Here is a 72,089-nt window from a genome sequence, read left to right on the forward strand (position 1 = left end):
GATTGTGGCAATGGAATGTTTAAAAAAAAATCTTCTACATATCCATATCAGCTTTATATACAAGAAAACAACTTTTGAAACATCATCTAACACTTTCTCCACTAACTGAAGAGTCAAAAGTAAACTGGGACCAACATGAGTCTTGTTTTCTAAGAGTGACACCTAGAGTTTCATCTGAAAATGTAAAAAGGTTTTCTTTACTTGTCCAGGTTTAGAAGGCAATAGGCATTTGTACAAGCATATTACTTTGAATTTATAGTTATATATACTTAATAGTAATTTGTTAGTAAGTTTTTGTGCAGATTTCATACAAAATTGTTGTTAAGCAGCCCACATATTTAATCTGTCATTTACTGGAACAATTCTCTATAAAACAAGGGCCTTTGTTTTGCAGGCCTCATATTTAAGTATTCATTGATGAGCATCAAATTGTTTTGAAAGTGTGATTTGTATTCCTGCACGAAGGCATGCACCCTCCCCAGAAGCAGTGGTGCTCTCATTTTATAGACAAGGCAAGTAAGTGCACACTGCAAAGTGTCCTAAGCCATGCAGAAAATGAGGGTGAGAACACCATGTCGTGAGGCTTGTTGCCGTAAGATGATAACCTGATTTTTCCATCACATGGAGGGAGGAATCAGGACTGACTTTTACGTAACTAGACAAACTGCTTAAGCTCAACTGAAACTTGTAAAAACCAGCTGTCTGACCCATTTAGACCAGATGTGTCCAATCTACGGCCTATGGGCCACGTGCAGCCTGGCTCAGCACATGCTGTGGCCACCCTCTGTGCACAGGGAGGTCACATTGCAATGCTAACTCAAAACGTGGTAAATAATGTTATGCATTTTGATGCACTGGATAAACACAGTCCTGTGATCAGCAGAAAATATGCAGCCCTGCTTTCCATTCTGCTATAGGAATTTGAGAACTGGTGTCAAGATTGACCAAAAAATCATCAGTTATTTGGTATATTTACAACTCCATTTTCAGTTGACATAAGTACATTATTGTGAATTTTCAAATGGAATGAACTGAGTTGTAATCAGAAAGTCAACTCAAAAATCCAGTTATGTCTCTTCACCAGATTTTAAAAGCCCTAGAAAATGAAAGTCTAAAAAATAAAAGAAGTTTTGTTACTTATAGACATAAGCTATATCATATATTTTGTACGTGGCCCAAGACAATTCCTCTTCATTCAATGCGGTCCAGGCAAGCTGAAAGGTCGGACACCCACAGTTTAGATTCCAAATGTTTCTATCTGTTCCCTTCTGTGTCACCTCTGTATGCCTTCAAAAAACAAAGCTCAACTTCAGAAATCATCATAAACCACTTCAAAACTTAAAAAAAGCTGTTGTTATCTTGTTCTGGAAACTCCTTTATAACACCAGTGCTGAGCACAGAGCTTATGTCCATCTTCCTTTCCTATTACAGAGGAAAATACAGATAATGTACTTGCAAATCTCAAATGCAAAGTTAAGGCTGCATTTTAGCCTGTGAATATCCTAGGTGTTACCATCCCTGAATGACAAAGAAATAATAATTTTAAAAATCTGTAAAATTCAAGTAACTTGGAGGTGTTTCCTCGGAGCCAGAAATGATTTTGTTCACTGTTTGTCTTAGAATGAAATATGCTCAGATAAAATGCAGTGGTCTGGTAAGTTACTGCAACAAAACCTGGTGTGTTGTATCCTGCAACTCCTTCTAGTAATAAAAAAACAAATTGTGGAATAATATAATATATTGTGACATATCATCCCACTAATTATAAAGCAGAAGATTAAATCCTATCCTGCTTGCTATCCTGCTTGCACAGGCATTCAGGTGGAGCTGGTATTCCTCTGGAGCACTTGAGAAAGTTCTCTGCAGGCCTAGATGGGGAACAGGAGGGGCAGAAGGCAGTATTCCTGGCCTCACCTGCATGTTCCATATAATCTCACTTATGTTCTGGATCAACAAGTACCTGTCATGTCATGGTAAAATAAGAAAATAATCAGTGAGCAGAAACAAGCTATATGAGCATATATTTACATAAAAATCATCATAAAGCATCTCCAGAGTTTATCCTAAAATGCTAACAGGTCAGCTACTCTGGTTGACATGCAATGCCTGAAGTTCAGCACAAGGCCACCTAGAGGCCCATGTGCCATGTAACACAGCACTGACAGTTGAGTTCTAAGCACCAAAGCTCTCATTTTCATTGCTGTCCCAGCACTGACTGTCCCAATCAGTCAATGGTATTTCCCAAGAGCATCCGCTTTAACAAAAAAATGTTCTGTATTTCAACATGTAATGAATACAGTTGCTTGAAGATAATTGCTAGAACACAAAGCTAGGAAGCCAGTGTTATGACAGTTCATTGCTTGCGCTGAAGGGCTCATGTCTTCATTGCATGGCTCTTAATGTCAAACATAAGTACAAAGTAATTGCTTCGTGTTCTCACTGAAGATCAGCACTTGAACCTGTCTGAGATCATTTGTTATGATAAAAAACTGCTTTTAAAACTACTGTATTGCCATCAGAAGCCATTCCTGCTGAGATTCACTGGCAGTTTCCCAAAACAAAGGTGTACTGTTTCTTTCTTAAATGATCTACAACGTGTTAATGAGTAACTTCCCACACTGCAATTTAAAATTGCCACAAGCAATCAGCAAATACACAGCGTGTTGCATAGCTGTGGAAGGACCTGGAAGAGAAAGCTGACATCCTGCAAAACCCCAGGGCATAAGAAAGGCAAGGTCAGATAGGGTTTGTGAGCAGGGAGGGGTGAGGTGGGGTTGTAAGGAGCTGCTGGAGCATGGGGTAGCATAGAGCTCTGGCTCCTAAAGAAACAGTTCACTCATGGATTCGCTCATGCTTTCTGCCAGGATGCTGGGCAGTGACTCACAAGCAATTCTGCAGAATCTCATCCTTATGGAAGTTCAATCATACAGATGAGGAATTCTTTCTTACCTGGATAATTTCTTCTAAGTCTTTAAAAATGTGGGAAAACTAGAACACCATTTTTATCTTGTATTATGCGAAAGATCTTTTGGAAACAGCTACCAATCAATTGAGTAATAATGTCCCACAAATCTCACTCAAACCGTTTTCAAACCCAGTAAATGGCAATCAACTAATCATGTTTTCTGCACTACGGGATCTCAAGTAGAGTGTGTGACATAAGAAGGTCGTGCATGAGTCATAGACCAAGGTTTTGTCATTAATTGGAGTATGTTTATTAGGTATCAATTATTACTTTAAGTTAATAATAATGATAAGCAGCATATACTTATTTTTTCTTCTTTAGATGTAGAATAGTTGTGCATAGTTACATATCTATAAAATACGTTTACATATATATTGTAGGGGGAGGTTCTGAAGTGTTCCATGTTATTCTAAATTGTAATCACACAGTGGTGACACAAGGCATGGCTAGATCCTGATCCTTGTGGTAGTAGACTACAAGATGGGCTCACGCAGTGTGTCCAGGGGTGCCTATGAGGCAACAAACTGGTGGGCAGGACACAAAGCGCGTCATGCTGTAACTGTTCAAGGGGCTGCTCTTGTACTGAGGGTAGGAATAGCTGCCAAGACAACTCTGAAAGATCTTGAAAGTTCCTCTTTCCGCTCTTTTTTAACAAGAGCTCTTCTCCAGTGTTGCAGTGCTGCTGCCAGGCAAGTCGTACATCCAGCACATGGTTGTTTGTCAGGCCTTTTGGGTAAGGATCTGTTCTTAATATAGAGATGACGTGTTTTCAGTCACTTCCTTGTTCCTCATACTATGGTTTGGATGTAGGCCTGAATCCAGGGAAGGAGAATATCGAGCTCGTTGATGGCCTTGTATACTCCCTTTTCCCCAAGCTGTCAAGAAGATAAAGACATCAGAAGTGAAACCACCCACACAACCAAAGCAAGAGCCAATACCTCCTGCTCTTACCTTAAGAAATGTTTTCTTCATATTTTTGACAGCAGAAGTTAACCTTGTGGACGGAGCACATGGAAGCTGAAGGGATGAAAAGAAACCAAAAAAGCTTGTTGCAACAAGGATGATGATGGAAATAAAAAAGCAGTGAGGAAGAGACAAACCCACTGTGTGGCACCATTGGACTATGTGTAAAATGTGTGAAATCAGCACCTCCTGCTATTACAGAAGTGTTGTTTTACTTGTGTGCTGTCTGGAAAACTGAGATCACACTACAAAAACCGTAGTATAGGTATCACCAAGCCTTCATATTGCAAATTTCCTATTTATCTTAAGGGTCTTTATATCAGTGGCAGTGACAACTTTAGTATGGTGTAACCTAGCTGTAAGGCTCATGTCCTTTAACTAGAATTATCAGCCTGGCAGCCTGACAGCTGCCACGGGATCACCAGACTGGCACCCATGGCCCCAGGGTGCCCTGACATCTGTGCCACCATCAGCTGTTCACTGTGCCTGATCTGCATGCTCACAGGGGTGCATCATAACTCTTTTAATTGTGTTTTTCTGGTTGCTTTTTCTGGAGCACTCTGGATAAACTTTCTAAGCAACACCTTCAGCACTGCTACCTGATTCCCCAACTCTCTATGCTTTTCAAGGGAAAAATCCTACTGTTGAAAAAGTGGACATATCTGGTATTTTCCAGCTTGCAAGCAAAACCAGCATTTTGGAAAAGAAAAGAGGCAAAAGTCCTGAATTCATTTAAAAATATGTGACGTCCATCTTTCCACTTCAAACAGAATTTTTAAAAAGGAGTGCAAATTTTCTTTTCAAGTTGCTTTCCATGTATGTTAAAATCACCTTGCAAACTGAAAATGTGAGTAGAAATAACTCACATTTTTAAGCCTTTAACAATCTTCTAACTAGGGCAGTTCTTTATGATGTGGGTTTTTTTGGTTTGTTTTTTGGTTTTTTGCATGCTTTTTTTTTTAAAGGTCAGTTTGCATGATGCAAATTTCCACACAAGTATTTCAGAGCAAGTGAACAAATGAGCAAGAAAGCAAGCTTGCTCATTTCAAGCCACGCTGCAATCTCTACTAAAGACCAACCAGCTCTATTTGCAATGATAGAGCAATATTAAAAATCCTACAGCAAATGTATTGCCTTTCTGCACTCAAATACAAGAAAAAAACTTCTTCAACCTCCTATTGATGTAGAAATATCCCCAGAAGCAGTGGCTGTTCTCACATTGTTGCCATCTCAATAGGAAAAATGAGCAAGTAAATGGGCTTTTGCTGAGAACAGTGGTGCTGCAGATGGGTGATCCCAGTATCCAAGAAAAAATGTAGAATTCTTTAACAGTGCAGTCATACTCTAAGTGAAAGGGCTTGATTTCCCTGCAGAAAAGGGACTTAGAGATTTTGGTACCTGTGCATTTTTCAAAAACTGAGCTTGAGCTCTTACATTATTGGAAAATATTAATACATGGGGGGGGGGGGAAGGGACAGTAAGAAAAATAAAAAAGGTTAAAATCAAGACAATAATGTAGTACAAAGTCTTTGGAAGTTGTTTGGAACCAAATATTGTTAGGACTTTTACATAGGGCTTGCCAGTATACTTGGCTGAATTAGAGACAGAGTTCACAAAAGAATATAGGGTGGGTATGTACGTAAAGGTGTCACTGTTCCCCTCACTTGCATGAAGAACTTGACCCAGGAAAGATGATGCATTTCTTATGCAAGTATGTTGCCATGGTGGAAATCCCTTCTGACAAACATCTTGCAATTCAACTATACAATGAACATTGAAGAATTCATCCTTAAGTTTATGAGGGAATAATACGGTGGAGAAATCACAAACTAAGTATTAGAAGAAGATTCATTACTTTCATTCTGATCACAATTTCTGTTATTCTTTCAAATGTTTTTTTTTTTCTATTGTTGACTTTGAACTAATAAAAAAATTATTTTTAAAGTGCTACTATTTCCAAAAATGAGGTGTCTCCTAGAAAATCATGACAAGTCATCATTTTCTGAACACTTACTGTTTTTCTTCTATGAGAAGAAGTCTTTTCTTTCCTATATATATAGGAAAATACATATTTCCTATATATATATATATTCCTATATATTTCCTATATATATGTATTTAAGATTGGAAAATTTAAATTGTTTTGTTTATATTTGTGTTGGATAGAATACTGGCACTAATTGTGAAAAGAGTTCAGTATCTTTGGGAAATGCACTGCATTTTGTCTCCATAGAGCACAGAAACAGAAGGGTTACTAAGTTATATAGTTAGCTACAGTCACTGACGGCACGTCATAATAACTGATGTGCTGAACTGAGTCATAGCTCATAGTCTGAACTCCTCTATGTGTACTGACTCTTGTATGAGGCATAATTTTCAGACAATTTTCTAGATAAGAATGGAATTTCATTCAATTATGTTGTATTGTTGTATTGTTCTAATACCTGGAATTTTGACAGACACATATAATTGTAACAGAATTCTGTGAATAGTGATTGCAATTATGTAACATGGCTTAAACACTGAACCTGAGAAATGGGGGAGTTTTCTCCCATTGAGCTCTGAACATTTTTACATTACACAAATATTTTTGTTGTGTTCTGAGATACAGCATTGCAAGTTGTCTGAAGTTGTTTATTTTTGAACTGCAAATATCTGTGTGCATAAAGAACCACTGTCCCTTTCTAACATGCTACCACATATTTCAAATTAGACAAAGCTATACTGTAATTCAATAACATTTTGTTGACTTTTCATTCTGCCTTCACTTTTTAAAATTAGCATAAATATTTACCTGACTGTTCGTGGTTGTATTAAAGCCTAACTCACATTTCACTTTTTGTGACACTGTTACTTGTAAGGACCAAAGGATTTGGAGGGGAAAAAGTGGCTGTGGATGATAAAGCTTACCCTGTTCCTATTCACCTACCCTTTAAAGAGGAGCCAGGAGGTAAGGCCTAACAGGACATTCTGCAGCCTAGCATGTATGCGACAAGAAGGGGAAGAGAATCAGCCTACGAGTGATGGGGTCATTTTAGTATCACCCTTTAATCTATGTGCATATTTGCACATGCAAAAATGTGTACTAACTACTGTCCTGGTGTCATGTGCAAGGCGGGATGATGACATGGTATTGGTAGGACACCTCAATTTACTCTTGGGACGTGTTGCCAGTGGGCAGCAGCTTCAACTGCATAACCAATACATGAAAACTGCTCCTTTGTGGTTTGTCCCATGTCATAGAACCATAGAATCATAGAATCATTTATGTTAGAAAAAGCCTTTGGAATCAAATCCAATGATCCATCTAACACTACAAGTCCACCACTAAACCGTGTAGCTAAGAACCATGCCCACACATCTCTTAAACATGTCCAAAGATGGCAACTCCACCATATCCCTCAGTGATCCCCTTGCAATTCACCTTTCAGTGAAGAAATTCTTCCTGGTAACCAGTCTTAATCTCTCCTATTGCAACATGAGGATGCTGCCTAACATTCTATAACTTGTTACCTGAGAAAAAAGACTGGTACCCTCCTTCCTACTTTCTCTTTCAAGATAGCTACAGAGAATGATGCCATCTCTCCTCAGCCTCCTTGTCTCCAGACTAAGCAGTTCCAATTCCATCCACCACTTCTCGTATGTTTTCTTTTCTAATCCCTTCACCAGCTTTACTGCTCTTCTCTAGATATACTCAAGCAATTCAATATCCTTCTTGTAGGGACCCAAATTTGAGGTGCAGTCTCACCAGTGCCTCATACAAGGAAGTAATCACTCCCCTAGCCCTGCTGGCCACACTATTTCTGAATTTCTGATGCAGGCCAGGCTGCCTTTGGCCTTCTTGGTCACCTGGGCACATGGATGGCTCATGTTCGGCTGACTGTTGTATTCCCATGTCCCTTCTGCTTGGTAACTTTACAGATGCTCTTTCCCAAGTCTATATCACTTCATGCCACTGCTTGCTTATAAATCACTTGCTCATGAATCAGCTCTTCCCAGATTCAGTGTGGTGGAGTAGAGATAATATGTAAGTAAGAGTACCCATGGCATCTCCACAACCCTGCAGACACACTCTGGAAGGAAACGAGTGGTGTGAAACTTCCCCAGGATCAGGGGGAAGCCCTTGGGAAACTGAGTCCTCTGTAGCATAGGGCACACCATGATCCTGAATCACACTCTTAAGCTGTCAAAATAGTATGATCTAGCCCTTTCCTAGCCTTTCAGCTGGATAGAGGTAGTTTGGCTCTCGGTAATATACTCACACAGGCATTCATGTTCTCTTGCAGGACCCGGAAGGCACTAATAACGTACAGCTTTTCACTTTCTATTCCAAGATGACTGAAAACATTTTTCATGTAGAATGAGAGGAGCTGATCTCGAACATTACAATTTGTCTGAAAACAAAGCAGGCAAGGAGTTGACAAATGAAGATCTCACAAGTCAAATTTTGTCTGAAATGTTACGTTTGTAAAAATACATGTGGTTAGAAAGCATGTAATCAATAGAAATATTTTCAAGGACTTCAGTATCCCATCACATTGCATCCTTTTTTTCAAAACCCTGAGGTTTCTGAAGATAAGTCAGGAGGATGTTGCACTGACACAGCAAGGAGCACCAGTAAGATAAGCCATGAACAGAAGAGACAGTAACAAATCTATCTATGCACAATGAATAAATAGAAGAAAAATAGGGGAGTTAAGCCAGATAATCTTAGCCAGATTGTAGGTATGATTGTGGGTGTTACTGTCTGATTCCTCCACACCAGTGTCCCATGCCATACAAGATGCTGTAAAGGAATCCCTCCCAGCCCCAGCTGCTTCTCCAGAAGAGAACACATTATTTAATACCCTACTTATCTGGGGGATATCTTGGACACCCAAAGGTATTTCAAAAAGGTATATGCCTATTTTTAAGAAACTGAACCAAGTATTGGGTGCAAAATTAAGCCATCGAAATGCAGGTGCCTGCATGTACATCCCATGGGCAAGTAAGGATCCTTCAATCCTGGATCCACTCAATGAGATCCCCAGAAGTTCAAAGGCTAGTAGGTCTCTACTGACTGACTCCACTGAGCCAGTCTGCCCCACTGACTAAATCTCTGCATAAAAGGTGCTAAAACCACTCACACATCTGTAGTCACCTATGAATAGACACCATAAATTCAGTGTCTCACTTCCGCACCAAATCATATCTGGGGAATCAAATCTCTCTCTTCTAGGGCACCTGCAGAGGTCTAAGCCCAAAGCATCTATTGGCTGCTTGGATGTCCTGGCCAGTCTTCAAAATCCCTGGACTATCTGCAGTACGCATAGCCTCACAGAAGGTAGCTCAACTGTGAGGATGGTGGATTTGGCCTCGGGCCTCATATGAATGAGATGGTACCTGAAAAGCATTACTGAAGAGGATCACACAAGTGTAAAGTATTCAAGGGAGGAGCAAGGGCTACCATAAACATGTTCTTTCACAATGCAGTAGACACTGTCACCCCAATGCTCCAAGGAGAGCTCGACTGCAACCAGCTAGTGACAAATGCCTCTAGCCAGGCTTTCCACACCCACCTGTTTCTCCTCATACCACAGTCACTTTTCCCCTCAAGTCCCATAGGAAATTTTTTGTGGTACAGATGTAACACTTCCTCAAAGCAGAGAATTCCGTTAGAGTTATGGCTCTAGTAAACATTGCGTACTTGACAATTAAACACAACTAACTTTTGTGTCAGCTGTCATTCCTTCCTATCTCTACAGATCAAAGGAAAATCAAAGCAAAAAGTGAGGAAAAACAATAATATAACTCTTACCATAAACAGCATTTTTGTCGTCTTTTTTAGAAGTCTTGTATTCTTGATGAGATCCTTCTGTAAAATACAATGTTCTAATATTAATTAATCTAAGAAGAGGAAGGGAGAAAGAGCTTTTAGAGTTTTTACAGAGCCTGATCTGTACAAAACTCTGTACAGTAGTGTTTCCTACCAAGGTGTATTCTAGTCACAGTAATAATAATGATCTTATTCAGATGTAGGATGATGTCCCCGTAAATCTGTGTTCCAGTCCCAGCCTGTCAGCCTATGAACTTCTTCCATGACCTTGGCAAACTCATCCCACCTCTCCATACATCCTCTTTTTTTCCCATCTTTACGAAAGGAGTAGAAGCATTATCTTTTCTCTCAAGAACACAGAGATACATTCAGCTTACTGAAGTGTCCGGGTGATGAATAGCAAAGCTGTCAAAGAAGCATCTGTAAATAGAATAAAGTTCAGCTAGTGGGATCAACTTACAGGAACAGATGATTTTAAACTAGTTGCCTTGGTATATAGGTTCTCTGTCACTTGGGAGAGTAGTCCTTTCCGGCAGGTACGCTTTCCTGTAGGTGACTTTTTGCCTTCTACAGAGAAAAGACAAAGTAGAACTAACAAATACCCAGATCTGAAAATAGAATACGCTTTCATCTTCACTCCCAAATCTTCGTGCTCTACAGTCACAGCAGCGTATGTGATACAGCAAGACTGGTTAGATTACAGAGGTTAACCTAATTTTGTTAACCCTCAACACAGCTCCTGCACTGAGATGCTCATGTAGATAACCTAATGCTCGTGTGCTGGCTCATTAGTATTGTTGCTGGGCTTTTTTATAGATGTTGCTCCACTTTCAACAAGTTTTACCACAGTCATCTGTGACGTTTTCTAAACGATATCTCCATATTTACTGGCAGCAGGGTCAAGGTTTCCAAGAAAGTAGAACTTCCCTCTCATGTGAGAAGTCTTTCTCTTAAGCGGTGGTCATTTGAAGGAAAAGTGTTTGAGCTGGTTAGTTTGGTTTCATAACAAATTATACCAAACGTGAATTTTCTAAAATTATTTTTCCACAAAACTTTATGGCAGCAATTTTCTAACACGTAGTGGCCCAGAGACAAAAAAATCTTTGCTAATTTAAACTAAAATAGTTTTGAAAGTCCATTATGTGTAAGGAAGCTAGACTATGTTGCTTTTAATTCTTCATTGTCTAGTCCATTGTGAAGTGTATTTCAGGTATACAGCAGATAGTAGCAAAGGATTTTGCTGCTTATTTTAATGCTTTAATGAATCTTTTGCTGGGGCAAGATTTGAACCTGTAGTAGCAGCAGGTTGTGCATCCTGAAAGGCAGGGCTCCAGTCGGAGCTCTCCTCATGCACCAGGGCATGCCTGGCTACCAAGCTTCCTTAAGAGCACACCAAGTAAAGGTCAGGAAATGACATGAGAGGTCCCAATCTACCCACCAGGAAGGTTATAAAATTAAAACTGTAGAGTCTGATGCTTGCTTTTCTACACTCATACCCAAACAGAAAGTGGGCAGTCTGTATCTCTGGCCTGCTTTTGAGCCTGCCACATGCTGGGAATAACAGAGCTGTCCATCCCAGTTGGGTGACTGGGATAAATTCATCTCAGGTACCACTCCATTCATACAAGGAACGTCACACCAAGGATGGAGTTAGAAATCCTGAAGTGATACCATCAGTGTGAGGCCATAAAATAATGAACTGGTGAAGTCAGCCATCAAAACCCCAATGACCTGTATGACCCCCACTTCTATGTATGATAGAAATAGGAGAAAACAGCTTCTGGTCTAGCATACCAACTCTTCCACCTACATTGATAGCAGGTTTGGGAGAAAGGATGAGACAAGCTAGACAGTAAATTTACCCTCAGCATTGATCCCACTGTTTATTTATGCAAATAAATATGCCTGCATTCTCAGTCAAGATGAATTCACATTCAGCTCCAGGGATCTCGCTTGTAACATCTCCTGGAAAGGAGTTTTATTACTTTATTACTATTTATTACATTTCCTGGAGTTTTATTACTTGACCAATCTACATATTCCAGTAGCTTCACTCTATGCTCCTGTAGCTCAGGACCAAAGAATTGACAAGAGAAGGAGAGTTAAGACTTTTGGTTAAGTGGAGATGATGGAGACCTGAGGCCCTGTATGCACTTCAGTGCTCATTTGATCTCTGGTCTGTGTTTAAGCTCTCTAAATGCTATCAGATTTGTTTGATGAGATACACTAAAGACCAGCATTCAAGCCATGTGGACAGCAGATTAAACACTTTCTTTTAGTTTGTTCCCGGAGAAGGATCTCAGGCAATACCAGAAGCAGAGACAGAATGCATAACTGCCTTACTTTCCCCAAGGTGTGGTACTCTCTGGTCAATAGCTTTACTCTAGATGGAATAAATGTGTCATGTAGCCAGACTGTAATGGCTTTTCACAAGAAAATCAATAATTTTAAATATCTCTGAAAACTCCTGTTGTTGCTGGAAAACCCTTGAACCCACAAGTTTCATTTTGTCTGTTCTGCAAGCTCCTACCATTGTGCTATAGTAGTTACACTGATGCACTAGGCTTTAGAGAGCTTCCTTGGTGACTCAGCACACATCTTGCTGAATCCATCTAGTTTTTCATAGAGTTCTGTAAATGGATGCAGGTGGATGTAAACCACTAAGAATAAGAAAAAACTAACAGAATGACCAACATATTAAAGAAGAAAATCTTGCTGAATTTGCCCTGGCTGGGGACTAAGTTTCAGAAAGGACTGTGTGTAATTTACAAGTGCAACAATCCACGTCAATGCAGGCTCAGTGCACAGGAACATCACCATGGAGGGAATCTTTTCTTCACCATCTTGTTTTGAGTCATGGAACTGACTCGATCTATATGAGTTAACCAGACATTATCATTATTAAATTCTCTTGGTCTGTGTAAAGCAAATGGATACATCTACCACTGCTACAAAGTTCTCAGTCAATTTCAGGTAACAAACATACTATTATTTTGCAGCTTAGTTGGCTTTTTTATCTGTATCCATAAAATACCCCATCTAATCTCTTACTTCTGAATCTTTTCATCTTTCACATTTTCTGTTGATTTTATTTCCTGTTAGCATAACTAGAACTAGAACTAAATTAGCCCTATGCTTCCTATAGACCATTTTTTTCAGTTAACTTCAGTCTTCTGAAAAATAGTATTCTACATGAAGAGCTGCAGCATTTATGCACCAAAATATGTTTTGATGAGTAATGATGATGTTTATTGAGATTTTCCCCAAAAAAGTCCTAATACCTCCATTGTAGACAGAAGTTTGGAGTGGAGCATCTCTTATCATCCAAAGAAGATTCTGCAGTTTTTGGAACATGGTTGTAATGAATATAATCATATAGGTAGGCACAAAATACCCATCAGCACTTGAGAACTTCTTTTAACCTTCTTCGCTATCTGAAGTAATATGAGACTTTGGAGCTGGTACAGATTTTTGACAATTACTAAACATTTATGAGCCGACTTTTCAGACATGAGGGTCTAGACTAACCATGCAAACTCAGCACATGAGCACCCAGTCATTCACTAACACATCTTCAACAGTCAGCAGAGCAGCTCTTGCTTAAATATTGTATGCACAATGCAATGGTTTGGGAGAAAAGAGAAGGGAAGGGAAGGGAAGGGAAGGGAAGGGAAGGGAAGGGAAGGGAAAGGAAGGGAAGGGAAGGGAAGGGAAGGGAAGGGAAGGGAAGGGAAGGGAAGGGAAGGGAAGGGAAGGGAAGGGGTGCACCTTGAAACTGGGATAGTCTAAGAAAGGTTGCAAACATTTGATGCCTAATATGGGATGTCAGTCTGGTGTCTTTCCCACCCCTAACTTTGACTACAATTGTTCCCATGGTGCACTCACAGTCTATGGTGCCTGCCTGGATGCTCCTCAACTACCTTTGTTGAATATATCCAAGAAGCATAGAATGACTTTGGTTGGCCAGGCCCTCTGGGTCCATCTGCTCCAACCTGTGTCCAGCAGAGCCACCAGCACAGGGTGCCCAGGGCTGTGTTCAGTCAGCTTTGAAAGATCTTCAGGGAGGAGTCTCCAAAACCACTCTAGGCAGCTTATGCAAGTGCTCTGTCACCCACATAGCGCAGAAGTGCTGCTTGGTGTTCAGAAGCAATCTCCTGTGTTGCATAATGTACACATTCCCTCCCTCCATTCTCTTTCAGTCTCCTTTCAGATATTTCTGTACACTGATAAGTTCCCCCTTGAGCCTTCTCTTCTCCAAACTGAACAGTCTCAGCTCTCTCAGTCTGCTCTTGATGCTCCAGGTTCTTAATCATCTTTGTGTCCATGCACCAGCAAGACCATGTGTCCAGACTGAATTTATTCACTTTATGCCTTAGATGAATCTAATAAAAATTTTAAGATATTAAGTAAAGCAGAAATCATAATCAAACTAAGGTGAAAAAGAAAAACCAAGCAAAAAAAAAAAAAAAAAATAGAAACCTCAAACCCAATTACATTTCCTCCAGGCATTTGCATCGCTTTGCTCAGTATGAGTAACATCTCATGAAGAAGTCTCAAATGTGAATTGTTATAAAACATACTGATAATGTCCTCTCATCTTCGGGAAAAGACACAGACAGGCTCATACGGTGGGTCTCTCTAGGCTACTGGTCTGGTTCTGTATTTCAGTTTGGTGGCAGCCAGCAGTTGTCTGCGAAGCAATTCTTACTTCATCCATGTTTAGCATGCTCAGTCTCCCCAGAGGCAGTGCACAGAGGGTCCAGTTTGAAATCACCAAGGTACTAAAACTGATCTTTTCCCTCTACACACAGAAAATAAACAGGAGTTTAAGATTTTATAGCAGTAGTGAACCATTGCACCCGTTGGTTAGGCACCCTGGAAGAATGCTCAGCACTACCTGACTATCTCAGGATGCTGTTCAGTATCTTCAGCTATGCAACTAAAAATCACTTCATGGCTAGGTAAAAATCTGTATTACACATAAAACTTTTACGTAGGTGGCCTTTACTAGTCATGCTTTTGTTGTCTGATGGAGATAATGCCATTTGAGAGAATATTGAATGTGAGGAAATGTTCAGGCACATTCACATTGTTCCCATCAACCAGTGAAGTGATCTCAGTTAATGACAGATATTCAGTCTCTAACCTCATTATAAAATGTTAGTCTGATGCCATCCAACTTTTATTAGGAAATTTCTATACAGAGGGATTATTCCTTGGTTTACAGGCATGCTGGGCAGTAACAAATATCTCAGCTTCCCCACATTGGTAGATGTCTATTCCAAACTCTTTGCTTGCTCTTGCACATAGAGGAATATTCAGACATCTGTGACTTGCTTTCTGTTGCAATGTCATTGCAGCCTTATTAAAAAGTAGTCCTAAACCTGCAAAAGGAAAAACCAAATCACACGGAAACCTGAGCGTGGTTTTGGGAGAGGAGAATGCCTACATCTGCTAGGCTGGTGGAAGTGGGTTAGTTTGTATAGTACCACATTCACATTGAGAATCTCTCTCATTCTACCTTTGTGCCTCTTTCTTCAGCTTTCTCTCCTTGTTGTTGCTTGTTTGTTCTTTACCCTTCTTGTTTTGTGTAATTTTTTTTTAACTTATAAAATTTAGCTTTCAAAGTGGTTCCCCTCTGTTCTCTTCTCCCAGTCCATCCCTGATCATCTTGGCAACGCCTATAGATTGCGTTCAGAGGGCTCTCTGAGCCATGTCAGCTGGGAGCTGGGTTGTGGACACTGGAAAAAAAGTTTGTTGAAGGTGTGAACCCCAGCTACTGTTGGTCCTACTGCCATGGTACTGCTGCAAACTTCCCCAGCAGTGACACCAGAAAACAACAGCAAAGGAAGCAACAGCACTGTGGGTAACAAAATTATTTTCTAAAGCTTTTTTCCATTTGAGGTAGCATCCTTCCGTTGGTGAACTTAAACCTAATGGTAATAGAAGTGCTTCCTTCTGCTACATTTCCCTTGGGAGCCATCTTGTTGGTTCCGTGACCTAAAATCAGAGATTGCTGCCTTGGCACCCTTCCTCTAGCTTTCATCCAACAGCCCTCAGTGCCTCCAGATTTCTCCAGTTCCCACTGTGTACATGCTTTCTTTGTGAAATATCACTTTGAATGAATCTCATCAGCAGGGGCCTTTTTTGAGGGAAATATATTTTTTAGATGTGACCACATCTAGTGATTTTTTTTTCCAGCAAAAGATGTAGGGGCTAAATAATGAATTACTCACACTGGATTTATTTACCAAGGCACATAAAATCCTGCAAGCATAAGTCACATAAATAAGCATAAAAAATACCTAGGGATAGAGTAAAATCTAAATTTCTTGTTGGCAGTATTTAAATGAAAGTTTATTGTAGAAATTCTATAACTTACAGAAAAAATTATCACAAAATATGAATATCACACAGATAGATGTGCCAAATGCCAAAACATGCATTAAGATTTTGACTTACAATATACCATTACGGTAAGTATAACAAAATATAAATCAGTAGCTATTAATTATGACTGTAACTAGATCTAGAAAATCAGGAGACAATGAATTTCACATTTTCTACAACATTTGAAGTAATTTTAGAAATTTAAGATAAAGTAAAACACGGCTTATATCTAACTTTGCATAACTCTCTTCTCTGAATTTTTCTGTTTATTTCACTATTTATTTGGTCTGAAGCCCAATATTTTAAATGGCAAAAGGGGTAATTAATTCATTTAAGAAATCAGAAATACTCCAACTTTTATTGCTTGTAGGTTTAGTAAAGCTTTTAGGGAATCCTTATGTGCAAAATGACAACTACACACCTGAGCCCTAACTTTAAAAACCCCATATATTCCATTAACCTTGTACCCGTAACAGAAGTTTGAAGAATCTCAAGTGTTTGTAGGACTGAATTTGAAACTAGTTCTAAAATTGTTGAACTGTCATATGAAAATAATTTCTTTTTTAAAAAATAAAGATCCATCTTTTACTGCGAAACCATCACTGAAGGCAGATTGGCTTTTTTTTCCATTTTTGAAGTGCTACTTCTTCAAAACACTACTTGGCTTTTCAGTTTTTTAATTTCCAGGAGAAAATCAATACTTAAGTAGAAAAGCAGCAAAAACATTCATTTCTTCACAAAACCCATCTTCTACCAGTGGAAAACAAAGTAAAATATTTCAATGGGAAAAAAAGAAAAACTTCCATTATTAATCAAGCCTTTCAAAAAAAGGAAAAAGAAAAGAATTAAAGAGTAATCCTCTGTCATCATTTTTCTTTTTGTACCCCAATCATACAAGACCTGAAAAGTATCCCAGGTCTGAAATATTTGACCAAAACTCTGAGTTCTACTGAAGTTTGTTCTTACTATTCTGTCACTTCTGAAAGCAAACATTTAATTTATCACAGCAAAGAACAGGAGATAATTTGTCAACTTGCAACCTCTCTCTTACCTCAGTTCTGATAATGAGGTTACAGCATAAACCCAACCTTCTTGGCCAAAACTTCAAACTGCATCTCTGAGACATTCCCTGTTTTACTTTTCAGAACTGTAGAAAAGATAGTTGCCCTATTCTTCCTATTTTCAGAGAAACTTGCGCGTTCTTCTAGTCTAAAACATATTCTTTATTATTAAGTATACATTTCCAGCATCACTAGGTTACCAACATAAATCAAATTTCATAACTGCAAGTAATGTTAAAAATGCCACTGGGAAATGGTTAAGAATTGAAAAACAAAATCTAAATTTAATGTCAAATGTTTCCAAAGTAAAATGGCAATACTACTTGTTGCTGGTTTTCTCACTTGTTGGTAGCTTGATCTGGTAAGAACACAATATCCTGCAGTCTATGACTGGAATTTCTCATGGCTGGACACAAGCTTTAGGGGTTTGGATCTCTGAATGCATGTTCATCACCAGGGGTTCTCTCTGTGGCTGACAGAAGAGAACAGGCCCTTAGAGGACACCTCACTTCGTCTGCCTGAATCATTGCTGCCAAAGGTTCTAGAGATATATGTCTACAGCACTGTCTCTGTGGGGGCCTATGGGCACCAAGATTTTGTTGGCTATTTTTCTGGCACCCAAGGTAAGGGACATGACTAATACAAGGTCACTATGAAAACATGTAAGCCAATTGTACTGGCTTGCTGGATCAGAGGGTTGGTCGCTGCTTTGTTTTTCATTCCCAGTCACTGACTAGAAGTTCTTGTCACATAACAGCAGGATCACTGACAGATTCAAAATGAGAGCATGAAGCCATTGTTGAGCAGATTCCTGTTATGGAGGCCTTATGTCAAGTTAAATCAAACAGTTGGTGTTGTTGTGGTTTAACCTGGCATGTAGCTGAGCACCACAGTCATTTGTTCACTTACTGCATTCCCAGTTTGATGCGGGAGAGAATCAAAAAACCAAGTACAACTTGTGGGTTGAGATAAAGCTATTTACTAAATTAGAGAAAAAGAGAAGGATAATCATTATGATAAATATATACATATATATATACACATATATGAACATATATAACATATATATGAACATATACAACAAGTGATGAACAAGGAATTGCTCATTATCCCCCAACCAAAACTCAGCAGAAGAGAGCCAGATGAACTCCCACTCCCTTTAAAATTCCTTCCACTTGATGTCATACAGTACACAATATCCCTTTAGCCAGTTCAAGTCATCTGTCCTAATTCTCTTCCCTCCCATCTCCTTGGACCCTTCACTGAAAATGGCCTTGGTTCTATACAATACTACTTAGCAGTAACTATTGACATCTGTGTGTTATCATTGTTTTTCTCCTAGAACTAAAACAGAACACCATATCAGACACTCTCAAGAAAAAAATTCCACCCTAGCCTAAACTAAGATGGATGTCTAAGTAGCTGTCTTGCATTTTCTGAGAAAGGCATGAGTCCCACCAAACCAAAAACATTAGATACCTTCTGTTATGTGCAGCAGCAATGACCACTGTGATGTAGTTAACAAGCTAATGCTTATAAATGAGACATGTATTTTTTGCCAAATTCTATGCATGACAAACAAGTATTCTCCACTTTTGAGTTACCCGAGGAAGAATGAATATCAGATCTGATAACCTCTAGATCTGGGGTTATCTATCTAAAACATCAGTTATTCATTTTTGGGGGGATAAAACACAAAAAAGAGAGAAAGAATCTGAATCTCCTTCTGCTGTTCAGGTCTTGAAGGAATTACATTTTAAAGAGCTACAAACCAGAAATGTTAGAGACATGGTTGATGAGAAGTATTAACCTAAGACATGTTGTGCCTTAATAAACTTTGTAACCAAGAAAACATTCACATTTAGGTCTAATGAGTTACTTTGTTGAAGTTGATTCTTTTTCAGTTTTCTCTTAAAGATGCAAGAATAATTTCCTTTCTAAATCTTTAATCAGTGTATTACAAATGAAAAGGCAGACATCAATATATCTGTGAATTTGGTTAGAGATTTGAAATGTGTAAGTTAAGCAGAGAGCAACTTCCTAGACTTCAGAATAAAACTTCTCACATACACATTAGTTTAGCACTTTTTCTAGTGGTGAAATTCATACAGTTTATCTGATAAGATCTGGCTATGTGTTATCTCAGAAAAAGTTGCTGCAAATAGGTACAATTTCAGAGCCACATGTGACCCCAGAAATATCATCAGTCTCAGCACATTTTGTATTTAACCATTTCTCTCCTCCAAATAAGTCTTGCTAACAAACTGTTGAACAACACGGAATCATGATCATGAGAGGCTGCATTACTTTCTAATCCAAATATCTTGGTTTATGTACCATGTCATTGGGTAGCAGCCTCCTATATATCCCCAGAGTCCCAAGACCCATGATTAGGTTTTCCTTCTTTACAACCGCCTTTATCTTCTTCATCAATACCAGTAATCAACAACATCAGTGATGAGCTTGAGACCGACTATCAATGTCTGACAACCTTGCTTCACAGTAACAGGCCAGTTCTGCTCCAGATCACACTCATTTAACAAATATCTATTAGCTACTGATTATGGTTGTAAATGAAAGGATTATCAGGTGTTTATGGCTGTTCAATGCAATCCATATGCTCTTCAAAGCAGAGTTTAGTTAGCTGTGCTTTAAAGCATGGGCTGCTGGGTAACCATTGGGATAGCTTCAGCTCTGCATTCTCTAGAATACAATTCCAGCAGCAAATTGGAAATATTGACACTTTCTTATTCTAGGTCACTTAAAAAGTATATTCAGACGCTGAATATGTAAATCTTGTAACTGAGTAATGCTCAGTACGATGTATTTAAGAGAGGTTTCCTAACATGTCACCAATACTTACTGAGCAGGATGTGGAAACTTTTCTGCACTGGGTTCCCTTGTCTTCTCTACATATAGTTTCAGAGTTAGATAAATGTTTTATAGTTACCTATTTAGCAAAAAAAGTGTCTGTTCCGATCCCCAAGTGTAAGCAACAGGGAGGAAAAGTCAACAAAAAGCAAATTTGGCAGTAGGTAGTTCTGTCCATTTTTTGCCCCATGAGAAGTCCCCCACCATCTACAACAGAGGTGTACACAGTGAAGGACGTGGAGCAGATGCGCTCCCTAACAACATTAGGTCAAGGACATCTTGGAATTGCAAACTGTCTGTGACTTGTCTAGGGTAGGAGTGAGGAGAGGAAAATAGGGCAACGGAAATTAGAATTGTGTGAACAACAGAGTTTCTGTTGGGTGGCCCAACTGAAAAATCAAACAAAAAAATTAATTTGGAGTCAGCCCAAAGCACTCATCCAACTCAAAATGAAACAGCTCATTTTGCTTTCAAATCTCTTTTTATCACTTGAGACAAAATGTAAGTAAAGCTCTAAACCAAAGCACTATTTCCAAGCGCAAAACTATTTTCTTTAAAAAAACATCAGAATGAAATATTTCAATTTTATTTCCCTTTTCTGAGCTGTAACTATTGACTGAAATGAAACACAACTTGCTTGACTGAAAGAACCTCTTTATTTTCTTCTGGTCAGTAACTGCCCCAGACATTTCCCCTGCTGTAAGGGAAATCCTACCCACCATCCTTCACACATCCAGAAGCCACATGTGTCTTGCAAGAAAAACTTAGTAGGACATTCTGCACATTCTGCTGTGTGACATTTCCAGGGCTCCAGCTCATTAGGTTTCCATTGTAGAATCTTTTAGCTGGTGGTTTTCAAGATTAGAGAAGTTAATAAATAGATGAATTACTGTCTTTTGCATTTGTGGACAAATGGTTTGTTTAGGTTGAGCCAGAACATGGAAAGCTCAAGAGATGCATCTGACATTTCTGGAAAGGTGGGGCAGCTGAAAAAGAGGGCAGCATAGAAAAAGTAGAAGAAAGAAGAAAGTTAATCATCCATTGGTAAAGAGATTGTATCAGTGAGCAATAGTACAAGTAGTTCTTGATCTGGTCTTTCTAAATAAGGAAGAAAACAAGTACTTCTAGAACAAAGCCATCTTATTTTGTTCAGAGGCATTACCTTCATAAACTTCAAATGGAGTTCAAACAAATCACACCTGCATAATTCCTTTTACCTTCCATCACCTGTAAAGGGAGCTAGGTGTATCTTTGGGAGAAAGTCATGAATAGACAGTGAGATAAATTCCCTTATTTGTTTTTAGCTTCCTTCTCTTCGCTGTCAGCTGTTGCAAGTTTGAATGATAAGAGAAAGGATGTCAGCCAAGAACTCTTGACAGTATAATTCCTTATCCCACAAGTTAGAAAATAAATATCCTATTCAATACAATAAAAGGTTAAATCCCTAGAACTGTCATATGGTAACAAAACCTGGCTGGCTATCACTGTTGGTCACTTCTTCCTTGACTGTGAACAGGCATGTAATTCATATGTTGTCAGATACAAAGGAGAGTGTGGAGCAAAGCAAACCATGTTGATTGCATCCAGTTTGACAGGTGATGGACATTGTTACCCAGATGGATCATGTATCAGTTTAGAGTGTGAGTTCCTACAAATGTTATTTCAGCTCTCATAAAATTTTTCGATAGTGGGTATGGACAATTGCTTCTGTCTTGAAATCCCTATGGATCACAATCAACAAGGCATAGTTTAACCTGCTTTAATGCTAATTCATTACAATAGTTGATGTAAGACATTGCGACTACATTTGGTTTAGCTTTGATTTCTCTTTGAGTAATTGAGGAAGCTACACAGGCAGAAATATTTTCCTGCCAGTATTTTTAGCACATTACAATATCCACTCTTGAGGAGTCTTTAAGATGCCTCTTTAGCACACATTTTAGAATTTGGATTTCCCTAAGATGCTGTGTTCACAAAACTTCACCTGTACTGCCAACTCAACTGGATCACTTATTTGAGGGAAACTTTGGTGACTTTTTTTCCCCTTCTTTTTCCTTTCTTTTCCTTTTTTTTTTTTTTTTTTTCTTCAAGATGTGGGCAAGATGCATGCTTTCCTGATGAAGAAATGGTAAAGCCTTGCTCAAGAGGACTTCACCAGTTGCTGACAATCCACAATTACATATCTCCTCTGACTCTTTCACTATTTGGATGCTTTTTGACCTCTTTAACCTTCATGCAGCCACTAATGATCCTTGATCCTGGGTGTACCAGAGAGACTTGTCTGTCTGCCCAGGGGACACTGCTGAAGGAACAGATAATGACACCAAGCAATTCTCTTCTGAAGTGCTCCCAAATCGATGGTGCTGCTGAGCACTCTTTCGTCTTAGCGCTATGGGTCAGTGAGTTTTCCTGTAGCTTCTACTACTTGTCCATTTATCTCCATCTCATCTGATTCAAGGGTGGACAGTCTGAAACTTTCTGTTATCAGCTGTTCAAGATAGGACCTTACCTAAGGAGAATTACTTAGGCAGATTCAGTGAACCACACCAAAGACTCTCAGGAGAAGTGCTATTTTTCCAACAACTCTTCATAAGAAAGGCTGATCCACACACTCCCCGCAAATCCCTGGCCTATGGTAAGTTGAAATTTCAGATTTGGTGTCCCCAGACTGAGTTTGGATCCTTTCTGAATACAAGAATACAATCACGCAGCCCAGCAGCCCCCCAGGCATGATACGTCACCTCCCTGGCCTTTCAGTAAAAGAGAAAAGCTCTATAAGATGGCAGTATTTGAAAACAAATATATTTATTATAATAAATTAAAAAATAAGCATTTATAAACAATCCATCTGCACATAAATATTACACGGCAGTTTTAATTTTAAAGTTCACTCTGAAGCCTCTGGTCTCCATAAATACATTCCTGTGGCTATGTTTTAATTAATCTGTATAAATACAAGTACTGTATAATTAATACAAAATTATTACCTTAAAATAAGTTACTATTAAATATGAGCAACAAAACTAATTTACGAATGTCTAAAGTTCCAGCTTTTCAGGTAAAGGTCAGAAGAGGGCAACATACACAAGAGAGATTTTGAAGTCAAAGGCTGAAAACTTCCTGGCTACGGAGCACTGCCTACCTTGGCCAAAGCTGACTCAGAGGTGTCAAATCTCAGCCTATGAAATACAGAAAGAGTTGTCTTATTCCAGTGCGGGTGAGAAGGATAGGAGCATGCTTTTGAAAGTAACCAGTGTGCAACACTGAAGTGGGACCAAAAGCACTGCTCTGCAGTCTTCGTTTTCAAAGAAGGCAGCAATACGTATCCATCTGTGCCCACCTGGTTTGCTATTTCTGGTACAGATTAAAAAATGTACTGCAGTTATGGGCGGGATTTTTTCCACAGTAGTTTATCAATTTGGGTAGTAGTAAGAGCTTTTGGAGACATTCCTTCAAGACTAATCTGTTTTTTTTTTCAGTTTTTCTTCTTGTTCCCTCCCTTCTTTGGGGCATCAGTACAAGCATTCTCTATGTAGTCAAACAGTAAATCCAGTTCTCCAATGGCTTTGTTCTTTCCATTCTCTCCCAACTAGAAAAGAGCAGAACACAGGTTTTAAAATTTCTACATTTCTCAGAAGATTAAAATTAGTCTCATTGAGGAAGCTGCATAGAGAACTTACTCTCCTTTCTCATAAGCAGTTCTGTTAAAGTCGTAACATCATAAAATATAAACTAGTTCATTCAGATCCAGTCTAGTATACACAGTGACTTGCAACTCAATTTCTAGGGGCTAGTTACTACAAGACATGCAGAGAGTTAACACCACAAATGAAGAAACTCTGGAACTGGAAACATCACTCGTCCCCTCTTTAACATCCCTGCAAACTTCACCTCTTACATAAATTCCAGAGCTCGCTTCAAAACTTTGTCAGCTTTAATTTAGCTAAACAACTGGAGTTTTGAACTGCACTTTTTAAAAATAGGGGGAAAATATACCTCTTTCATTTTGCTCTTCATTTCTTCCAGGTTCTTTTCAATATGCTCTCTGTTTCCTGAGTATTTCTAAAAAAGAGAAAATATCCAGAGGTAACATTGACAGCTGCATGTGACAATATGCTGCTTTTTTTTTTTTCTTTTCTTTTTTTCCCCTTTTTCATACGTTTTTATCAACCTCTAGTTTGATATCTTAGATCTGAGGTTTCCTTTCATATCACTGCCTCTTGCCACTGTTTACAACTATCTGAGATTCGGGAGTAGTGACAAGAATCACAGCCAGGGGAAAGAAACACAGTACCACTTACACATCTGCTCAGCTCTGAGGTCAGGGATGCCAGAAACTGTGCCACATCCTCAGCATACGGGTACCGCTCCTTGGTCTCTGTGAGGAGGACGTCCTTCAATATGATCTCTGTAATTCTCTTCATCATGTAGCAGCGGTTGTTCTCCTACGCATGAAAGTAAGAGGTCATGTTAAGTTGTGGAAAGAGGCCAGTGAGTGCTGCAGAAGGACATGGGATCTGTCTCTAGCTGGGAGACTCACCCTGATGTTGACATAGATTTGCTGACCAATAAATCTATTGTCAGTGTCTTGATCTGAGACCCTGGCCTGAGGGGAAAAAAAAGGAAACGTCAGGTGAGGATTAACAGTGAACCCTGAGGATTCATCATTAACAGTTCCAGTGACAAAAAGAAATGGACACTATAAGCAGGTAGATAAGGTACAGGAAGATAAGCTTGGAAATTTCAGCTGTTTCTCTCCAGAACTGCATAAGAATCAAGGTCACAGGAAAGTAAATAAGCAGAAATCTGAATTCCTGTCCCTCTTGTAAACATCAGAGGTCATAGTGGTTATGATGACTAAACCAGATCTGCGGGTGGCCATCCTCAGCATCTCCCGCAGTGCTGCATTGTCTCCCACAGTGCAGCCCTCAAAGGTGTATGTGAGGGGGATCCACACATGGTAGAGATGGCCAAGAAACCTGTCCAGGCATAGAGCTGGAAAGCCAGACATGCCCAGCTCTGAGAACAAGAGTAACTAAAGATCATGTCTCACAGCTGTCCCTGTGTAGCAGCAGCCACTCCAGAGGAGCAGAGCAGTTCCCTTGGCCACACCACCGGTGGGCAATGGGACTATTCCTCATGACAACTTCTGTCTTACTGCAAATGTCTGTGGGTTTCTTTCTGGAGAACTGCAGATGAAGGAGAGAGAAATGATGAAGGTAAGAAACCAGGGCACAGAAGGAGGTCCTCATGTGTTGCCATGAAGGGAAAGTGGGTAACCATACCATTTCAGCCAAGGTGTAGGTGCGATTCCTGATGTAGGGCTGCTGGAAGTTGATCTTTCTGAGACTGCAGGCTTGATGGGCATTGGAAGCCACCCCTGTCCCTTTTGGAGGCAGGGGACTGGTGAGAAGAAGAGGGAGACAGCAACAGCAGCAGAAAATGACCCATACTGAGAAGCTCCTGGTCAGGGTGTGCAGGGTGGCCATGGCTCACGTCTGTCCCAGAGGCTGCAGTTACAGCACTCAGCACTGATGAGAGAGAACAGTGTTAGCATCAGGGAGAGAGAGCAAGGGCAAAGGGAGAGAGGCACACAGGCTGTAAGCCTTACCTTTGCTGTGATTCTAGATGTGCTCTGAAGAAGGTGAGGTGCGCCTTATATAGGGCTATCAACATCTCTCAGCTTTTTTGGGGGGGGAGTATTGGTGGTGAATTAAAAATGACATCAGCAAGTCTCTTACTTTCCTGTATCTTCTTCTGAGAACTTCCTAACCACTACAAAACCCACAAATACAACTTCAAGGCAATTGTAATCTTCAGGTTCTTATAAAGTAAACCAACTTTTAATGCAGGGACAAAGCAGGGGCTTTTATTGGGACTGGGATCTTGCATCCTTTTCTCATAAAAACATCTGAGAAGTTCATAGATCTGTGCCTTCTGTCCTGATTGTGCCACACTGACTGCACTGGCAATTCCATGGCAAATAACATCATATATTTATGTTCATCTGTAGTATAAGACTAGTGACCCACTGGAGCTGATGGGTGAACACAAATGGTCAGAGATCTCTCCTGACCTTGAGCACTCTGACCAGGTGTGGTTCTTACCCCCAAAAATCCCTTCCCACACTGGGCTGCACTGGAGCCATGGGCTGTCTGCTCATCACTGCGTTTCTCTCTGGGACATCAGAAACTGTATAGGACCAACACTGAATTCATCACATTCCTTATCCTCACATTCCCATTTTCCAAAAAATGATCCATTTTTCAGGTTGCAACCAGGGGTAATAACCAGAGCTGAGGCAATGCACTTATACTTTATCTTCTTCTGACACATTCACATCCTTCAATTCTCCATGCCTCTGTCACCCCAGTTACATCCCATTTCATCTCTGCATGGCTCCACAGCCTTTGGAGCTGCTCTTACTCACCCTGAAGCTGCTTCCAGCAGAGCCACCATCACCATGACCCTTTGCAGGACTCTCAAATGTATCCCACCCATTCTCATACCTGGCTTCCAACAGCAAGCCTGGATTCAGGATGCTGACCACACAGTTCATATGTCAGATGTACCAAAAGACTATTCAAGAACATGTTTATAAACTCTGTTCTGTGAAATTGTCATTTGCCAGGTGAATAAGCCCAGTGGAGGAGCAGGTCAATAAGAAGATGGGAGGATGCATTATAGGTAGAATGGCAGTGGAGAGCAAACTGGAAAGTGAAGAACAAACTGGGAGAAATACAGGCAGAGACTGTTTCAAAAGGTCAGGCTCTGAAGTGCACTCCCATGAACTCCTCTTCAAGGGCTAACACAATCTGATAACCATGGCCTGCTTTGAATTCTAAGCTAGGTTTCTCTCATTTCTCTACCAGTTCATCAGCAGTTCAGATGTCCCGCACAGAACAAAAACCACAAACAGAAATTCTGACCCTTTCCAAGGGGAGCAATAGCCCCCGTCTTGCTCCACATCCTGACCTCCTGAACTTCTAGATAGCACCTCACATCCCTCCGATCACTCACTCTCATTTGACTTGGTTCCAGTTTTGCCTGACCTCTTCTGGTAGTTCTGATCTCATGGAAAGTGTCTGTGGCCTGAGCAAGCACGCACTGTACTACACACATCTGTTCAAATTGCAGTGAGGGGACCACATGGTCTCAGGATTCCCACAGTGATGGATATCTAAATAACATCAGGCAGATGGATGAGGAATTAGATGCTGAATCTGCCTCCTGCCCTCTTTTATGCAGTGATTACAGGATCTGTTCTATCTGGCTTCTCTAGTATTTGCAAATCATAGACTGGGATGTATGTATTTCCAGAGGAAGCATTAAGTCATACTTCATGAGCCTCTCTCCCATCTGTGCTTTCGGAAATCTCTCAGTCAAACATCATTGGCTGTGCCATGCTGTCTTCCTTCTGAGACTTGCAAAATGTGCTTATTTCATTTGTTTGCTTTATCTCTGCTGCTCATACTCACCTTTATTTTCCAGACATCGAGAGGAAAATTAAGTTCTAATTAATTCACACTTCATGAACTTCTTTTTTATGACATTTGTAAAGCCTTTGCATTACTTAATCTTTTGCTTGCCTTTGTGGGTTATAACAACATTGCTTCCCTCTTTCTAGCTTGCTGAGAATATGACCAAGCCCAAAAATGAATTTTCAGAGTCTTTCTGGACACTAATTTTAGCAGTTCACATGGTTCTCCTTGCACATCAGTCAACAGTTGGACGTTTCCTGACCACTTTTCACCAGTTGACTGCTGGTTCTTGATGTACCTCTGAGTTAGGGCACAGCAATGGTCATGTCTGCAGTTATTCCCCTTAGTATGTCAAGATAAGATGTTTGGGAATGGAGATAGGCCTCCCATATCACCAGGAGGGGCCATTTTCATTTTCTTTTTGTGATTTTCTGTAGGTTTAATGTTATTTTTAATATTTGAGGCTACTAGTAGTGTTTAAAAAAACTAATAAGAGAACATAAAAAAATTAATAAGAGAACATACGTGTTATGGTTCTCTTCTAGTCAAAAAGAACAAAGGCCTCTCCTCTTCTATAAAGTGTCTTTTGCATTGTATTTCTGAGTATAATCACTTCAAAAATAATTATGAAATTGTTCACAGATTGCATTTTCTTCTCCAAGAACCAAGCATCTATCCTACCACTGACCTCACTAATATAATTTTAAGCGTAATTATGTGGAGTTTCCCTAATTCATTAAGAAACCATAGCGGTTGAATATTCTCGACAATGACTTCTTGACCCATATTGAACACAGAGGATTTTTTGAGGAGGACTGGAACCCTACATCACGTCTACCTCAAAAGCCACAGGCACTTCCTTCTTGCTTTGAATGAGGCCACAGGTGAATAACCAATACTGTACTTCCATGTTATACTTCAATCTCTGTATCACTAGCACACTGCCATGCAGGAGGTTCCTTCAGCTTTAATACATGTTCAATTAGATGGGTTTGCACTGTATTATTAGAAACATCCTCAGGATCAAGCATCAGACTGGAAACATTGTCAAGAGCAGAGATGTTGAAGACTCTGCGTTGTCCTTTTGGGTCTTTCACCTGACGAATGTAATTCTCGTAAGTATTTGTACAAATATACCACAGATGACAAAGTGCTCAAAACTGAACAGGCAAAACCTCTGAGCTCAAGAAAGATGCAGAGCTCTTGGAACAGGTCCAGAGAAGGGCAACTAAGGTGATCAGAGGGCTGGAGCACCTCTCCTACGAGGAAAGTTTGAGGGAATTGGGCTTGTTTAATGTGGAGAAGTTTCGGGGGAGACCTCATTGTGGCCTTCCAATACTTGAAGAGAGTGTAGAAACAGGAGGGAGTAGGACTGTTTATGACGGTGGATAGTGATAGGACAAGGGGGAATGATTTTAAACTGAGACAGGGGAGGTTTAGGTTAGGAGGAAGTTTTTCACACACTGGTGAATGGATGGGTGGTGATGCACTGGAACAGGTTGCCCAAGGAGGCTGTGGATGCCCCATCCCTGGAGGCATTCAAGGCCAGGCTGGATGTGGCTCTGGGCAGCCTGGTCTGGTGGTTGGTGACCCTGCACATAGCACATAGGGGAGGTTGAAACTTGATGATCATTGTGGTTCTTTTCAACCCAGGCCATTCTATGATTCTATGAATCTATCTCCAACTTTCAGGTCACGCTCATCCCCTTTGCTTTGCTCCATTATTTACTTAATCAATTTTGGATTACAGTTTTATTTTATTATGATAAATACTTTTAAAATGCACTATCTCATGAATGAGCTAATTCACTGCACTTTATGCAAGCTCTTCTAAGCTAAGATTTTTCTTAGTCTTTCAAGGTTGGAAAAAAGTAAAGCAGACTCTGAAAATATTTCAGATCACAGCAACAGAGTGGCTGAGGCTGGCCAGACCCTCTAGGTCCATCTGCTCCACTCCCTGCTCAGCAGGGCCACCAGCACAGGGTGCCCAGGTCCACTCCAGGCGGGTTCTGAAGATTTCCAAAGAGGAGACTCCAAAACCTCTCTGGGCAGCCTGTGCCAGTGCTCGTTCACCTTCACAGCGCAGAAGTGCTGCCTGCTGTTCAGAGGCAAACTCCTGTGCTCAGGTTTGTGCTCATACCTCTTGTCCTTGCACTGGGCACCACTGCAAAGAGCCTGGCTCCATTCTCTTTGCACCTCCCTTCAGATATTTTTTCACATTGATCAGGTCCCCCCGATCATCTCCTTCTCCAGACAGAACAGTTCCAGCCCTCTCGGCCTCTCTTCATAGCAGTGGTGCATTGGACTCCCTCCAGCACATCCATGTCTCTAGTGTACTGGAGGCACAGAACTGGGCATAGCACTCCGTATGTGGCTTCACCAGAACTGAACAGAGGTGAAGGAGGAATGGGGATCAAGGTGATAAATCTCCAGAGGAGCCTTATTTTAGTCAGTTCTCTGCCCAGCAATGAAAACATCAGTAATGAAAATTGATTCTTCTTATAGAGTACATGCATTATTTGAAATTCATATTTTTGCCTGTCTTCATCAAAGGCCTAATGATGAATTAGACAGAGAGAATTTGTTGGAAGGAGGATTATATTACTAAAATTGCTTTGCCTGGGAACGTTATTTGAATCCGGACAAGACCTCTGTATGGGGACGCGCCAGTTCTCAGAGCAGATACCACTGACTCAGGCATTTTCCAGAGGATGTGCGATTCATATACCTCCCATGACCACTTACTCACTTTTATACAGTGAGTAACATATTTCCTCTGTCAGTAACACTTTTGCTTGTATATCTGGTATTCCATCTAACACTTTTTCTGATCTTCACTCAATTCTGTTACATAATCTCTGCACCTATTACGTAAGGGATTTTATATAGTAAAAATTGTGAAATTGGTATTTCATCTTGTATAAAGTCTAAGTGGACGAGAACTAATAATTCACTGTGGTCTCAATTTTCAATTACATTCTACAACAGGTAATCCTTCCTGGCATGAAAGCCTTTTTTGTCACCTCAGAAACGCTGACATAGTGGAGCTCCAAGATAAGCCACCCAAAGTCACGCTGAGACGACACTATGCAGATGTTTCTGATAGTACTACTGCTACCCCAGGATCACTGATGCTGTAACTTCCACTGCAGTGTCAGGAGGATTCCGTGGTGAAAAAGAAAACAGTAATTAACGGAGCCAGTGGAAGTGCAATAGATGTTAGCCTATTGGCTCTTCTTCTGCAAACTGTTGTTGACACCAATAAAACGTGAAGAAAATTTTAGTTGGACTTCCCAGTGGATCCATCATGTAGCCTACATGGATGGGAGAAGAGTGCTGAATCCATCTCAGTGCACACGTCTCCATTCCTCCATAGGTACCACTACTCATCCTTCCACCAAACAGTTCTCCTACTTCAGGGTGTAAAATCAAGCACATGCTCTGTCACTTTGTATAGTGACCTACATATCCAACTGTGTCTCGCAAAGAGTCAGATCAGGTGAACTGAAACTTCTGTGCTTCCTGTTAATGTGGTGTGCTTGCACAGCAGTGACTCAGTGGCATGGCAAAGTGGAATTACTGACATAGTGCACATTGAAGAAAACCACTCTAACTAGGAACAGAATTACGCAAGCTGGCTTATAATCTGAAATTCAGTGGTACACGGTTACTTAGTTTAAGAAATAACCTCAGCATCATGCACCTTGATTTACCAAGTAAAGGCTCATCACGTAAAAATTTCACATCATTTTCAGTAATTAAAAATGTTCTAAAAGGAAGCAACAAATTCAAGGTGAAGTGCTTCCACGCAGACACTGCCCATACATCAGCATTTTCTTTTGAGGCTCCTGGAGAAGACTTCAGCTGCTCAGTTACCCTGTACGACATGGTGCTAGAGAAGATCACAGCTCCTATCTCCTTAACAGTGGCCTTCTAGTTAGCATCTGTCTCTAGGAAGCCAATAGCCCGAGCCCCAGCCCTTCTCCAGCCCTAAGTGATGCAATTGTCCATCCTCAGGAGAATAACATAGCCAGCGAGCTTCCTGTTGGACTGGGGCTATTGTCAAGAACATAAGATTTATGGAGCCAAAAGGAGTCCCAAAGAAAACAACTGCTGCCTAGCACTTAGGATGCTGTTTTCCTGCGTTATCTGTTTTTAGCTGCATACTGTGTAAGCTAAAACTGATAAACTAGCCAGAGCCGGCTTCCCCTGGAAGCATACTGCACACTGCTCATGACAGCGCTCCTCAGGGAGCACGCAGCCCCATACGGCCTGGCAGGACACAAGCAATGCTTGTCAGGACAGGAGCAGTCTGCTTATCCCCCATCTCCATCAGAGAGCTGGGCACGCAACGCCCCAGGATGGGAAGTGCGCTCCTGTGCGTATGTGATGAGCCTGGAAAGGGACCAGAGATAGGATTATCCCAGAAGGATGGGTTTTCTGGATCCTGTCAGCCATTTCCATCCAGCTTCAATTGGCCGGAGACACCCCAGGACACAAACACAAACCTTGAGCAAACAGTGTTGATATATATACATATGTACGCACGTATAATATGTGTACACCTCAGACATAAATAACAGTTAAAAGGAAAAGCTTTGAGGCCCTTTCAAGAACCTGCATATTTTATGACTGTAGTTACCGCAGGAAAGGTAAGTTAGAAGAAATGTAATTAGTACATTTACAAAGCAAACGAGTGCTTTGTTGTATTTTTATTCCAGCCCCACACCCTCTCTACAGCTTCTGCTCCCAGTGGGATCACTGCCACGTGAGATAACACCTTCCTACTGGGTTTCAAAGCCAGATAGGATCCACACCGAAGTGCTGGCTGTGCCCAGTGGGTTAATGGCAGATCCACAGCCTTCCCCACTCCTCAGCAGATCTGTAAAGGTCTGAGCAATGGCTGGAGCTGGGGCATTTATTTAGGTTGCTTCAAATGAAAGCTGCTGTTTGAAACAATCTGTTGGTTGCCGTGGTTTTCTTAATTAGTAAAACAACTTAAATACTAATTAGAACTTTTTGTTCTCATTTATGTTTTGCTTCAAACTCTGCTAAAAGTCAGTTGACTAGCGCGTAGCAGAGCTCCCACTTGCAACAGATGGCAACGAAGCTCTTTGCTGACAAAATGTACCACACGGTAAGAGCTGCTCTGACAGCAGAGCATCAGTTGCCTGCCCAGCCTTGCAGAACAGGCAGTTGTAATGAAGCACTATGGCATTATGCAAATAAGAGCACACCAGATTTTTCAAAGCTCTGATTCTTACTTACTTACTCTGATTCTTATCTTCAAATACTATGAAGTAGTTCACTGGCTACTATGGATAGCAGTAGAGGGAAAAAGAAACTCCCAGGGCTATCTGTCAGGAACGATGGTGGGTCAGGTAAAGAAAATATCTTAGTATATGGACTTGAATTTGAATGAAGGATAAAGTGGATGACTGGTGGCTTCACATCCCTTGACCCTTCCACAACATAGGCATGTTTTCAACCTGTGGTCCTTAGGCCCAGGGAAAACTCAGACTACTTGCAAGTATCAGTGAAAGCAAAACCATTATCAGGAGGCTATTACCAACTGCACAGGGATCCAGATAAGTAATACAGAAACACAAGCCTATTTAACTACTTATTGGCATGAATCATAGAGTGGCTTGGGTTGGAAGAGACCTCAAAGATTACCTAGTTCCAACCTCTCTGCAGCAGGCAGAGCTGCCAACCACTTGATGTAAGTGCTAGATTGGGTTGCTCAGGTAAGGGAATACCGAGTAATGGAAGGCCTTTTCCCTGCTAGCAGTGGTCCATGAGAGGTCAGACCTTATCTACTTCTACAGATAGTGGAGAGCTGTGAACCCACAGCAGTGAGATTTACAAAACATGGGAGCTGAAACTGTGCAATTCAACAGCTATTGACCGGGTCCGCTGTTAGGGCACTGTATTTGTAGATCTTGTCCTTGGCAAACTTGCAAAGCAGTTTATTCCTCAGATATATCACTTATTAGCATCTGCCTTCCTCCTTTATCTTTTTTGTCTCTCCACTTCAAGGCTTCTACGATTTCCTTGTCAGAAAACAATACACATTCACTGTATAGCACGCAATTGTAATTATTAATAAAGTGTGCACTTTTGAACTGGAAATCATAACAGGAAGCATGTCTGAAGGTTGGATTGAGACAGTAAGGATAACAAGAAAAAAAAAACACAACTGAAAGAACTAGATAAACAACAGTAGAAAGCAGGTATAAAGAATTTTGTGCTTGCCTCAAAGGCTTCAGATGCTTTACAGCAGCAATTTAATTTTAAAAGGGTATTTTAAAAGGGTATTTTGTCTATATTTCTCAGGGTATTTTGTCTATATTTCTCCTAAACATTTCTGTCCAAAAATAAATTCACTTAGAGCATTTGAAGCAAAGCCTAAAATCTGTTCACATGAGAAATGCCACAATGGCATGTAGCATGCCACAGGCTTCCATTTTCATAACTCAATTGGTCTGTACACTCTTGAAACAAAAACATCTTCCTCCTCTTCCATTTTCATCCTCTTCTTGCCATCCATCACTCACAGTGCAACACTGTAAGCAAAATTGGCACATAAGCTGTTAAAACATTTTTTACTTCCAGGCTTCAATTGTGTTCTATTTTTTAAAGAGGACAGTTAATAAAACTCAGATTACAGGTATCACAGAAAAGTAATGGAAGATGGGAGTTCTTGGCTTTTACATACATTGAACTGTATGTAGAACATGGACAGAAGACTGACAAATTAACCCTGCCATAATGCATTGCAGTAACACTTCCATCTTAACAAAAACTTTTCCAGTTTTAGACATTACATTTTCCATTGTAAAACCACTATTTTACAGGAAAACCGGCAGTTCCCATAAAAGTTGAGTCAAAAGGAAATGAAGTTTCATTTTCAGTAGGAACCTTCTGACCAATTATAACTTAAGTATTAAGTGTATCCCAAAAGTCCAGAAGTCTTTGAGATAAAATAAAATATCTTGATTGGTTTGAAACAACTCTACTGGTAGGAAGATATTCCAGCGCAGAACATCTGGAAGACGTGGACACTGATTTCTAACATAATCATAGCTGAATATCATGCTGCTTGCAAGCCAACAGCTCATTATTTGGGGGCTGGCCCTTTGGGCACTGCAGCCCTTCAGTTTGTGCAGTACTCATCTGCTCCAAATATGAACATACCTGGTTTAGTAAATTATTCTTCCTAAAGACTAGTTATGAGGAAACCTCTTTCAGAAGACCACTGACATTCCACCTGAACAGCTAAATATTCCACTAAATAGAGAAGTACCAACTTAACAGACTCTAGCAATTTATCTTGTGTAATTCTAAAAGAAACAAAGCCAACAAAACGAATTTGACCTTTTTTATTTTAAGTAACACATGGACATTAATTGTGTAGAAAATCAAAACGTATACAAACTTGTACAAAATTCAGATTGTTACTGTACAAAATTTTCAAATTCAATAATATGGAAAATTGAAGCCAGGTAAGAAGAACCAAACCATTGAAAGAATTGGCTGCTAGCCATCCATTTCTTCTATTTCATGTTAACTTGTATGCATCACATACAAAGGAAAAACAGGCTATCAGCACAAATCACAAATATTTTTGCTCTGACAATTGTAACAGTATTCCAGTTTCCTATAAACAGGTCACTGGAAAGAGAGGTAATTAAAACGTCAAAGTCAAAAAACATTCTTGGGAGTTTACTTAAAGGTATCAATTAGTCCTAAGTACCTGAGGTTGAAGCAATGCTGGGACAGACCACAGTTCAAGTGGTTAAGGTTGCTTTTTCTAGAGAAACTGACGTTAATACTAAATATGGATTTTGCCCACAGAACATCAGTACACCTGCTAAGCTGCAGAACTGCACTGACCTCTAATAGTCATCCCGGCCAAAACAAATAAAACGTGGGCAATCAACAAACCCTGAAGCTTAGTGTCCTTTTCTCCAATTCTTTCATGTGCCATGTCAGCTTTCTTAAGAAGTAATAAGGAGTTTTTGGTAATAGGTTAAAAGTCGTAAGTAGCAAAAGCAACGGATTTTGTTACAGCACTGTGTTGTACTCAAATTCATGAAGTAGCATAATGAAATGTACCACAGTTGCCTTTAAGATACCTGGTTAAAAAAAAATCAAGCAACTGAGATGTTTTGTGAGTGATAATGCTGCCCCTGAATACTGCCCCAGGTCATACTGCCTCACTGCAGCAGAATATCTTGATAATAAAGACACAGGTTACACAAAAATAATTGTCTCAGTTTGAAGAGGATTAAAAAACAAACAAACAAGCAAACAAAAAAACCCATCTTCTGTAACATAATTCCCAAACATAAAGGATCTGCATTTTCAACACTGGTTTAAATATTGAAATTTTAAATTGGGATGGCAAGTTCTAAAGAGGAACTGTAGTAGTGACAAGTAAAAGGATGCTACATGATATCTACAACTTTTAGAAATGTACAACCTATAAAAATAAATCATTTTACAGAACAATTTGTAGAAAACAGGTGAGAGAGATTATGTCTTGCCCCAGAAATCCTCCTTCCTCTTCTGAGCTCGTTCCAGTATCTGAGATGCAAGTGAGCTAGAGGCTGCTGAGCGAGCAGAAATCTGAGACAGCCTGTCATCTGGAGGAAGAGTAACAAGGGAAAATAAAGAAAAATTCAATATGCATTTAAAACACTGTTACGTTCATGGCAGGTTTGGAAAGCACAAACTCCAGAATTGAGATCTGCAGCCTCACCTGGGGAATTCTGACACCACTACCCAATTCTCCAAGGCATCTTTACATATAGTCTCCTTTGACAGGAGATCTCAACATCATCCCTCTGCCACTGACCTTTGTACAGACTAGACTCTTAAGAAAAACATACCCATGAAAGCAACTCATCACTTCAAGCAAACAGGACAACCCTAGAATGCTACAACTAAAATAGCAGAACCTACACTGTCAAAATGTCCTTTTATGCCAAAACTTATTTGTGTGCAACAAACTGCTGAAAGAAATGTGTCTTCTGAAGAAAACAGGAAGTTTAGCACAACAGTAAGCAAGCTTTACAAACTTTTGAAAGGTCTTCTTTTTCAATACAAGATTCATTTCATACCCAACAGAACTTCTAAAATTAAGCAGCCTGGACCATGCTTCTCTGGCAAAGCATGACGTTATATTCCTACAACAACATTTTTAAAAGGGTGCCATAGCTCTGTAAAGATGCTCTCTAAAAAAAAAAAATCTCAATTACATTAATTCTCTTGCAATGGATTACAAAAATTGTAGCACTGCTTCTCAGCCCTGTCACCAGAAAACAACAAAGATTCCACAACTAAACCCTAATAGGATCTGTTCTTTGTCAGCGTGCCAGTAATTTTTCAGTGGCATCTGCTAATCTTTGAAATCCAGTGAAAACAGCCCAAAACAGACTTAAAAGCTATGCATAACAACTATATTCCCATGTATGAGAAAACTGCTGACTGTACTTGTGCAATCAGGCACATCATTGGAATAACTCCTGGGTTTGTATGTACATCAACAAATACCAGCATACAAAATATCTGGCACACTGCAACGCTTCTGAAAGCTCAGACATCATTACTCAGATCACAGTAACAGGAGTTAAAAAAACAAAAGGTATTTACAGCACTTAAACTTGAACAGAAAAGCTTGTGGGAAGCTGCAGAATACAATAGGATATTGCATGTTTTATGTAGATACACAGATGCTCGGCTGAACCATCTGCACAACCCACACATTTTCCAGCCAAATGCAATGACTAAAACAGAGAATCGGCCCGAACCTTGGTTAAAACCAAGGAGAGAACCAACGTAAGGGGTACAAAAAAGAGCGTGTGTTTGTTCTGGGGTATACTTATAAATAGCATACTGTCAGATGTAATCTCACTCTGCCCATGCTCTGAACCAAAGGCAGGTGATTGCAAGTAGCACAGCACCAAACTCCAAATGCCCTGCTATGAAATGATGTGAAGTGGCCCAGATTATTGAAGCTACAGAGCCTTTGGTTGATTCATAATACTACACGAGTTTATTTGGGGCTGCTCACAGAAGGGCCAAGAAGATGCACTGGTGGCCCACACACATACCATCTGCTCCTCCAGAGTAACTTTATAGTAAATGGAAAAAAAGGCCAAAACAGCAATCAGAGTAGCAGGATGCCACAAGTATTCCTAATGCAAGGAGCGGAGGAATAGGTGTGAAAATCAGAGGAATAGGTGTGAAGTCAGAGGAATCATTTTAGGTATGCCATATACTTGCTGGTAAAGTTTCAAGCACATGTGGTACCTTTTAAGTTGCACCCATAATTACTGAAGCTGCAACCTGAGCTGTGTTCATTTTGAAGCTTGCTTCTGTTGCTACCAACACAAAGATTTAAAAAAAAACGTGTGGGGAGGAAATGATTTAGGTATGGAATTGAGCAAGCTATATTAAGCATACCGAACCGCAATGGTTTGTTTGATTTTCAGCTGTGTTCATAATGTTTGTTTATGCTGGAACATAACTTCATGCTCTTACTTCACATTACTGGGATGAACATTTTTAATTTTCTTTCTGTGAAGCCAACAGGTATTTATGCACTACCAGGATATTATAACTACCCGTATAATAAACCACTAGTAGACCTCTCACATTAGTGCAAAAGTTGAAGTCAATCCAGATAACATAGATATGATATGCAATAATATTTTGCGATTATAAATACCTTCATTGTTGTAGTTTCTTTCCTGAAGAGGTAGCTGGAAAGATCTCATTTTTGGATTCCCAATATTTCCTAAGAGCAAAAGGTCATGTTGCTTCTTAGAATAATTTCTAAGTAGGCAAAGGATTTCATTTCAGAACATTCTAAAATGTTAGAATATTATTACTTTCATCAACATCAGTCTTCCAAATAACAGATATGCCAAAAACTGCATGAAACCCATTTACCTGAGGCTGAGGTAAAATTTACTCCACCGTGTTCTCCTCGCCTGTCTTTCACAGACACTGTAACAGTTACTTCGTGAACAGCACTCCAGGTGCACAGATAAAACACAGCACCAGTTCTAACTCTTTGCAGGGAAATTCTCTGGATTCCACCAATCCACTTAACCTGACCAGTACTTGCTCCATTCTAGAATGGAAATTTTACCTTAGTCTAACAAATCTTTATAACACAAGGACCAAGAATTGTGGGACTACTGTGATCAGCTACTGAAAGCCTTACCACAAGGGCAATGTAAGCAGATAAGCTTTATTCTGATTAAGGGGTAAAGGACTCTGCTTTACCTAACGTGCCTTCAACAGTTGCTAAAAATCTCTGAAATGCTCCAGCACAAATTCCTCCTAAGCAAAGAATTTTCACTGAAGAATCAAAAACACCGTTTGCGTGACTTTCCTCAATACCCCATAACTTTTTAATAATTGTTTTGTTTTGTTTCCAAGTTCTGCAGAAATAGTTAAGGAGCTTATTTCTCAGAAATTCATCACCTCTGCAATATAACAACATGCTCTAAAGGTTTTGTTCCATATCTCTGTTGGTTGCTCCAACTGGATGGACTTACACAGTTGTAGCCTAACGATTAAATATTACAACTGTCTGTGGTAAACCAAATAGTTCTCATAGTAAGTGGGTACTTACTGATATTAATAGAACAGAATTAGACAACAAACCACAGAATAGAATTATATTAGTGGAATCTGAAACTAAGGTGGATAGTCATGCACACCTTTCCTTCAGATCCTCAGCAAGACTAAACATACTAGTATCATTTTTTTGTTTATAAACTCCTCTTTGTAAAGTTAGTGAGCAAGCTCAGCACTCCCTTGGCCTGAATATTGCAGGGTAGCTATTTCCATCTTGTGACATTCTTTAACACAGCCAGTTAATAAACAATACGCACCGTTATGCTGGAATTCAGGATCCTTGAGAGTCCCTTGAATACGAGGAGAGGGACTCCAACAAGGCACAGGGTGGTTTTTGGTTGACATCAGCACAGGAGGTGCAGAGGACTGCTCTTGATATGCTGAGTTAATAGCAACTGTCTCACCAGAAACACCGTTAGGATGCCACTGATCCTGCCTAAGTGGCAGAAGATCCACAGTTCCCAGCCCAGCAGGTGGCGAGGTAAGGAGTGAAACAGCTTTCACTTCTGCTTCAGGCTAAAACACAATAGAGAAGGAATCATAGAATAGCTTAGACTGGAAGGGACCTCAAGGATTCTCAAGTGGCAAAGGAAAAAAAAAAAATCACTTCATATACACTAACAGCCTTCCAATACATTCCCTCACATTTGCAGCTAATGTTTTAATGGGAAAATGAACAACTCCTGGTATGGAGGAAAAAAAATTGTAACTTTTAGTAGAAATAGCCAAAATGGAGCTCATCTACTCTCACTCCTTGGTTTGATAAAAAAAACACGTATTTTTTATTCAGACATCAGCCCTTTTAGTCACAGATGCTGAAAATTTTACAATAGCAAATGACAACTCAAGAAAAAAAATTAAGTTACTGTTCAGAATTACTTTAGAAGCATGTTCCTAAAAAGCATTACACTAAGTTCCTTTTCTCACTCACCCGGAAGGACCTTCTTTGTGAAGCCTCTCTTGCACCTTGCTTTGCTGAGGAAGGCTCTGTTCCCAAACTTCTCATTCTCTGCCGTGAAGATGAAGATTTGAATTTAGGAGGAGACACTAGAACTGCACCTCCTATTGTAGTGGAGAAGATAAAAAATGCAAACTTGCTGAACTAATTCATACATATCTGTTTTCCTTTAGTTCTTGATTTTGTATTCAAAAGTCTCTATTACCAACAGCAGGGGTAGTGAGATCATGATGAGTTCTCTGAACTCGGCCAAGTGCTCTCAGCTGCGGGGTAGGAAGTCTGCCACCAGGCTCCGAGGATACAGAAGAGGAATCTGACACAGCTGCAGGAGAATTCAACAGGCAGGTATTCTCACTGCAAAAATGAGAAATGATTCCAGGATTAATTAAGGTGCTGGGCATCCTGCATTCAAATGTTTTGCTACTAAAACATTCCTACAACAAAGGCAAGTCAGATAGGGCCATAAAGCACCAACATCCTGTAGCTAGAATATCTGTTTGCAATGGGGAACCCTGAATTCCAGCCTCTGAGCCTCAGTTTCTGTTGCGCTGGGTTTTTTTTTAAATGTAACACATAAACAGTCTCAAGCATCAAATTCAGGCTGCCTGTTTCCCACTATACTTTGAACACTTTGCTGTGCAGAAGCACAGATCTCACCCAGAATAACTTTGAACCTGACTGCTAATAGTCACCTCAGAAGTTGGAATGTGGGTTTACCTTTTCAGTCAATGTTACGGAACCGAACCCAAACACAATGGGCAATACAACATGCTTAGGTAGTGTGATAATGATGGCCAAAGTTACTCAGATTTAAATACGTGCCAAGCTAACAGACTGCTCAACCAAAAATTTTACAAAAAGTTTACAAAAGTTGCACAGTAGAAAGCCAGAGATGTCAATAACTAGATACACTAAGGATCCTTCAACGGACAAATACAGTTATACACACTGTACTATGCACACAGAATTGACCTCTTTTTATTCTAAATTCCCCTACACATCTTGCCCATTTGGGCTCACTGGCGATTTCTGGATGCTAGTAAATTCTTTTCTCCTAAGTCCTCTATCTTTGCCCATGAGTTTTCTTCAGAAAAAATGCAGACACATAAGAACAAGATTAGAATGTCCTTCATCCTTTCAGCACTACATTGTCAACCTGAAGCAAACTGGGCTTTGATTTTCACTACACTTTGCTACTGTGCAATGAACAGACTCTTCTGATAGGCCTACACTGCAAATTTTAAAGCTTTTGGAAAAATTCATTCCAATTTTTCACACTTCTATACAAATTACAACTTAAGTCTTGCAAGCTAGAAATCCAGTATTCCTAGTGATGGATCCATTTCCATCATCCAGCTCAGTGTTCTGAGGTTTCCTGTCCATTATCTAACTACTAAAAACCAAACCAGAGTCACACTGAATTATACTTGCATAAGTAAGTCTGCCTTTAAAACAAAAAAAAACTTAATTTACACATTGCTGAGATGTTAGAGGAAAAAAAATATATATGCCACAAGAATGTTCAGTTTTACCCTTCAATTTTGTTATCTTCATTTATACCCTTATTGTTTTTTTCTAAATTCTGTGTCACAACTGCAGCTTGCTCATTTTCTTTTTCTTCTTCTTCTCTTGATCGTTGACTCTCTTTTTCTTCAGTGCCTTCTTGTTCACCCCAAGCTAAACGTCTTTTGACTGGAACAGTTGGTGCATCTGACAGGTCTTTCTTCTCAGTGACATCCTGGTGAGACTCTTCTCTGGAGCCAGGTTGCTGCAGCACTTTTGGCTTTGGTGCTGTCTCCTTTTCAGAAACTCTGAGTAACAAAGAAAGCACTGTTTTATGCCACTGATTTGCATAACACATACTGTGCATCTATACAGAGCACATTCATCCAGTTCAGTCCTTGGTAATAAATACAGCTCAGACACTAAAAAGTAGTAGAGTTAACATAATGTATATGTACTGAGACTTTAACTGATGATTGAACTATTTTCAAACTAGACTGAAATCTCTGAACTACCACTTCAAAAAAATGGACTGTAAAATTAGTGCACTATTTCCAAACTGAAAATAATAAAATTATCCTAACACACTTCATTTGGGAAATACCTGTCTGTACATTTCAGTAAAATACTACTTCTGAATTTTCCTTGCAAAATATTTATTAATCTACCTGGTATTCAAACAATGGATCATTCCAGTTTATAAGCCTACATCTCAGAAGTAACCTGTGTCTAAGATTCAACCATCAGATTATTAATTAATCTCAATAAAGAACAACGACAAAATCTGAGCAGGCAAAATATACTTCCTATCACTCCAATTGAAAGAGGAACATTACTTCAGTATGATTCAAAGATAAATTTCTCCGTGCATGACAAGACTAAGGTTGCCACACTAAATATGCATTTGTGGTTAACCATAAAGGAGTAGCATTTCTCTTCTTTTAGAAGACATGACCATTCCTCATTTTAAATTGGAGCTTATGTCAACCAATGCATCTGTGAAACAGTAAATGCCCACATCAGTTCCAGAAAATTTACATTTAGTCTAACAAGAGAGATCTCAAAGCTATGCTAAGCCAATCTAAAGCATTTTGCCCTGTGTTCAGAGCTGCAGAACAAAATGTAGAACTGACTCCCTTACCCAGCAAGATCTAGTGCTCTGATGTCACTGCTGATGCCTTCTTCAGAACTGGAATTTGAGGATACATCCCACAGACTGTTATTATCAGACAGGAGCTGGTTGAGATGGTACCGAGAGAAGTGTGTTCCCTCTATTCGTTGCCTGTAAGCCTTTGCTCTTGCTCGAAGTTCTCTCACCTGCACACCAAGGTTACATAAGCCGCGTGCCAATTTAAAGTTGACTTACATCTTACTACCAAGCACTCGCATTAGCTAACGGCAGCTAAAAGAGAAAGGCAAGTTACTCATAACACAGTCGCCCACAGAGCAAACACTGCATGCTGCAGTAAATGCAACAAGAGAAAAGCAAGAACAACAGAAATTTGTGTTTAGCAAGCATATTTGAGCCATTAAGCCAAAGCAAAATTATCAATTACTCATTCAGTGAGCACAAAAAGTTATGCAGCGGCTATGAACAAGCTTAGTACTGGATTCTAGTTTTTCCATCAGTGTTCAGGCACAACACAGTGCTCCAAACTTTAGAACAAGAACTTAGATGCAACAAACCTCCATATACCACATGGAATTTAGGGGGTTTTGTGATGCCTAAAGAGAGGAATACAGAATTAATTCAAAATTCCTTAATTTTCTCTCAACATTGTATTACCATTGTAAATTGATCAGAATCTAAGTAACAAACCAAGTACACAGCTCTATGCTGCCTCCCTGAGATTCAGTAAAAAGCTGTAAAACAAACACATCAACAATGCCATTACACCAGTTTTCACTGAGCTTGAGGAAACTACATTTCTAGGCCTTAACATGTAAAAATACATTTGCTGTATATTAATTTGTATTTCAAATCAACACACCTATGTGCATGTGTAATACCAAGTTCATAAACTGTGAACACTGCACCTGTCTCTTGCTACACTGATCACATCTCAGTGAGGAGCTCATGACTACATGAGATCTCTTGATACTACTGTATATAAGTCATAACATCAAAATCTTTCCTTCCAGGCTAGCAGTAACTGCATGAATGAGATGTAAAACTGTTAAAATGTCAGCTTTGGTTTCAAAAAGTAAAAATTGCAAACCCTCTCTTCAGGTATGATACAGTTGAAATTACACTGGTTAAATACTGTTTGAACACTCCCTTTCTTTCATCTTTCGAACACAATTTAAAGAGCAAGAATACAAAACAGCAATAAAAGTTTACTTTTATTTTGAAATTGATTCAAAAGAAATTCTTCATATTGTAAGAATTTTGCCTCACTACAAATGGTTCACAGGAATTATGCATTTCGTCAAACAGAAGGGAAGCAATACTGATACTTCCTTCAGTACATTTTCTTTTTTTTTAATTTCATGATAGGTTTAAAGTCCTTCCTGCAAAGAAGGGGAAGAAGTGGGCCAAATTCCACAAATCCCACTAAAAAGTAATTGGATACAGAAGATGAATATCCACTCAGCCTCCGCCAGCTAATATCCCAATAGTTGACCCATTAAACTTCCAAAGAGTAGTCAATTAAAAATGTATACTTGTCATTTTACAAAGAGAATTTAAAGGTGCGAGTGATTTACTGGATTATTCACTTTAAATAGCAGAATGATAAATTAATTATGATAGTCACAACAGAAGGAATACAAAACCAGAGCAACAGGACACTGCAGGGGGAGGAAGAATACTATGTCTCCAATGAGTTGTGAAGAAGTACAAAGGACAACCGACTCCTTCAGCGACTCAGCAGGCAGCGTTATCTCAGCAGGACACTGGCCCCAGAGAGTCCTAATGTGATTATGAACTGTCCGCATTAATTTTTCAAAAGCATAATTCAAAGAGATCTTTTCATTCTACTGCTGAAAAGCAGCCCTTAATAATATATTATAGCATAGCAGTTTAGCAATAATCACTACAGCTAAGGTCACACCAGGACTCTATTGCATTCCTTGCTTGTTTGAGCTCAAAACTTCAGCCTATTTTTTGGACCCAAAGTTATCTATGTAAGGTCTCAACTGGGAAAGCAGACTGGAGCAGCCAGAGCTCATCACCTAATCACACTACAGAGAAATGTTCTGTAGGCACCTTCAGCAGGGATGAGCCTCAAAGAGCAATTAGAGATAATGGTTAAGATGGAGCCCTGCAGAGCAGTCATGTCAGTGCATTAGTATGGGAGTGGGTATGGAATCATTTAGAAACCAGAACAACTGTTAAGAAACAGGGTAGGGTAGTAGCCTGTACTGTGAATAGCCAAAGTATTTCTGCTGCCTTCAGTAAAAGTGATTAGCTTAGCAGTTCTTCCAAGTTATACGTTCCTGGAACAACCTGCAGTAATATACTCCTCAAACAGCTACATTCTTTCCTGTATCTCAATAGTGAAGGAAATATTTTATTCAGTTCTACTAATTCAGACACGCTGGATTTCATCCTGTAATTCAAACTCATTCAAAGGAATTAAAAATAATAGTAATAATAATAAAGCACGGCAAAGGATCTACTAGAATTTTTCTTCTTGTATTAATAGAGGTTTTAATAATTAATCTTGGTTTTCTCCCAGCCTATCTGTACAACCGGAAAATTCCAAGCTTTAAGCTTGTTGTCTGCTTCCATTGTGCCAAAAAAAACCTTCTTTTTGAGAGTGATAAACCCAGGAGATATATATAGAAATGCTAACAAGGCAGTTACAATTAAAAAAAAAAAAATTACATAGAAAATCCCACCAAGTAACACATTTGCACAAGCTAAACATTATTGTTTGTCTTCCAGACAAACTAGTGTGATATGCCCACACACATTTGAATCAAAGTGTAACAGAGGAAAAATTCAGGTAATTCCAATTCTAAAAGTCTCTGCTATATGAAGTCACACTGAGATGTAATGTAGGTATGTATATATTAAAAATGTGTACATTACATATACTAGTAATCAATAAAGCATTCGTTATTATCATATTAACATTTGGTTCTTCCAGCTACCCGGCACAACTCCTTCACTTAGAAGGTCCCAAAAATCCAAACATTTTTTGAATTCTTCATGCAGTGACCGTTTTCCTGTTTTTCTGCATTTCTTGTCAGCAAGAAAATCTCCATCATAAAGCCAGATACATCCAAAACACACATCCTTAAATGCGCGAAATTCTTCATTTCCAGTGCACTCTAATTAAATGTTATATATTTATATATAAGAAGGATCCTGCCTACTAAAGCATAACACCCGAAGCTGATAACAGCTCCAGTTTCAAAAATCACTGACACAACATCCAGTCTCCAGACAAAAGCCCTAGATGCCAGAAGAATTATACATTGTACAGAAACATTCTGCATGCTGCTTTACAGTCAGGCTGCATGCAGGAGCTTGGCTTATTCTACAGCCTTAGTGATGGTTGGTGTTAATCTAACACATACATCAGTGTTCATCAAAATTAAAATACTTGTTGTTTTTAGTTCTCCAACATCTTACATGGCTGTTTTTGCATAATGGATTGTCTGATGATATATATATATATAATAACTGCTTCAATATACATAAATTTTTGCCTAAGAAGAAAAGTAAGATGACTTGCTTGATCAAGTCTAGTAAGACAACACAGAATTGAAAGCTACCACACTACTGCTTTTTCTAGGGAATGCTACTTGCTAAAGCTCAAAGCCCAACACTCTAGAGTGAATCACTCCAGTTCTGCCTTCCATGTCAGCTTGATCCTTACAAGACAATTCACGTTTTACAAGTATTTGCCATATATTTAGAAGCACATCGTATCTCAAGAAGACTCCCTCTATCAGATGTGCAAAGCTTAAGTCAATTTAGTGAAATTCGACAGTTGCAGAACTAGCTCTAACTGTTTCTCACATACTGCTAAAGGTTTTGTGAGGAGTGGCTGAGGGAGCTGGGACTGTTCAGTCTGGAGAAGAGAAGGCTCTGGGGAGACCCTACTACCCTCCACAACTGACTGAAAGGAGGCTGTGGTGAGGTGGGGGTTGGCATCTTCTCCCAGGTAACAGTAAGAGAATGAGAGGTAATGGCCTCAAGTTGTGCCAGAAGAGGTTCAGGTTGGATATCAGGAAAAATTTCTTCTCAGAAAGGGCAGTGAGACATTGGCACAGGCTGCCCAGGGAGGTGGTGGAGTCACTGTCCCTGGAGGCGTTCAAGAAATGTGGAGACATAGCACTGAGGGACGTGGTTAGTGGGCATGGTAGTGACGGGCTGTGGTTGGATGAGGTGATCTTAATGGTCTTTTCCAACCTTAATGATTTTATTCCATTCTATACTCAGTAAACCTACTAAGAAATACTATGCTCCTGAAGCTGCTGAGAATTTTCAGACTGTCAAATGAGTTACCATGGGGTATAATACTGATTGTAGTTGTTGAATTAACTAGAAGAAAATACTCAGATACAGTGAAACTTGCCGGAGAAATCTGTATTTTATATTGTATATGACTGAATTTAGCCAACTGCTTTGAATAAATTCATCTTGGCAGGCGGCAGAGTTCAGCTGTCAAACAGACTTAAGCTGATACATGTATTGGTCTTTTCTTCTTATTCTCTTGAAAACTGCTACCACCTAATTCAACATATTTTAAAATTCTGCTGGGTTGAACATCAACACTGCAATTATCAGTTGAAAAGGCCTTGTTCTGAGTGATTCTGATTTGTAAGGAAAACATTTTCTCCTGTACTTTCCACATTATGATAATTAATTTACTTTTTAAATCACACTGTCACTTAATTTTTCCTACTACTGTCTTGTCAGAATCTAACCTTCTTTGCAGTCACCTGGGGAAGCCTGAGTTGTTAGTGTTACAATGTCAAACCATAGTTCTTTTACATACAAAAAACATACTACAAACCATATTCAGGCCTCTGATTTTTTATTTTTTTTTTAAAAACACTCACCTGATTGGGGACTTTACTCCTAATACGAGACCAAGCTCCATCTTTGTAGAAATACTGGGCTGGGGACAAGAATTTTGACCTGTACTCAGTGTTCATCTTCCTAAGACATCAAAAATAAAGAGGAGAAAATAGAAAGAATTATCCTCGATATCCAGAAGATGCCTTTTTATAAGTTACATCAACAATAAAAAGCATTCTTGCACTTAAATCCCAGGGCTGATATGAAAACTCTTTTGAAACACAGCTCACTCACAGCAACGCAACCAGGAAAGACATGAAAAGCTCCTTCAGTTGGTAATTATTCCTGATTTGTTTTTCCTACCAGCACTTCTGTCAGAAGCTTTTGTCCTCTCAGCAAATCAGCAGAACACAGTAACACACATAGGGCTCAATTACTTTGATATAAAATGAAATACCTTGTTTTACATCATAGATGAAGGTGCATTTAAGTAAAATGCCTGGTTTGGCACTAACACAGCCAGGATACTTCCTTCTACGAATGCTGATGTAAAGGCAATACACACTGCATATGAGTGGGGTGTGCTTTTGAAGCAGATCCATCTGACTACCAGAACAATATTCAGTATTAATTCATTTATTTCCTCCTGTTTGGGAGTTTCAGAAGCATTCAGTGTTCCTAAAGACAGTCATTTCCCCTTCTGACACACACACACACAGAAAAATGAGCATCATCTAACCTCAAGCAATGCTACTAGTCCTTTAACCACTGAACTGTGGATTGATTAGCTCAAATCTCAAGTATTTTTCTTTCTAATCTTGCTTTAAAACATTGCTAACTTTATTTTTGTATACACAATATCAAGTGAATAAAAACTTATTTCAGTCCTTCAGAAAAAGATCATAGATCATCAGAGAATAAAACGCACCTTGTGAAAATAAAAGTATCAGGGAAAAAAAAATATTCAGAACTTCTTTCTGTACATCTCTTTTTCGTAACTCACAGAATTTCTTGTTTTATTCACAAAACCAATTGATTAGCTCAAACACACATCGATGCCGTGCCTCAGTCCCAGTAGTTCTGTATCACAGGCAGGTCACACAACGCAGGTTGCATACAAACTGCAAGTCTTGCCTGCATGCCGAGAACTTGCACATTTTCCTCAATTGTTTGCCCAGTCATTGTTTTGGAAACTTCTGTTTTTGTTCTACCAGACTGAAAGCTTAAGAGGCAGAAACCTGTCTTTAAATGGGCAGAATACTATCAAGAATTTTTCACAGAATTTTACACTTAAAAAAAGTCAACTAAATGATCTAAAATGTCAAGGAACCACAAAATCCAAAGAATTTAAGGTTTCAAGTGCATTATATCCCCATGCTTTTTCTCAAAGTGATATTACCCCACAGTACCTTTAGTGATCATTTTTCCCACCTCCCATCTAATGCCTTGACATTGCCAGAAAATTATATGAATGAAAGCAGTCACTGGGAGATACACGAAGCATGAAGATAGAACAGATTTCTGCATTTTTAAACTTGCATCCATTCTGGGCTTTTACTTCTCTGACAGATCTCAGATGCGTGGAAAATGGGAATAGGATTTCCGTTTTTACAGAGAAGGCATGTGGCAGAAGAAAAAGATGCTTAGACATCTCTCAGCAATATACAACACTGCTTACTTTCAGTGCTTATCATATTACCCAGTACAGGACAAATTTCTTTACTGCCTTTTACTTCATGTGTTTACTTGCACTCCTCTATGGGACAGATGGTGGTATGGAACAGAAACAGACGACATCAGGCACAATCAAAACAGTTTTAAGGCATGTAGAGCAAGCACAAGAGAGCTGTTTGCAAGGTGACTACAACTTCCAAAGCATGCACTGAAAGCGCAGTAGCAGCACTACAGCAATTTAATTTCGCTCATGTTAAATTTATTTATTTATAATCATATTATTCTTGTACCAGGAGGCTTAACTGAAGCAGCAGTGTTTAAATGCACCCACTTCCACTGCCTGGAGAAAAAGATGCAAACTCACACCAGGATTTTTAGGTACGACAGGAAGCTCAGCCCCTGTGTTGCAGGGGAAAGACACCACATTTGCTCTTGTGACAACAGGACTCCACAGTTAAAGGTCATCATCTACCATTCTAAACAGACAGTTGCACACCTACTCACAAGGCAGGTTTTCTCATTTTATACATACCCACGATTTGTATGTAAAGAAAGGGGCTTTTGACTGACATGCTGCTTATTTTTTCGTTTAGGGTGTTTCTGCTCTGATTTCCCTTGTTTTGATGCATCTTCTGCTGGCTTTTGTAACAGTTCTTCCCTCTTAGTCTGAGGCAAAGATAATTTTAAAAATAGTGTATTAGCTAACAAACTGAAAACAAAACCCTATTCCCTCTGACACCAAACTTCTGCAAACAGTTGATTGTTACTTTAAAATACTAACTCTTTTAGATATTAAAAAGAAGCTAGCATATTACATTCCTCTGTTAATACCAAAACAAATCACCAGAATGCCAAAGCTACGATTCTGAGTGCAACGTTCTCTTAGTTACCCATGATGTATTTTGCACATTTCACCAAAAGAATTTAACATGAAACAGAAATAAAAGACTATCATACCCCTGCATTGAAACTGGAGTTAACATGTGAATTTCTGGAATGTATAATTTAAATAAATAACTCAATGATGCTCTCAGTCTTATAGTGAGGCAATGGAAACTATTTTATAATAAACAAAAATGAAAACTTTTCATTTGCTGCCATTCTGTTTTTGGAAGGGTCAGACTGATTCGTTCAGCTTCCACAGCAAAGGCTTTTTTTCCTTCCTTCTTATGTTATGCCCTTGGAAATCTCAAGTATTCTTTCTGATTCTACTGGAGATCTTTACAGAAATTCTTCAAATTCAAGAAAACCCAAATGAAAAAAAAGGGAAAAAAAACCCCAAAGCATCACAAAATCTCACTTTTTTTCCCCTAAGATATTCATCAAAGTGAATACGTGGGTATAAACCAAAAGTGTTTTGAGCACTTCTGCCATACATCATCTCCTCATGTCTTCTTTTTCTGACACTTTCACTTCGTCAGTTCTCTTGGGAAAACATAATCTGAATTTCCAATACCAGAAGCAAAGAAACACTTCCTGAAATCTTCCTGCCCTTCAGGCTGTCTTCACATCTGCTACAAGAGGCAAAAGAGCACACAGTGTCTGTGCCTCTCAAATGAGATTTAAAGCACCAGAAAAGCCTAGGTTCTAAATGATAAAGCCTCCAAGCTGACAATTATCTTTAAGTACCTCAAGAGTACCAACAACTTAAACTGAGCCAAGGCACTCCATGTCAAACACATTTTACTTGGCAACAGTCCTAGTGAACATCTCGTTTTACAAAAACTCTCTTTTATTGAGATCACAGATGTGTGCTGAAGAGACTCACAGGTGGCCCTTCTACCTGATGCATAAGGTCCCATTACAGCCCTCTGTTTGCCTTTCAACTCACAATCAAAGAATCACTGAACTGCTTGGATTGGAAGAGACCTCAAAGATCACCAAGCTCCAACTCCCCTGCCACAGGCCACCAACCCCCAGATCTGGTACTAGACCAGGCTGCCCAGGGCTCCATCTGACCTGGCCTCGAACACCTCCAGGGATCATAGAATCATAGAATCACAAGGTTGGAAATGACCTATAAGATCATCCAGTCCAGCCGTCTCCTCATCACCATTGCCACCACAAGCACTAAACCACATCACGCAGCACGTCGTCCAGACGCGTCTTGAGCACTGCCAGGGACGGTGACTCCACCACCTCCCTGGGCAGCCATTCCAGTGCCTGACCACTCTCTGAGAGAAGAAGTTCTTCCTTATGTCCAACCTGAACCTCCTCTGATACAACTTGCAGCCATTACCCGTGTCCTGCTCGTTGCCTGGGAGAAGAGGCCAAATCCTCTTCACCACAACCTCCCTTCAGGAAGTTGTAGAGTGCAATGAGGTCTCCCCTGAGCCTCCTCTTCTCCAGACTGGACAATCCCAGCTCCCTCAGCCACTCCTCATAAGATTTGTGCTCCAGGCCCCTCACCAGTTTCGTTGCCCTTCTCTGGACACGCTCCACAGCCTCCTCTCTGGAGCATCCACAGCCTCTCTGGGCAGCCTGTGCCAGCACTTCACCACTCTCTGCACATCACTGGAAGGAACTTCCCCGACATTCGAAAAGATGATAGCAAAGATAAACTAATGATAACTCTTCCTCCATCTTCCTTTACACTACAACTGTTGTCTGAAAATCAGTTTCATCTGTGTTTACACATTTTTTCTTTGTTTTTAATCCACACACTGTCTGACCTACCCAAAAAGTTCCAGACCTTCTCCCACCCAGCCCTGCTGATAACTAAGAGACTGCACTGGTAGCAATGAAAGAATGAACAGGAGAATTAGAAAGTTTCAATTAAAAAATAAAATAAAATTGAAAATTCAAATTAAGGTGGCAGTTCAAGGGGAAAAAAAAAGACTTTGTAAATAGAAAAAAAGCATTACAGAAACTGCTATTGCAAAGAGAGCTGTAACAGTGTTACTCCCAGTCCTCCACAGCCAAACTATTATTGCCTGAGACCAGACTCATTAACAACTATAAAATGTAACATAAAAATGTTTAAAACCCATTCCCATATTACTGAAAAAAACTATCAAAACTATTAAACAATATATATGTCTTTCTTTTAGGGAAATATTTACTTGCTCACAAACCAGAAATTCTTTCTCTTCTGTAGATTTCTCTTGAGGACCCTTAGCAGCAGGAGAACCTTTGAAATTTCTCACATTTTCAGTTTCAGAAGTAATTGCAGGAGATTTAAATGGAGGTACAGATTTAGTCACATTGTGAAAAGCCTTCAGGAGAGAGGGGGAAAAAAAAGAACAGTAATATCAGCATTGTGATTTGCTTTAACTTAAGCTAAATGCTCAAAATCAGTTAACCAATTCACACAGATGTACTCACAAATCAGCAGAGAGGCAGCCATGCGTAAATACACAACATGTGCAGACTAACTTCTAGGACAAACTGAAGACAAACTTATTTTCAAAAACATTCATTACAGGAGGTGGAATCAGGTTAGGATAGACTCAAATTTGTGCTCAAATACTATTCTTACTGAACTCCATTAACAGAAGTTACTTTTATTTGGGAAAGCAGTGGGGGAATGTTGCAGTTCAGACTTTCATAAAAGATCTTTTCTTTTTCAAATAGAAATGCCAGAGAACTTCCACGGAGTCCTCAGTACATGGCCTGTCCTAAGTAAAAGTGTTCTTCAATTTAGAACTGGATGCTTAGGGTTTGGTGGTTTTATCTAGGCAGTTTTCCAACCACCACTGCATTTATTGTAAGGCAAGGCACAGAGTTGGCCCAATGTGTCTTCTGGTGTCATTCCTTCACAGGGTGTTGAGAGTTAAAAGACGATGCCACATGTCACATATGGCACATATTTTCCTCAGCTTTACTACGTGAGTTTAGGTCAGACTTCTAACCTAACTTGGATAACTTGGTCATTTCCACAGAACTTTCTTTGAGAGATAATACTGTCATGATTCAATATCCAGCCGTGCTTTCCATCATCTCAACAGCAATCAGAAGAAAAACAGATTGTTAATATTTTAATTTTTAATCATGACATTGTAGCCTTAAGCTCAGAAGCTGAAGTTACACAGAGGTTAGAAAAAATCTAAATATATTTATCTAAGCATTTACAGTACTTACAAACTTATTCTTAGGATTTCCTATTCTCTATAATCTGTGTGGAAAAAAAGTTCGCTATTTTAGTTTCTACGCTCTTTCCTCTGAAATAGCACAGTATTCACAAGCATCAAACTGACATTCTGGGACCAGACTCTTCCTCAACCAGTCTATACTATTTCCGTGCTTATCAGTGAATTTTCCTTGCATGAGGGACTGCTGGGAAACAGGTATCTCAAAGCATGCCCACCTGCTTGGCACCGCAACAAAAAAAGTCAGGAACGGCTTTTGGAGGAATTATTCCTAGTTATCATATATTGCCTTTGAAAGCTGCTACTAAGCCAATCTGCAACCTGTAGATAAAACCAGAGATAGCACTATCTGTAGTAATCCTATTAATGCACATGCTTCTTGTGAGGAAACAGAAGACAGGATAGAAATTCTCTTTTACAACAAAGTTTAGAAATCCAAATTCTGCAGGAGAGCCTACGCTGTAAGAGGGCCAAAAGACAGACTGGATCTCCTCATTCTGACCTCAGTAACAATACATGGAAAACCCAAAGCAGTCTTGCAGTCAGAATTATTCTGTATGGCCAGATTAGAAATAGCAGTATTTTCAGTCCTACAAAGTCCAAAAATGGATAAGATGCATCGAAACGCCACAAGGGTCTTTTATAATCAGGAGATTCCACTTCTACATATAAGCAGTTCTCCTGAAGGAAAACTACAGCTGAATAACTACAGAGTTGCCTTTTGGGGCCTAGGAGCATATGTGCACACAGATTGAGAGCAAGAAACTATGGTAACCCAAAAAAGATCATGAGAATAAATACCGAAACCTGCATGATTTCAGTGGCAAGATGTTATTCTAACATTGAACACCTGAACATCCCTATGCTGATTAGCTACATACTAAACATAAAAACTATGAAAATAAAAAGTAATACTTAAGAGCACCTAAAGTTAATTCATGAAAATTGAAGAAAATGGTCTTTGAAAGAGCTGAATACAACCAGGAAGGAGATGATCAAGTAGTAGACAATGAAAATTCATGGGGAAACATGTAACCATATTGCACATCTATAGATGGTGAAGGAGGTGAAAAAAATACACATAACAGCATGCCAGTTTATGAAAGGAAAGAGAAGAAAAAAGGAAAGAGGGGAAAATAAGCAACTTATAACATAAAAGAAATTATTCATCTACTTTTCGAAACTTTTTTGAGTTACCTCTTCAGCTGCAAGTATTGGTGATTTTTCCTGAGGACTCTTCCAAACAAATTGACTTTGATATTCAGAATTTCTAGGGAAAGTACTTAAATGGGGAATATTCATGCCTGTTTTCCTCTGAAGGACTCTGTGAAGCTGACAACATAAAAAAGCAGAAAATTTTACACCAATTGCTCCCTTCCCTACCATGTTTTGCAAGTCAGAAATCTTTTCAGTGCACATCTTGAAACCAATTTTTGTTGTTATTAATTGAATTACATGAATGCAAAGTACATTTTCTCATTTTAGTCAACAATTCCAAAAAGTCTGTAAGCCATTGGCTCAATCCTTGTTTAACTGAAATCAATCCAAACTGCACATGAACGGAAGAAGCCCTATTGATCTACATGGAACCAAAATCTGGTCTCAAAAGTAGTTCCCCCAACAGAGAAGCTGGAGTAGAAGAACATCAACATACAGAACTAAGGAGAGTTAAACAACAGAGGCTGGTGTAAGTGCATTAAATTACTGTAAATATCAGATGAGTAATTTTTATATCGGTCAATTAAAAAAAGTCTTCTCTTACCCCTCTGTTCACCTTTTCTGCTTCCTTTTTTGGAGGTACAAATGCTTCCTTTTGATTAGGTGGAGCTACAGGTGGTGATTTCTTCATACTATTTTCTGCAAGGGCAAGAGCAGTTTTGACTCCAGAATCTGAAGAATGTGACCGAACTTTTGGGGGGAGCCTTGGTCCTTCTGGTGTTTCAGTGTTTTCCTGATTCACATCATTACTGTGGCCTGCATGTGACTCTGCGGTCTTGAGAGCCTCTGTTTCACCTGGGTCATCCAAATCACAATCCCCTGTCCATTCAAATGACTTTGAAATCTGTGGGTTATGGTAAGGTACTCTTCTCTTCGAAATGAAGTTTGGCTCTCTTGTGATTCCTTAAAAAACAACATACTAAGCTTAACATAAGACATAATCTTGAATATATAATATTACTGTATTACAAGAAGAAATGGGAAGTTTATCATTCAGTGGAGAAAAACTATTTTCTTTGAGCAATAAGAGCCTATGAATTATGGGCACAACTGTAAAATCATGGCTTCTTTCACATCTGTAAATGCCTTTCCTTTCCACTAAAGAGGGTCCGTAACATGGCACTCCAGGACCACACTGGATGAAACCTATAAATAAAATACGGCCAACAAACAATCTTCTCCAAGTTGATTCTGAGAATAGAAAAGCAGAGGTGGTGGTTAATGCAGATACAGAATAACCAGTCTGCAGCCATGAAGTACCTCACAAGCATTTCTACCTACACCAGCATTATGTACCTGCTAGGCAGGTACTCACAGTGCAGGGGCCACGACAGACCCTTAATACAACTGTAGACCACTAAAGAAGAGGTACCTGAATTCATTTCCATCCTTAATCATCTTGCAGGTTTGACTTAAAACTTTTATCTCAGACTGCTGGTAACTTTTTACAGCACAAACATACAGTAGTTCTCAAAATTCTAAAAACATCACATAGAAAGACAAGGTATCAAGTTATTTTAAAGTTTCTGACTTTTACACATGCAGATGAAAGTAAACATACCCTGACATTTTAGGACAAAGATTGAATGGCTGAACTCATTTAATTTAAAGTAGGAAATGACAATCCGGCTGTGAAGTGTGAAACTATAATGGAAAAATAATTGGAGGATTATAACTGGTTGAAAGAAACATTTTCTTGGAGGGAATGAAACTCCTGCTTTATGGGGAAAAAAAAAAAGAAAATCAGAGTAAAACCAGACAATAGCCTGCAGTGAGAAGTATACAAAATGTCCAACAGGATACAAATGTTCAACAGGACATTCTATCCAATTTTGTCCAACTTTCAACTGCACACAGGTACTTGGAAATAACTCCAGTGGAGAAACGCTGGAAAAGTTGCAAGAAAAAAACCTCAGAGCATCTGCACCTATTTTTCTGGTAGTGTTCAAGTCATTCTTAAAACTGTCAACTATGCATTTCAACAAAACCAGCAAGTGAATTAACTGCAATCTGCACAGATGGTAAAGTCCTACAAGGTGTCAAGAGAGACATTCAAAGACACACACTGTTAAGTGGCCAGAAAAAAGGTGGGAGTAAAAATGAATCAAAAAATGTAAGAAAACTAAAGGAGGAGAAACTGCTGTACTGCTAACTCATAAATTTACTGCAAGGCTTGTAGTATTTGCAGGAAGTATAAAGCTTCACCACCCCACATGACTGGAGATGATTCACAACTTACAGTTTTCAACAGAAGTTAACGTATTCAAATGTTCTCACATTTCAAGATTTGTGGAAAGTGCTCTCTTAAATACAGGTACCCATACATACAACCATGTGTTAAGGAAAACAAGGCTAAAGAAATACATATTCCGCAGTAAGTGGAAAAAACTAGTTTTATTTATAAAATAATTTCTTTTTTTGCAAAGTTGGTTATTGGAATGCCTTGTATCTCAGTAAAAAAAAAAAAAACAACTATACATACAGCAGCTGGCTCTTAATTACTAGGTCATAATTTAGAGCATTTACAATAACACAGAATGAATATACTGGACTCTAATTACACATACTGCATAGCACAGTCACACTGAATTGCACAACTGCTTATTTTGTGATTTTGCTGCTCCTTTTCAAAGCACTGCAGTTGTGGTCACTCTACAGATCACTCCTATTCCTCTACTCACTATGGGTCTTTCAACCCAGATGCAATTTCATTCATTTCCTACGTTCCAATCCCACATTTTCCTGCCATATTAGCATCTGTGTATAAGGTTGAATCCTAGACTGCAGCATCACAAGCTTCACCCTTCAATGCCCATCTTTTTTTTTATTGTCTCACTTAGTGGCCCTGGGAGCCTTCCTAACAGTTTTAATTTATATTAAACTTTGACCCAAGTTAGTCTCTTCTTTAATACAAAGTTTTACTTGCTGTTTTTGTGCACCACAGGTAACCCAATGCCTCCTTTTACACACCCTGTATGGGCTAATGCAATTGTGCTTCACATTTGGGATTTAGTCGATGCCAAACATCAGAAACCACGTGTTTTTCAGGTTTTATGTAAGTAGCACTAGCACTAAAACCATCCAAAAAACATATTTCACTTTATGTTAATTAAGAACATACTTTTAATTCAGTAAAGTGTCCACACTGTGCTCACACACTCAAAGGGAACCTCTCTCAACCCCTTGCAGCTGCAGTTTGCAATCACAGTACTGTAGGGTTGGAAGTGACTTCTGGAGATCATCCAGTCCAACCCCCTGCTAGAGCAGGTTCCCTAGACTGGGTTACCCAGGAAAGCATCCAGGCACTCCAAAGGAGGAGACTCCAGAGCCCGTCTAGGCAGCCTGTTCCAGTGCTCTGCCACCTTGAAAGTTAAGAAGTTTCTTCTCATGTTCAGACGGAAATTCCTGCGTTCCATTTTGTGCCCATCGCCCCCTGTCCTGCTGTTGGGCACTGCTAAAAAAGTGTGACCCCATCCACTTGACTCCCACCCGTTAGATATTTATAAGCACTGATAAGTTCTCCCTTACTCATTCTCCTCTCCAGGCTGAACAGCCCCAGGTCTCTCAGCCTTTTCTTCATAAGGGAGATGGATGCTTCAGGCCTATCATCATCTCTGTGACCCTCCATTGGACTCTCTCAAAAAGTTCCCTGTCCTTCTTGTACTGGGGAGTTCAGAACCGGACCCAGAACTCTACATAACATCAGGGGGGGCAGTTTGGAGGTGCTTACCCAACTGATCCGACCGAAGGCCTGCCCATGGGGACTTCTGCTCTTGGGATGGGCTACACAGCTGGGGGGTTTTCCACCTGAAGTTTCTCTTATATTCGCTCAAGCCCTGCAGCAAAGAGAGATGCCTGTCAAGCAACCGACGGCGGTCCAGCTCCTCTACACCTACAGGTAACTCATCGCCAAGGGGAAATACAGAAAGCCGCTGCAGGATTCACTTAAACTCAGAAGGTGCTCTTCATCCTCAAAACCAAATCCCGCCCAAGAACATAAACCAACGTATTAGTTTCCAAATAGCAGGAAAAAAAAAAAAAAAAAAGCAAAAAAGAGCACACAAAATATTTAAACAGAGCTTTGAAAGACCTCTTCCGTGAGCACGACTGAGCTCTGCCTGTCTCCCCCTACGAGCTCCTCAGCACAAGGGTCTCCCACCCCCGCAAAGCCAGCGTCACCCGCGATCAGCTGCGGCCGCGCTCCCCGCTACGCCGGAACCGCTGCCGCCGCCTCCACCCGCCCAACGCCCCTCAGGCCCGGCTCGGGCCGGCCCGGTTCAGTTCAGCCCGGCCAACCCGCACTCCCCGCCGGGCCCCGGGGCCTCACCCTGAAGCGCACCGGCATGGCGGCCCACAAGGCGCAGGCCCGCGGCCCTCAGCACCGCCGTTCCCTTGGCAAAGCCGCCGGCCCGAGCGAGCCTGCGCGGCGCTGCGCAGCGGGGCGGGCCCCGCCGCCTCCCTCACGGCGCTGCTGGCGGGGCCGTGTTCGCAGCGTTCTCGACAGCCCGGCTTCGCTGCCGCCTCAGCCGGGCTCCTCATCCACCTCCTCGGGCTGATCCTCCTGCGGGGACCCTCAGCCCCTGTTAGAGTGCATGGAGTTAAAAAAAAAAAAGTCAGAGAGGGTGTTTAGAAAAGAAAAAATAAAGTTATGATTTATTTATTGATCAAATTTGAGATTCTTAGGATCACCGAAGAAACCAGTTGCTGTGTTATCGCAGTGAGTTATTTGTGATGTTTGCTCAGGTCTAGTTCAGTACCTTTTCTGTAGTAACACACAGAGTTGTTACAGACCATGCAAAGCCAGCTGGCGTGCTCCTCGTTCAGTACACAGGTTGCAGGTTTGCCCGGAATCTCTCAGCTTTGATATGCGAGGAAACGTGGCCAAAGATAATTTCAGTGTATTTTTGGAGTGTTTTGCAATTAGCCAAACGATGATGTTTGTAGATGGTTTGGAGCTGTCTGCTTTCCGAGGTTGATTCTGTAATGCAAATACATAACGTGACACCACTCCATCCTGAAATACCAGGTATTGTATTTCTTAACTGTGTCTTCCCTATTTTCATAAAATAAAGCAAAATAAATTATCCTGAATCCGTGGAATACATATTCCTCTGTATGCACTTATTTTTTGATTGCCTTAAATTGTATTTTAACTCTCCTCCTTTCAGCTAAGAATTGTCACTACCTGATGTGAGGAAGCTGGGATCCTTACCTGATGCTTCTTACCATGCTGACACATACTAGCTACTTTGAATTCAGTGCATATACATTAATTAATTCACAGCTGTTTAAGGTTATATAATGTAAGAATGCTAAAATGCTTAAGCAGGTAAGAATATTGTCATGTGTGCTGAATAAATAATGCAATCGTCGAAATGAATCCATGTGTAGAAAAAGTCACAACATACTCACAAACTTATGGCACAGAAAAGAAGGAAAATACTGTGTCTGAAAACCTATGAAGAGGTTTCTGGAAAATAGATGAGCTGGGACTGATGTAAATGTACATCCCTTGGTAATTGGTCTCTGTTATTTGTTGAATCCCATTGTTAAAAAAATAGCATTAAAACTAGTGTTTCCATACAACACATTCAAATAGTTTTCAGTGCAATTCAAGTCACTTCAGATTTCCTCAACACGTGGGAGGATGACCATCGTCCTCCTTTGTTTCCTATGAAGCAAATATCAGTATTTCATCTTGCCTTAAGTGATTTTTATTCCAGATTTTGATGTTATTGCTGTTCTTCAAATGAATTAACAGATGTATTTTCACATTCTAAATCACACAATTCTCTTTTTTTATGTGCAATTTCAAACAGATAATTTATGACTCATGTATTTTTATTTTCAATTTGATTGCTTGCCCATTTGCTTCACTATCCCCCAAGCATGTCACGATCTTTATCTTTGACCTTCTCTGGGTCTCTTGGCCTCAGCAGTCTTGAGTTTTGACTTCAAGTGCATGATTGAATTAGATTTTCCCTGAGCACCTTTCACTTGAACGTTAGCCTGTGAATAGTTCTCTATTCCATCTAAGTAAATGGAGGCCTCCTTATGACCTGTTGCTCATGCTCCTTGCAAACCTCTATACTACAAGCAGCGCCTTAAAGAATCAGTAACCAGTAATCAGTCTTTTTCTTTTCTTTTGCTTTAGCACTGATGGTCTGTCCTGCCAAAACACAACATACAGTATGTCAGAAATCCTCCCTCCAGCCAAGGGTGGCTAGACACAGCTTGCTGTGGAGCCCATCAACTCTGTGTGTCAGCCCCGGGGAATCAAATGAGAGCAGTGAAACGTGTTCTCTACCTCCAGTGTCTGTAGCCTCTGGCACCTACTGGTACATGAGTAAAGAAGGAAAGCACAGCTGGCCTGCCTCAAGTCCCATAGTTTTACTCTTAATAGCAAATATTTCTAGTGCAAACTTGTTCCAGCTTATTTTACAACTCATTTAGAAACTGTAGTGTCAAAACTACTCTAACTTTACTACTCATTTCAATCCTATTTTCAACTCACAGAGCTGATCCAGCTGTTGTTAAAGGGCAGCACAGTTTTTGCTTACAAGGATCTGGATTCGAAGATATCCTGGCTTTGTGCCACAGTAATAGTTCTTGGGCTTGGCAAATACATCAGATGTTACCTTAAACTGGCCTGTCAGTTGGATACAATTTCATTCTGAATTGCTGAAAAGCCTACATATTTCACCATCCTAACAGAAAAAGAAGTAAAAAAATATAAAATGTGGACAGAAGGTTCATCTCTCTGCCCACCATCCACTTTTTTTTTTTTGTACGCTGTGAGCTTTCTTAGGACAAATCACTGTCAAAAGTGACTGCTGCCTTTGAGAACTTCATTTCTTAGCCACTTGAGGCCAGGCACATGCTGCAGCACTTCTGTAACCAAGAGCTACCAGCCTGCATGTCAGCGCTGGGTGATCCTGAAACTCTGATCAGATCCCTTCCGAAATCAGCATCCTTGGGCTTTCTGAAATTCTCCCTTCTCTTAAGGGAGAACAACATGAGATTTGTAGCCATGGTTTGATATTTGCTAATTGTGAGATTGTTTTGATTATAAAAGCACAAGATTTTTAAGAAGGATAGAGGCTCAGAAGCAGAACAATCTCAAATGTGTTGCTGATGCAAGGGTGACAATGGTTAACTTCATTTCTTGCTTCAGAAGAAAGAGCAAAGTAGTAAGGCGTGTGTCATTTTGATCTAATTTTGTTCTAACATTTGCCTGAGAGCAGAATAAAACCACAGCTGCTTATCCTCTAGTGAAGAAGCGTATACCCAACTTACAGCTGTAAACAAGTGATCTCTATTTCTATAGGAAGCTTTGTTGTATTTTTGTGGCTGCACACACTCAATCATTCCCAGTCTACGTGACTGTTCATAATGCAGTAATAATCTCCTTTCTGTTTTTAAAAGCGCCTAAGATTTACACACCACAGTAGCAAAACTGTGCAATGCTGGCATGAGTAATGTGTTATGACAACCCCTCGGGGAGTAACTCCTGTTGGCAGTGTGTGTGTAATCCCTGGATGGCCTGATGCACTGGTAACGGCCCCGTAACAATGGGAACACAAGCGTGGCCTCGAGTTTCTCAGGCCTGGGCTTGGTGGACTCAGCTGGGTTGGCAAGGTAATGCAATTCAGTCTCAAAGGGGAAGAAGAAGTGGCTAACTGTCACTGCAGAGGGCCATCTGCTAGGTGACCAAAACTATCTGACATATTAAGAAAAAGTTTTATAAAAGACTTGCTGAACTTTCTGTATAATGAAATTTTGTCATTTCTCCATTGGCTCTGTATGCTCTCTGTAACAATAATCTGCTGTCATACTATTGGCACTATGTACAAGTACTAATAACAAAATCCCTTCCACGGCACTAACTTCAACAGCCACGTAACAGTTTAAAAAGGAAAGCTCATTAGGGGAGTGGAAATTAACCAAACTGTACAGAGGACATTGCCCTTTACTTTTTGGAATCTAACTGTACAACTGTGCCTCTCCCCAGACACCCCACTGGTGTCCTTCAGGAAATGGACTGATGAGTCTATTCTAACACCTCAGAGGACAGTGTGAAAGTGTTCAAACTCTGATTTTGTATACCTAAATCAACACAGAGGCAAATATTTTTCATCTGGCAGCACCAGGACAAAGAAACTTGTACAAATTGTTCTTGCTTTGGTAGTAACCATCTATCAGTGCAATTTGCCAGTGGCATCATGTGTGCTAAAATCTGCATCTTATCTGTTATCTATAAAACAATGATAATGAATAGAGACAATGTTCTGAGTAAAATGTTCTTAGAACTGTTTTTTATAATGTAAATATGGAAAGAGATGGCACTAATAGCTTGAAATACATTGTACCAGTAGTTTTAACTGTGTTTTTGCAGCCCAGACTAATAGCTGCTGTTGCTAGCCGTGGCCACCACTACTGCTGCTAGCAGTTGTCTCTGCCACCACTGTCCCTGCCCATGGTGGTACCTGGCTTTAAAAGTCTGTAAAAGTCCGATTTATAAGCTTGTGTCCCATCAGAGAGCATACAAAGTGACTAGGGCATCTGAAAAAGCCCAGTTCTAGCTGCCTTCCAAAATCAACTCAAACCTGCAAGTAGCAAGGATCTTGTAGATCTGGGCTAGCACAAACCTGAACAGCTCTTTGTTTGCACCAGGTACACGCAGGTGGTCGTGTAAATGTCTCAGCTTTATTTAGCTATTGAAAAGAATCTGGTTTACTGTGTGCCTGTTGTTGATGGGTTGTTCACAAGGTCAAGAGCTTTTGAACTCTACATAAGCTTTCCATTTCTGCAGCTCAGCATTTCAGTTGGGATTAAGTTAGGCAACACATAAGAATGTTTTAGGGCACTTAATACAGCAGGTACAAAACACTGCAGGTGCAAAGTGCTGCAAGGGATTCAGTGGCGCTAAAAAAAAATCTGTGCTTGTATTGGTTTTAGTATATTCTGCACATACCACTCCGGTTTTATGTCCAATTAGGTATTGTCAGCTCCCTGCAGACCATATAAAGTATAAATACCATGTTGTGTACTCTGGATAATTCAGCAGCAGCACAAGCATGTGCTCTTGCCCAGTCCTGGACTGCTAGGTGATAACAGTACCACGCTAATCAAATCTTGTCAGTATGTCCTCCCTAAAAATGAGTTTTCTTAATTGTCTCAGCCTCTCTTCTGCCTGGCACACACGAGAGCACAGAGAAATTGAGTATTTACCAGCGCAACTGTATTCTACCTCCTGCCTTGCCTGGAGCCCCCCAGGACACCATTCTAATAGAGTTCTGTGTAAACTGCATTTGGCAGAAATCCTAAAGTACCTTCAGAGGCAGACATGACATCACTGTGACATGTCATCTTGAATTTCTTAACGAAATTATTTCTTCAAGATGAGGGTGTTCCTGGAGCGCCTCATCCATGATGGTAGCATCCCCAGGCCCTGAGAGTTTGGCATCCTAGAGGTGGATGTTCTCAGGGCCTTCCCAAAATGAGCACAGTGGGCTTTGCCATGTTGACAACTGGTTTGAACAAACAGAGTGCTTTATAGCATTTTTTTGGTAGCAAAATCTAAAGCTCCCATTCACTGCTGGAAATTGCCACCCAACCAGCAATCTGGTCCTTATCACGTTTACTCAGTCTTGATGCCCAGAAGTCCAGTTTCAATCAACTTAATCTTGCATGCCTTTTCGATTTCAGACACACTGGTGCTTTCAGTACTTCTGAGAAAATGCGTGCCACTAAATATGATAGTTTGGATTCCTTTCAAAATACTTGACTTGCAGAAGAACATGTCCAAATATAATTTCATTAGGGTTTTTCTTTCTATAACAGTACCTGGAAGCAAGTCCTGCAATTTCCTTCTCTTACATAGCTCTCAGTAAAATCAATGGAGCAAACTCAGAGGCACAGTCTGCTGAAGGTGTCTCTTCTTTCCACAGACCACATTAGCTGCTTTGCATTGCCAGATCTAGCCATAGCGTCATTGATTCATCATCTCTGCTAAGAGGCCTAAAAAGAATTATGTATAATAACCTCTTATCCTCTAGTCACCTAGTGTTTGGGGCTGAATAGTAGTCAAACAGCTATCTATCCGTCCACACGTAGTCTCCAGGATGGTATTTACCTCCCACATACTCTGGTAGATACAATACTGTGTGGAAATAATTGGAAGTTAAATATTTCATGTGTAATCATCTGATGATAAAATCATAATTTTTCAATGCAAAAGCTTCAGATTTTTCAAAAACCTTACTTTGTGTTGAGGAAGAAAAAAAGAAAGGAAAGAGGAAAGTCTTCACCTGCCCTGCTTTTATCAGAAATTGGACTTAGCAGAAATAATATCAAAAAGTTTTCAAAAATCTTTGGACATGTTAATTGAGCAGTAGCAACAGGATCGAATAAGGCAATCCAACTTGATCCTATTATCACATCTGCTGCATCTTACACAAAAATGAGCATTTTGGTTTTGTCAGCATTTTGGATCTCTCCCTTAAACACAGGACTTGCTGGCAGTCTCTGTGAAATCAATGACTTTTCAAGTTTAAAAAATTATTTGAATGTCAATGTGTTTGGTGTCTTTTTCTGCTCACAGCCTTATCTCCCTCCCAGACAGTCATCCTCACATAAACAATTTGCTCTTGGAGATGTTACATTAGTTCCTGTTATAACATGCTGCATCTGTTCTATGACTTTACAATACAACTGTAATGCAGCAGCTCTTCCAAGTGATTTTCCTCCTACTCTTTCCACGTCTACTTACTTCACTCTTGACATGTACTCAACACTGAAAGCGTGGTATTAAGACAGCTTAAAGAAGATATGTTTCTCATGTTTCTTCTGTCTATACATTGCTTAATCCTCAATAAACAAAATAAACGATACTTTTCTAATCCATTTTTTACATTCATTGAGAGCTGCAGCTCATCTCTCAGGCATACTTTTTGTTGTGTTTTGGATTGGATTATTTAAGAAGTACAGAGAAAATGCCTGAAAGCCTTACTGGCATTATGTCAGACTCAAAAGTGGTGTTTGTTTCCTGGGCACTTGGCTAATCCTTGCAGCAGAAGCCCTGCTGTAAGGAGGAGGCCGGGGCCTGCACATCCCATAGGGAGCAGGAACAACTGTTGATGTGATGGAGTGAGGGTTAGGTCCAGCAACACCTTTTATCAGCAGTTTCTGCCAGAATAAGTCATAGGGGATCCGGGTTTTAATTTAAAGCTCATCTCTAATATTTTCCAGAACAGAGTGGAAGCAACACCATGTCCTCCTGTCATCCCACCCCCACTCCCCCCAGGGCCTGGCTTCTGCAGCACATGGGTTGTGGGATGGCTCCTGCCTGGCACCAGGCAGGGCAAATCTGCAGTCTCTGGGTGGGGACAATGCAGATTTTGTGGCACGGCAGTTTCTCTGAAGATTTGAGTGCTGACTTTCTTTTCAGGCTTGGCCTGAATCCATTAAACTGTGCATGAATGTACAATATGAGAAATTTTCCACTGCAGTCTATTCGTTAAAGCTGTAGCCTGTACTCTGGCTTGTTCAATGCAGAATGATGGAAGTCAACAGTTTCTTCTGTTGTGTTTTGGTCAATAAATGCAGATTCTTTCCTGATGTAACTCCAATGACACAGTGTGGATAGATACTTTTTTCTCACTCTCTGGGTAAAATCACACAACAGAAAGATAACAAACCTTCAAAAGCACTCTGCTGCCAGGGTCAGTGAGCAAAGACAGATGGAAAAAATGCAATTTAGAATTTGCTGAAGGTTTGCTGACAGCCAGTTGTTAAGCAGACCTAGTCGGAGCAAAGTTTAGACAATAATCATAAATGAACATGAAATACAAAATCAGTTAAATAAAACTTAGAAACATTTCTCTTCAAACTGTACCTTCCAGGGTTTCCAGGCAATATATGGACCATTCACAGCTATATTATGACTTAGTCAAAAGTAGAGAGCTGCAGAAGTGGCACTGGAGAACTGCATGCCTCTGTATTCTGCTTTATTACAAGCACGTAGCCTCTGGCTGCAAGAGCCAGGCAGGGGCTGCCTGCAGTAGGCAGGCAAAGCTGCAAATGTCAGCACTTGCCTCCGGCATTTACTTTCAACGGGGTATTATCTACAGTCTTCTGAGGGCTAACGTGCAGTTTGGAGGCAAACTTACCTGAGCATACAGGGTACGGAACGGTAACATAAGGCACTGCGGCTCGGTAATTGCAAGCACGCTGGTTACTGCTGTTCCTCAGGAAGAGGTTGGCCAGGATGAGGCACGATGTCGCTGTCGCCACTAGGTGGCACGACGTGCTGCAGCAGCCAGCACTGCTGGGACTCGGCATCCAGCATGGGGAAGGGATCACTGCCTCACCAGCCATCAGCGGGTAGAAAAAAACCCTCTCTATTCTGATTTGCAAACCGGTTTTAAAGATGAAGGAGGGAGGCGTAACACCTTTGTAACAGAGCATAAAAACTCGTTGTTGTAATTTTTTTCTATATTCCAGCAGCCAGTAAAGAATGCACTTTTTCCCTCTTGGAGTTGCATGACAGGCAAGGCTCAGGCTGCCTGCACAACCAAGGCCAGCACACTGGCACTGTTGTCCCACTGCCGGGCAATAGCCATGCTGCTCACTGGGTGCAGCCCTGCTTTTAGGCCCCAAGGCCTGAACTCAAAGCTCACAGCACTGCTTGGTTTCCCAGCCAGCACTGCAAAAATGGGAAGAGCTGTTTCTCTGGGGCAGGTATCTTCTGGTGCAGTGTCAGCCTGCAAGCCTGGGGTGGTCATCTACCTCAGTAGGACAGATCTGCTTGCTCAAATAAGTGGTCAGAAAGACTTCTTTAGAGATATGCACTCTCACATACAACTCATTTTTAATTCAGAGTTGGTGATATCTGATCCATCTGCACATATACACTCTTTGCTGGCTGAAGAACTGGCTGGAGAGCTGGGCCCACAGAGTGATGGTGAATGGAGTTAAATGCAGCTGGAGACCGATCATGAGTGGTGTTCATTTCATAGAATCATAGAATGGTCTGGGTTGAAAAGGACCTCAGTCATCATTTATTTTCAATCCCATGCTGTGGGAAGGGCATCAACCAATAGACCAGGCTGCCCAGAGCCACATCCAGCCTGGTTTTGGATGCCTCCAGGGATGGAGCATACCAGAGGTTGATACTGGGGCCTGTCCTTTTAATATCTTTATTGATGACCTGGACAAGGGCATTGGAAGCACCCTCAGTAAGTTTGCAGATGTCACCGAGTTGGGAGGAAACGTTGATCTGCCTGAGGGTAGAAAGGCCTTTCAGAGGGATCTGGACAGGCTGGATCTCTGGGCTGAGGCCAGTGGGATGAGGTTCAACAAGTCCAGGTGCAGGGTCCTGCACTTTGGTCACAACAATTGCAGGCAATGCTACAGGCTTGGGGCAGAGTGGCTGGAAAGCAGCAAGGAAGAAAAGGATCTGGGGTTGTTACAATAGTCAGTCTCTCTGAAAGTTCAGGAAATCTGGCCCCACTGCTTATGACACAGGAAACTGAAAGTTACAGAAATATGTTCTAGTTGGGCTCACAACTGTTAATTAAGCTTTTGTAACAAAAATTTATGTCCTTAACATCACAAACATGGAAAGCACAGTAAAGAGAGATAACATGGCAGGAACTGTTTCTGAAATAATTCCTTTAAATGTGGTGTCATATATGCAGAAGGCACTTGAAAGAAAGCAAATGGAAGGTCCTCACACTAAAGCACCTATACTTTTAAATGAGATTAAGTGCAGGATAAAATGACAATAAGCAAAGGGCTAGATGAGAAACTGGCAATAGTGAACAGTCAGACTTAATAATAAGGCCATATCTTATTTCCTCTAGATTTTTCTAATACAGTAAATTTATTGTAATAGGATTTCTGGACGGCATCCACTTCGAAAGCCTGTGTAGAGGTTAGCAATTGAAGATTGGCTGGAAAAAAAAAAAACAAAACTGAATCACAGTGAAGGATTTTAAGGGAGTCCGAGGTTGCAGGAAGCAAAAGATCAGAGGCAACTTCTTTGAAAACACTTTTAACAGTTCCCATTTCTTATACAAAGAGCATGTTTTAGTACATTACTCTGATGTAAGTTCCTGAGTCACTGGAGTCAGATGTGAATTTGGTTTGGTTTCCTGGAAGTGTGATGCTGCATTCAGACACTGAAGTGATGAATGTTGTATACATGAAGGCAGTCAGAAATTGGACACACGGATAAGAAAGAGTTTCCTTACAGGAAACTTGATTTTTGGCAGAAAACTAGCAATGTTCTCAATTTTAGTTGAGCAATTATAAAGAGAGGGAAAGAAAATACTTTTTTTTTTTTTTTTTTTTTTTTTTTTCATGTCACAGAGGAAACTAAGCTTTTCCTAAGAAAATTTTCATTCTGCCCCAAAGTGGAGCTGTGTAAAAGTTCACATCAGGTACGTGTAATCAGAACTCCACAAATTGAAGATATCCTCTACTCATGCTCTTCCTTACTAAAGTGAATCACTGGCTGCTGCAGCCAGAGCCTGAAAAGCGCAGCCCTGAACTTCTTTATAAATTCTGCTTTGCCCCTTCCAGCCCAGCTCTGCCTCCACTCAAAATGCAAAAAGATGCAGCATTTCTTTCCTGCACAAATTTACCAAGCTAAATGGCTTGCTTATTATTGATGGGCTGATTAGATTCTGTGCTATAATAAAAGGAACTAATTTTGACCAGTTCTTCTTAGGAGAATCTCCCTGCTTATTAGATCTTTTTCTCTAATTCTTCTTCCTTCTAAAAATAAATCCAAATCAGCAACTGAAAATCTACTGTCCTAGTAGAAACCCTTGTATTATTAGTACATTATTTTCCTGAAAGAAAGTGTTTTCTTATGTCAAAACATTGCATGGGAGTGCTGTCTGAGGTGCTACACAAAATATTCATGCTTGTTTCCATTAACCACTTGCAAGCCAGATCAGTACTCAAACAAGTGCCTGAAAACTCTCTATAAAAACTGTGTGGTTAATGTGAGCCAGGCATTTTTAAAATAGATCATCCAGCCCACCCATGATTATAAGCCTGAGCATAAGGGAGCATGTTTTACAAGGTCAGTTCCATTTAAAGCTCCTCTCCCAACCCAAATATCTGTAATCTCCAAAGACTACTTGTATGCATCATTTCACTTATGTAAGTCTGTTTTGTGATTACTTCCAATTACTTCCCTGCCCACATAGCTGTCTCACCCCCATCCACCACAGTTACAAATACAGAAAGATGAAGCCAACCCCAGCTTACTACAGCTGCTTTCCTAGGGAGCTCTTTTTAGGGCAGTGCTCTTACAGTGATTTAATACTTTGCAACAAGCAGGCAAGCAGGGGGAGGGGGAGAACTGCTCAGATGATGATGATACTTGGTAGCTCATGTACCAGCTAACTGCTACTAGCTTGGTTACTTATTTGATTTTTTACTATGTAGTTTATATACAAGCATGATGCTGCAAAGAGCAGGGAGGAAGGTTTTTTAACAACAGACCCAGAATGAAATATGAGTTTGTCAGAATCAAAACTTCTGGTCTAAGCTGGAGGGAGGCTCAAATGTCAAGGGCAGATTTTGATCTTGCTTCTCTAAAATGGTGCCACAATTTATCAACTGTACTGTGTTGCTGGAAACCTCACTGAGAGCACAGTTCCAATCCAAGCATGTGCATTCGGTCTTTGGAGTTCTCATTCTGTTATGTGACAGAGACCCACCTGTGATCTCCGGCACAGCCCCAGACCAAGAATGGACATTTGTTCCAGCTCTTTTTAATTAAGAACGCATGTTACAAATGCTAACACCACAAAGCTTAATCAGAACACAGAACATTGTACTATTTGAACAGAGCAGAAAGGTATCTTTGTACAAATTCTACCGTAACATTCTGATGTCTTTCTTGCTTTTCAGGGGGCATGAAAAACGACAGGCTTCTGCAATTCCTTAATCTTGGTAAGAAAAGTGACTCTTTCTCATCCAGCAGTGCCTCATACCACCCCACTAGCACCAAGGGAGAAGACAGACAGCCTCCTGGACTGGCTGCGTATCCCATGGGAGGGGAAAGAGAGCATGGAGGTGGCCACCTGCGGTCCTCAGCCTCAGCAGTGTGGAACAGCCTCCAGGCTGCAACTGTCTTTTCTGATACAGCTCAGCCCAGCCAGAAAATCAGTCCCATGGAGTCTCACCAGCACACATGAGAGCAAATTAGAGCCCCGACTCCTTAGTTTCATTGTTTTCTGTTTTGATGATGCAGTATGACTAATTTGTTATGAATAACAGTGCTGCACTCAGAATACCCCTTTCAGAAAGTGCTTCCCCATAGCATCATTAAAAGTAACCTTTAAAAAAGTAATAAATGCATGTGCCTCAGCTCCAGAAAGCAGAATGGCTCTTTCAATTTCTTATACTCATATACACTCCTTTCAAACTGTGCCATCTTCCTGATGGATTAAGTAAATGCAAATGGTTTTCTTTTCTATCATACATTCATTCTGGTACTAAGACAACGGAGGGCACAGTGTACTTGTAGTACCAAGACCTTTCATCTCAGCTAAAGAAGGCAGATATTTAACTGAAAGGAGACCTCAAAGATGCACAAAACATTTCTGATCAGTGCCCATAAATACAACTGATGATGATAAGGGAATCCTGCCTTTGAACTCATTGTTCCTATTGGATTTGTTTTTAACTGAGTTCAGAGAGTTGAACTGTAAATAGTTTTTAGAAAGGAAGCAGTAGTGTGCAGAAAATATCAGTGTTTGTGCAGTTCCAGTTGGGAGCAGTGGGGCATTTTGATATTGTTTTTCTACTTCTCTCTCATTATTGTGTAAAGTATGGGAATTTCTAACGTGTTTTTGTTTCTTTGCAGTAGGAAGGTAAGAATATCTATGCTAGTGGGCCTCAGTTATCCTTACACATAAGTGTCCTCTACAAGTTTGCTCTCCATGATTTCTACAGTTCTGACAAATCTAACCATGGGTTTTAAGTAAGTGTGGGTTTCTTAGGAACGCTGGTGATTCGATGAACATGAATAAAAGTGGCATAAAATGGAAAGCGTTCTGGTACAATACCAGCCTCAAGATAAAAGGAATTTCCTTTGGACGTGGAAATATTTTGGGAACGCCTGAGGGATTTTCCATTGCCCTTACAGCTCTTCATCTGTAATCTTTGCCTCATTGCTTCCCACTGTATTTCAATTTGAAAGACTTATAAGGTCATAGTAGAAGACAAGAGGTACAAGGAAAGATGTCATATTAAATTAGTGTATTTCTTGTACATACCTACAAAATGAGTTTAGGCATGGAGGAGAAGAAGAACAAACTTATACTTTTGAACAAAGCAAAATAGTGTACATTTATCAGCCAAGTTTACTGCATTGAGCACGTATTTTCTACTTTTTATAAAAAATCTTCCAGACAGATCTGATCTTTTTTTTTAGAATTGAGTACAA

General features: G+C 40.1%; 3 protein-coding genes across 8 annotated transcripts; all 3 read right to left on the reverse strand.

Moving 5' to 3' along the window:
- Positions 1–3,286: 3,286 nt before the first annotated feature.
- On the reverse strand, positions 3,287–10,416 carry IL26 (interleukin 26). Its single transcript, XM_042816040.1, has 5 exons — positions 10,204–10,416; positions 9,726–9,782; positions 8,191–8,322; positions 3,917–3,982; positions 3,287–3,840 (listed from the first exon to the last, which is right to left on the reverse strand). The coding sequence occupies exons 1-5, from the start codon at positions 10,372–10,374 to the stop codon at positions 3,754–3,756; spliced, it is 513 nt and encodes a 170-aa protein (XP_042671974.1). The 5' UTR covers positions 10,375–10,416; the 3' UTR covers positions 3,287–3,753.
- A 13,031-nt stretch (positions 10,417–23,447) lies between these two features.
- IL22 (interleukin 22) lies at positions 23,448–25,590 on the reverse strand. The gene is made up of 5 exons (XM_042816216.1): positions 25,351–25,590; positions 24,606–24,671; positions 24,367–24,510; positions 24,062–24,127; positions 23,448–23,654 (listed from the first exon to the last, which is right to left on the reverse strand). Exons 1-5 carry the CDS (start codon positions 25,552–25,554, stop codon positions 23,541–23,543), a joined length of 594 nt encoding a protein of 197 aa, XP_042672150.1. The 5' UTR covers positions 25,555–25,590; the 3' UTR covers positions 23,448–23,540.
- A 9,338-nt stretch (positions 25,591–34,928) lies between these two features.
- Positions 34,929–59,033, reverse strand: MDM1 (Mdm1 nuclear protein). Of its 6 annotated transcripts, none has more exons than XM_042815823.1 (15): positions 58,947–59,033; positions 58,350–58,455; positions 55,164–55,522; positions 54,599–54,733; positions 52,388–52,528; positions 49,846–49,979; positions 47,681–47,780; positions 43,349–43,387; positions 42,804–42,979; positions 41,692–41,970; positions 40,365–40,513; positions 40,133–40,263; positions 39,459–39,717; positions 38,282–38,350; positions 34,929–36,194 (listed from the first exon to the last, which is right to left on the reverse strand). In XM_042815823.1, the coding sequence occupies exons 1-15, from the start codon at positions 58,962–58,964 to the stop codon at positions 36,085–36,087; spliced, it is 2,205 nt and encodes a 734-aa protein (XP_042671757.1). In that variant the 5' UTR covers positions 58,965–59,033; the 3' UTR covers positions 34,929–36,084. The 6 variants fall into 6 exon arrangements, with proteins under 6 accessions (XP_042671757.1, XP_042671756.1, XP_042671758.1 ...); XM_042815822.1 differs by having other exon boundaries at positions 52,376–52,528; XM_042815824.1 differs by having other exon boundaries at positions 52,376–52,528; positions 58,959–59,022.
- Positions 59,034–72,089: the final 13,056 nt, after the last annotated feature.

Source organism: Centrocercus urophasianus, unplaced genomic scaffold (genome assembly GCF_019232065.1).
Source record: "Centrocercus urophasianus isolate 14NV4802_14NV808 unplaced genomic scaffold, USGS_Curo_1.0 seq_15, whole genome shotgun sequence".
In the NCBI taxonomy this organism is placed as follows: Eukaryota; Metazoa; Chordata; class Aves; order Galliformes; family Phasianidae; genus Centrocercus; species Centrocercus urophasianus.

Excerpts from the sequence above, each read along its gene's own strand:
- IL26 (XM_042816040.1), bottom strand. The coding sequence starts at position 10,374 with ATGAAAGCGTATTCTATTTTCAGATCTGGGTATTTGTTAGTTCTACTT. Across the intron at positions 9,783-10,203 it reads GTTTAAAATCATCTGTTCCT|AAGGATCTCATCAAGAATAC; the intron begins GTAAGTTGATCC and ends TGTATTTTACAG. Across the intron at positions 3,841-3,916 it reads TGAAGAAAACATTTCTTAAG|CTTGGGGAAAAGGGAGTATA; the intron begins GTAAGAGCAGGA and ends TCTTCTTGACAG.
- IL22 (XM_042816216.1), bottom strand. The coding sequence starts at position 25,554 with ATGGCCACCCTGCACACCCTGACCAGGAGCTTCTCAGTATGGGTCATT. Across the intron at positions 24,128-24,366 it reads CCTCAGAGCTGAGCAGATGT|AAATACTCAGGAAACAGAGA; the intron begins GTAAGTGGTACT and ends TCTCTTTTTTAG. Across the intron at positions 23,655-24,061 it reads TGAAGAGCAAAATGAAAGAG|TTGGGAGAGAATGGAAAGAA; the intron begins GTATATTTTCCC and ends GCTCTTTTCTAG.
- MDM1 (XM_042815822.1), bottom strand. Across the intron at positions 54,734-55,163 it reads CAGAAAAGGTGAACAGAGGG|CTTCACAGAGTCCTTCAGAG; the intron begins GTAAGAGAAGAC and ends TTATGTTGTCAG. Across the intron at positions 39,718-40,132 it reads CACAAAGAAGGTCCTTCCGG|CCTGAAGCAGAAGTGAAAGC; the intron begins GTGAGTGAGAAA and ends ATTGTGTTTTAG.